We start from the raw sequence: 72,089 nt of genomic DNA, 5'->3' as shown, positions 1-72,089 counted from the left end.
TTAATTTAGGTTCATATTCAGACTTAAGCTGATTTTGACTCGTATCTGTAGCTTTTAAAAGTGAGTGCGGTCGTTGTACTCGTGTTGTTTCTTGGCAGTGGAGCCCGGCTGAGGCAAAGTCAACACCCGGGACGATGAACATTTAACAATAATGAGAATTACTAGCGGTCCCTCCCCTGTTTTTCATACCCTAACATCCTGATTTCATGGGTGACACTTAGGGACCCCCCAGGCTCTCTAATGTGCGTCTGGGGACCCATGTGGTCTTCATAGCCAAGGCTTTTTATCAGGCGCAAGGATAAGTGCAGCAGTACAGAGGAAACAAGGACATGCAGCGTGTTCTGTTGGATTTGATACAGTGGAAATCTCACGCAAAATGAATTTGAAAGCATTTTCTTGAGGGAAACCATTGTTTACACAGAGCCATCGCGGTCTGGGGATTTCCTCATGTCCTTGCAAAGCCGGTATTCTGTAGCTGATTACCAATGCAAACTCCCCAATGGTCAATGTGTGACCGCTTCACGCTGGCAGTTTACCACCAGTAGAAACTGATGTCAGTGGACTGGTGGCCTAGCATCCACGGTCTGCGATCTGTCAATCCAGTTTGGGGTCACCATGTTTGCAATGGCAGGGACTTACACGGTTCAGCTGGCTTGGGCCCAGAGAAGAGATGGGGGCAGGCCGGGCGGGCCACCGCACTGCCCCCCGGGGCGGCTCCTGACAGACTAGGAGCATCAGGACAGATTTGGGAAGGCAATGTCGACGGGGGAGCACAGGAGGGTCCAGTAGCGAGGGAGCAACCCTACAGCAGGACAGCTTCCCAGAATTCATTACTCACAGCTAATTTACAAACAAGGGGGAAACCTGGCTGCAGGACAGACCTCGGCTTGTGGCCTCCTGCATGTGCTCCGCGCTTCACGTGACTTTATAATCCCAGTTTTCCATGGACAGCCCCCGGTAAAGTCAAGCATCTGAAACGTCCACATGGGATGACAGTGGAGACAGGGGTCACTTTATGTGTTTACCATGGCCTTGTATGGTTTGGCCCGTTCTCTGGATGTGGGAGCACACCGAGCTCAGCCTGTACAGTATCTGACCTTACAGGATCCAGTCTACTCTTAAAATGTGCATATAAAGTAGGTGATTCGATTTTCTTTACACTGCATGTATTTTCGATCTAATCACATTGCAGTCCAGCAGGCCCCCTTGATTCATTTTAAAGATGCTCGAGGTTGAGGAACATCTCTGGGAGTGCCACATATTGCATCACTCCTGCTGCTTTAACCCATTTACTTAATATTGCAGAGCCAAAGCCGGAGATTCCAGCATGGGAGTGGTTCTGCGAAGCGCTGGGCTAAAATAATTAGATGACACCTTCAATTGTCTTGTCACCCACTTTAACCAAGACATTCACAGTCCCTAATTGAATGAGCCGAGAGGAAGGATGGCCCTACAATTCCAGTAACTCGTAAATCTTCCATAAACATTATGTGATGGGGGGGGGAATGGTGAATCCCATGCTGTTTAAATTCCTTAGGCCTGCTGTTGTCGATTAAAAGGACAGTCAGCTGGACATCCCTGTCCTACTGTGTACTGGTCAGTGGCCAGGCCAACAACCCCTGCTGCTCTGAGTAAATTAACACTGGGCAGGCCATTCTCTGTTGTTTTTAAATCACTATACAAATACATGGGTAACAACCTCAAGAGGTCAAATGTCAACCTGGACAAAACAAAATAGTGCGGAAACCCCCTCATGTACGTCAACACGAGCTGTGAGGCTTTATTTATTCCACGTATTTTCCCGCGTGGCAGTTGATTGGATGCTAACTGAGAGTATGTTGTCAGAGATGGTGGAGAATCAAAGTGGCATCTAATTGAATATTGGCTGTTGCTGTAATGCACAGTTGCATTACAGAGCTATAAAAAAGCTAGGTATTTAAAGGAATGACACTCAATGCAATGCTGCAATTGGAGATGGCCTTTAAAATGTAAATAGATGGTCCCGGTATCCACGCTGTAACCTACAAAGAAATTGAATTACACAGGGATAAAGCATAATTAGATACCCTTTAAAAAAGGAGATAGTCTAATTATTGGGTGAAGCAGCTTAAGTTGCCTTGCTCCTTAATTGAAGTACATCATGAATGCAGTGTGAATCTGTCCTGGCATGTTCAAACCAAATCTAAATCTTAATTAAATTTTGTGCAAAAAGAAAGTGTTAGAGAGAAGCCTTAATCCATTTAAGGGAGGATGGTGAAGGGCTATTAGAGCGTATTAATTCGTTAATCAGAACTTTGTGTGGCTATCCTTTACTATGTTGAAGTCTGCACTATATTTGAACCACGCAGCGGGAGGTGTATACAAACAGCCTCTAGCCATTGTGGATGTAGGTGCTCGGCCAGGAAATTAGAAAAAGGCTTTGAGTGAAGTCAGGGAGAAGAAGAAAAAAAAAAGCTATCACGGAGGTGTAATATTCTCTTTTTTCATGTGTTTTCCCCCCATTCTCCATCATGTTGTCCTATTATACCAGTCTGTTGATATTTCCCATTGAAATGGGATCATCCTCAAACAAGTACCTAAAGACAGGTAAGCCGCGAGTGGCCGTGCTGACAAAGGCACCGCAGGGGTCAAGTTCCTGTGTAGAAAACCTTGTTAATGACATCATAATGGACAGGGGACTATATCTAACTCCTGAGTCCGACTTCAAAGTAGGTGCGAGAGGGAGAGAGAAAAGGAGCTTAGAAGATGAGGAGACCTTTCTATGACCACGTCCTCTAATGGAGACGCCATCCATCCTCTGCGACGCAGCATGGCCCCTCTGTCTCAAAGCCTCCAACCGCAACACAAATATATGCACTGAAATGCACAACAAAGCCAATTGCTTTTAAGCCCCGCAATTGAGTTTTCTAGTCCTAATACAGCTGCTGAAGAAGCCGCGTGCTATTCATGATACTTTACTGCCAAAAAAGAAAAGTTGAGGACACATCCTTGACAAAATCCTCTTTTCAGACATAATCCACCTAGCACCATTTTACTTGAGGACTGGAGTGCGTAACATCTGATCTTATCCCGAAAGCTATTCAACGTGATGTAGTGCCGGGTTGATTATGTTCCTGGTACACACAGGACCCTTTCACTCCTTAGTGCCTTCACACCTGGGATAATAAAGAGGATTTAAACAGGTCTGAATAGGTTAACCAGGTGTTGAAACAAATAATGGTTTAAAATTGTAATTAACATGGCTTGAATAGAGCATTGCTCTTGGTAAAGGTCTCCCCTGTTGAATGACTTTGGTATGCAAGGGAACACAAGACTGAAAGGGCCCTGTCTTTGTCACCAGAGAGAATAAGGAACTAATGGGGAATTAAGATCCTTAGAGCCTGTGTGCTTCTGTTATATGGCTTTTCCCCTTTTCTTCGAGGATGTAATGCTACAGTCCCTTGGTCCTGCCCAGCAAATTAGTTGCACTTCCCTTAAATGTTTAACTGCTGCCAGTGTGCTATGGTAAGATGTATCCTAATTAAAAGACCACGTGCTACTACCACAACAGAAAAAACAGAAAACAAAGCTTTATGTAATCTATCAATAAAACATAGCATGTAATGGTTTATTCAGTTTTCATTAAAAACTGTTTCTGATATGTTGGTTTAAAGATCCTCGTCATCTTCAAATACAGGGATGGGACCTTTTCAAACCTTCTACATGGGAAGCATTAGCATTTAAATGGACTTCTGTTCTTAATGTGGCCATTTCATTGTAAGCCTCTGTGGTCAGAAACACATGCTGTCTCTGTATCTCTGACACTGGAGAACAAAAGGGGAGCGCTCAGTTGTAATTTATTTTAATACAGATTTATTTATGTGAGTGTCCTTGTGGTAAATTGGAGTGGGTTTACCTCCGAATCGAGTTTTCAAATCCTCTCAGCGGCAAGTTAGTCAAAGCCGAAGGGGTCACACTCTGCAAAGTTTCCAAACACCGGCGAGGGAACTTCCACACGGTTCTTCATTTCCTCTGAGTGTTTTGCAGCCCCCCGCGGAGAGGGTCCTAATCTTGACGCATCAAGCAATGAACAGAGAGAAAAAGGCTGATTGCGCGTGATTGACAGGCCGGGCGGTTACCACAGTAACTCCTTTTTGGCTTTCTGAGGAAGTCCAATTCCTCATCAGAATTAGATGACTCTAAAAGGGTCTATTATCATAAGGGCGCACATGTGAGTGGCGCAATCGACTACCTGGGAATCGATCGAGCCGTCTGACTGGAGCACTCAGCACGTGTGTTTAAGGACAAGGCCAACGTGTGCGGGGAATATGCAGGAGTTTCACATATTGAGCTGTGTTTCACTTTGTGTGTTCTTACTGCTCTTTTACAGCTGCTGCCGGGTGTTTTTTTTTTACTCTTTCTTTTAGGTCAATTGCTATTTTATAGGATTATGGATCACTTGCTTAGAATAGTTGTTCAACCACAGTCCAGTGATGAATGGGCAGTTTCACATGCAGATGCAGATCACGTCACTGAACTATTAAGAGCAAGGATAAAACGGATAAATGCAGTGAAGTTACACGTGTGTGTATTAATTTTAATGGTCAAAGGCACTTTCACAAGAAAATCAGTTTTTTTGGCAAAGTGGAAGTTTTGATGACATAACAGGAAAAAACATCTCACCCCTGCAGAGGAATGAGTTATGAGGAAACATACCCAAACTCTCTCTCTCTCTCCTCATCTCTCTTTCGTTCATAAACACACACACAGACACACACACACAAATACCAAATGGTGTTATTGGCACAGTTCAGATCCTATGATGAAGTAACGTTGTTTCAGGGTGGTTCAAGTTGACTTTATGAACCTTTCTTTCCTCAGCCTTCACAGGACTTTAAGATCCTCTCGATATACCAACACATACACAGTCAGTCATTTTGAACCAATAGGTATCCCATGATGTGGATAAACATGTTTTATGAATTTGTTGAAATAAACGAGCAGGAAATCTCTAAATGTTGTTTGAGTACGGCTCATATGGACACTGATACAGATCTAGCGTGTGTGTGTGTTTGTGAGTGTGTGTGTTTGTATGGTCAGGAAGCCGGCCAAAGCAAGAGTCAGCATCAGCGTCAGTGCTGTGTAGCGTCAGTGTGTCAGAGGCAGCGGGGGCCATGGCACCCATGCAGGCTTCCCATCAGCGCAGCGATAGAGCTGAGTCGGCCAGACAGCACCGCGGCACACTCCGAACTTACTTAGTGTAATTAAAGTTGAGAAAGGTTAAAGCTTGACACTGAGACGAGGCGAAGGGTTATTTCTCCCAGGCAAGAGACAATATAGGGTACCTCGTCAAAGTGGCTAACCGGTGAAGCCCGTGACCCTCCTGGAAAGTGAGGGAGACACAGTGGAAATGCAGACGCGCATCCAGTATCAAGATTAAGCGCGAGGCCCTTGAGAGGAGGGGACAATTGTGGGCACATGTAATTAAAGCGGCCAACCTTTTGTGGCACTGCCCTCCTAGTTGCCCTGATGCAGGAACATCCATCTGGAAGGAGTGTGTAATAGTCTGTGATCCGTGTCTGGAAGGGTTGTGAGGATATGCTGAAGATTTAATCCTCAGTACAAACACAACTAGATGTAATGTCAGGTCCAGGGACGCTGGGACATGTAACGGTTTGAGAATGCTACAACTGGCTTGTCAGCAGTTCACGTTCAAAAGAGACTAAACACAAAAAACACGTCAACTGACCTTTTGTCTCTCGATACGCTAATTAAATGACCTTTTGACGATTCGGTTCCATTTAAAAATAGCTAATTTCTTTCTTTGTTAATAGTTTTCAATAATTATTAATGGGCAAACACACTTTCCATTACAAACATGTATTGTAGAGAAACTGCATCACCCCATAAATGTAGTAAAGGTGGATGGACGTGTTATTATACTTAAGATTATCCGATGGCTGATCCTTCCACTTGTTCTTTCATTAACTAAATGCACAATTTCAACGTCTGCTCCTTCTGCTCCATCACTGACATGTAAAAGCAGTGCCCTCACTGTAAGTGGCACATGGATTAAATTATTGCAACTTGATTGAAAGACAAGTGAACTACAATAACTACTGGCCATTACTGTAATTTATGCATTTCCTCAAAGGACGTTTGCATTACTGAATCTGTGATCTGCAGTCGGCACCGCAGGGATTCAATTGGTATTCACCGGAAACAATATGTCATTAATACAACGAGAGGGAAATATTAGCTTGTCCAGTGGCTGTAGCTTTGATGCATGTTCTTGTCTCTAGATATGAAAAGAAAGTTGTCATTTTACGTATGAAGTTCATAAATCACAGAGCCTTCAAACACACACACACACTGAGAGACCCTATGTGTGTTTAGTCGTACACTCTCAGATGCAGACGTAGGACAATTGGCCCTTTGGGTCAGGGTCTCCGCTCTTTCAGGCTGAGGAGATGGAACACATGTCCAGGGCTTTGTGGATGTCAGGAGCCCATACAGGAAGCCCACCGGGTTTTGTTGATGTGTCACTTGCACCCTCTCCCCTCGCGGTGTAGTGAAACCCACTTTCTGTAAATGATAGTCCCCTTTGTCTGCCATCACAAGCACTCCTTTACTCTCCTCCTTTCTTCACTGGGTCTTGGCAGCTGTCATGCAAAAAAACACACCCAAAAAAACAGTGAATATCATTTGAAATTAATTCATCCAATCTATAAGTAATTACATTTTTTTCCCCTTGAATTCCTTGTCTGGTGACCCCCTCCACCTCAACTCCAAACATCATAATTATTGCTCCTAGCAACAATCTATAGCCCCCCCCCCCCCCCGAAAAACAAATAAACAGCAGACACCTCAAGTCATTGGTAAAGTGAGCGGGGATGCTTAATAGAAACATCATTAAAATCATACATTTATTATGCAAACGCTGAGGGAGTTATTTATGTCTGTCCAAATGTCTGCATTACAAATGCCTCACTTGATTAACTGTCAAATTTGATTACAGATGGATTATATATTTAACAGCTGTAGGTAGACCACATCCCTGTGCTTCCCTTTTATGTTTTCTGGTCAGTCATTAGCATACAATTTGCAAGCATATGGGTTGTGTGTGTGTTTGTGTGTGCATGAGAGAAAGTTCAATTATTCTATAGACTGAAATAACTAAAGCATGATAATAGGGACAGAATAAACTTTTTAAATGTTAAAAAGTGAAAGTTGAGCATCTTAAATAGTGACGAATCAAAGTTATTTAATACAAGATTTCCATTGCAAAGCCAAAGCTTCAGCAGACATTATAGGAAGTAGAAAAAAAAAAGAAAATGCTCGCTCTTATACCTCTGAGCTCCGGCAGATATTAACATGTAATGTGCAAGCTCACACCTTATAAAATGGAGAGGTAATGGGCATTTCTTTTTGATGTCTTGTCCTTTAACTTTTCAGTCTGGCATTTTTAATCCAGTTCAGATTAAAACACTCCCCTGTTCAGATACTCCAGCTCTGCGATATAAAGCCCCTAATCTCTGGTTCACAACCGCAGAAAATCCTATTAAGATCACCTTGGGTTTAACACACACATTGTTCGGAAATGCAAAATATGCAGCTTCACCGGTGCACTTTTAATTGAGGGTAAAGTGCCCCCGGTAGATAGATACTGCACTGTATGCAAAACCATTAGAAAAATTTTGAGAATGTCTGTCAAGAAGAAAAACCTCCAAACCACAGCCTCTCTCTTGGGGGCTCCCTCAGGGCTGAGCCACGGGGGTGGGGGGCACAGGGGTTCAGTGGGGTATCATCGGGTGTCTCACAAGAGGTGTCAGCTTGAGAGGATTTGACTGATTAGGTAATATTCCTGCATGTTCTTGTGTAAGCAACATTTCCAGGCGCCTATCCCCCTGTAATTCTTGTCCTCGCCTTCACTCTCTCGCAGCAACTTTCATCCCTTAACATGGCGACTCTGTATTTAAAGAGCCGCCAGTGACAAACACCTTGATGGCGGTGGCAGGCGTCAGCTTTCCACCGCAAAGCCACTTACCCCAAGAGGGCGCCCCCCTGGTGGATATGGTGACGCGTAAATTGCCCTCGCATCCACCACAGCAGCCGCACGGTGACACGGGAGAGGAGTGTCTCGGCAGAGGTTCGCCGCCATTCATCATCATAACCTCCTGTCCCACGGAAGTGACCTCGTAAATGCATCGGGCTCATCGACTAATGAGAGGTTGCTAACCTGTTGTTACCGACTGCAGTGTCAGACTCCCGGAGTTAAAAGACACAGGAACAAAAAAGATCTAGTTTCCAAGGTGACCCATGTGTATTTTCGAAGAAGATATTTGTAATCGATGATGAGATATCTAATACCAAAACAACACTGAGCGGATTATTGTTAAAATGCACCAAAAACGCATCTATCGACGTTTTGAGAGCAATTAAAACTCACACACGCACAGTGAGAGAGGCTAATGCAATTTTGAAAAACATAAACGACCACTTTACGGAACACAAGAGCGCATGTCAGCTCACATGAAAGGCCCCCGGGGACATCTGACGGACTTTTGATGTACAGTAGCCTTGTAGAGAGGCGTCCTCGACCCCTCAGATAAATATGGATTGAAAGATTAAACATGCCCCTTCTCATTTGAAATCCTCACCCTGCACTTTGCTTTGCTGCGTTATTAAGATGCAATTACACGCCACATCTCTATATTCACCGCTAAATAAAGCTCTTCACACCTTTTCAGCACCTGCAACCCAGTGCAAAACGGCTGCAGGTGATTTCTGCTACTGTGTGTGTCTGTGTGTGTGTGTTGGTAATTCTCTCTGATTTACACAACAGTAATTGAACAGTAATCATATTAGTAGATTATCTTTTTGCGTTGGGTGGGAACCGACTTAGAACCAGCACAGGGCTGAGGATGTGGGTCTGGAGGAGGGTGGGTTGGAGGTTTCTCTGCTGAGAATAGATGAGCCTTTTATTTCTAGGATTTTTTGGGGATTCACGGATTTCAAGCGACGCTAAACCCAATTTCTGGACCCCGCTTTCAAATGAGCATGTGTTGATATAAACAGGACGGTGGTCAGCCATCTGTTCTGAAGATAAACGTGTGATCAAAGGGCATAACAAAACACGCGAGGGCCTTTTTTATCCCTCCTCCCTTCTCCTTCTCCTCCTCCTCCTCTTCGTCTTCTTTTTTTTTTTTCTTCTTCTTCTTCCTTGAAGGAGAGTTTAAAGAATGTGGAACGGTTTCCAGGGGATACGAATGAAAAGCTTTCGGAAATGTGGGGAGGAATCGAGCTGAAGGGCCGAGCGTCTGACAGAAATTCCCCCCGTAGCTTTCTGGAGCCGTGTGAGGAATCACCAGGGTTCTTCTCATCACACAAAGGAAGGCCAGAGATGTGGTAATATTCAGTTAGGTGTGCTCCCCGGCACTCCTTTAATAAAAGTTGTTTATTAATAAAAAGAGACAGCAACTCAGTGGCGCCTCCAGTCGACCTTTAACCTCTAGTCTGTCCCCCTCAAATTGCTGGTATTACTAGTGCTAGTATTTTCCATTTCCCTGCTTGAAAACAATCCTTCACCTGCTTTTACATTAGGTTGCTTCCCCTTTAAATATAGATTTCACTTCATTTGCATTTGGAAAAAGTATATAGCTGCAATTGATAATTATTTTGAAATCAAATGTGATAAACACTGTGATCTTCCAGCTTCTTAAATATGAGAATTTGCTGCTTTCTTGAATAATACTGTGGTAAATGTAATATCTTTGTTGGTCAGACAAACAAGAAGTGGTGAGAGAGACTAATAAATGTAAAAGGTGTAATAAATCGTTCAAGAAAATGCTTCTATACCTTTCTAAATATTGCTCAGGAGACATTATAAAATCAGCACACATTTTATCTTTTGCTTTAGTGAATTATTAATTAAATCTAACAACAACAGCCTCAAGTCGGTTTGTTTTGCTATTGTGAAACTGATGATCCTCTCTGTGATACTGCAGATACAACTGAGGGCTTCTCACAGCCCAGGTCTCTGTTACACATGAGCAGCTCAAGGTGCAGAGCTGGAGAGACTCTCGCCTTCAGTGTTTCACCCAGCCACTACAGTCGGAGTCTGCCTGCTGCCTCTTGACCCTCCTACACACAAAGGATTAGAGAGGGGAGAGGCATCTGGCAGAACACACGCCAGCCACACTCACCCTTGGCTTGGACTTCCTAACACACACACACACACACAGAGGTGCCTGCACGCCCCCATAGACACACAGAGGATAAACCTGTGCAGATATTTGCAATATGGACATCTCATCCCAGTACAGCTGATGTAAAGCTGTATGATTGCATATGATGGCCACAGACTTTGCAGTCCCCCTAGCAACCAATCAATCTCAAGGAAACCGGCTGCACGTCCGTTTACAGCACAGCCAGTGTAAGTGTTCTTATTTAGTGTTTCTGATCGTGTGGGCAGCCCGGGTGTGCACATTCCAAACAGGAAGTCGTCCTCATCCTGGAACCCTCTCGTTATTGGTATGTTGATCATTCTTACCCGACTGCCCTCATTAGGTCTGACAAGTCACGCAGTGATTAAAAATTGGAATGCTGCTACAACAGTGTAAGCATTAGGATCAGTGGCTGCCTTAACTCCCAGTGACAAGGAAAGCCTGGCCAACGACTCCTCTCCAGTCAGTGGGAAATCTTCAGCCTGGCTGCCTTCATGCCGATTCAAAGCGACAGCCCCTGAACGTGTAAGAGAGACTGCAGGTCCAGGAGTCTCGGGTGGGGGTTGGTTTTTTCTAGTTCTTGCCTCTATTATTATCCGGGTTTAATCAGCTACAACACGGAGGTGAAAAGGCTTTGCAGTAGCAAGCCCTGCGAGCAAAGCCACTGCTCCAAAGCATCGCCGCAACCGCCGCCACCTTGATTGGAAAGAACTGTATGAATGCCTGCACCATATGCTGCTTTAGCAGTCAGCACCATAACAAGTATTCAAGTCGACAGTTTGCGAAGACACCGGGCAAATTTGTGTATCGCTGCTTCCTCACTGCAAGCGCAAGTGAGAAAAACATGGCATCGAGAGAACGGAAATATCTGTTTGCATGATCATCGTCCAAGTTCAAGGACTCTAATTAATCACTGCTGACGGCGACTTCACGAGTCAGACAACGTGCTGAAGTTTCAGCACAGGAGAACTTCAATAGATGCCAAAAAACTTACATGAAACAAACAAGCAGCAGCTCACGTGTTCCTGTGCATCCGTGGAATGGATTTAGTTTCTTGTCCGGTGTAGTCTCGCCCAGTTTGTGGGCAAAGGTGATAGATTGTTGGGAAAGAGCCAGTGGATAGCAGTGTCTGCACCCATATGCTTGTGATGGCAGGAAGCGAACGGGCGAAGGCACAGCGTGTGGCAGCCAGGCTTTGGCCTGCCACCAGACCCTGTCATCACCCTCACCTGCTGGGAGCAGAAGGCTGCATGCAACTACTGAGATCCTCAAGCACCAGCTCTGAACCAGAAAACCAACCTTTTTTCTTAAAGGACATATTTTTTTATGTTTTGACCGAAGCAGCAATATAAACATTTTAAAATGATATGTAGTGAGGATGTCTAGGCTCAGGATATTAATTAAATGTCTGTCACTAAGTCTGTCAATTGTATAAAGCTAAAAACTGGACGCCAATTGTGTGAATACTGACATCAAGGCCCTTTATTGACAATTACTGGAAAGAAGTACAAACCTCAAGTACATACAAAACATTATGATGAAAAATAAGAGTTTTAACTTTAACTTGCCTTGTTTTCAGTGAATTGTACATATTAAATTGACACAACAAAAAATCTAGAGTTTTTCCAGCCATGATGTTGCCGTATAGTGACTGGCATTCTAGCTGCAGCACCATTGGTAAGTGGATGGTGAAGTTTTAAAACAAATGAGCTTAAAATAATGTTTTTTTTTGTAGCATGAATCAGCTTCATCTTTGGCAGAAACTGGGCCGAACCAGACGCATTGAGGGAAACTTTAAAAAAGCTGAGACATTTCGGCGCTGATGCTCAGAGCAGCAGTTGTCTGGTGGCAGCTTGGCTCTCTTGTGTCACTTGAAGCAGTCGCTGTCCTTCAAACCGCGGCCTTATGGAGTTCAAACAGTGACAGACTGCCAATTAATAATTAAATCACAGGACATTGATCTGCTAAGAACAGCACTTGACTCTGAAGACAGAGGTGGGGGGGTGAAAGGAGAGGCATGCTTCCTTACGAGAGCCGAGCAGAAATAAAGACGTCTCTAAACCTTTTCAAGACAGAAGTGAATGACGGATATCGTCAATCTGCACTTCTGCTATATCTGTATTTAATGAATAGTATTTGCTAAGCACAGTAACTTGAAGTTCACTGCAGAGATATTTCTGCATTCTTATTTCTCTGTGTCAACGTTTTTAATTATATGTTGGCAGGGCTTAAGATCTCATTAAATTTGAGAGTATCATTTGGATGCTTGAAAGACAGCTTAGTGTCACTCAGTGCTATGGTGATGGATATAATAAATCCTACGCTTTCTAATCCCGTGATGTTAAATTCATTTTCCAAACCTGCAAATAAATCGCCGAAGACAACCCTCTGAAATGTGTAATAGTAGATGTCACGGCATCTGCAGACAAGTTGGAATACCCTTATTTCACAAGTGTCGGATAAAGACGGAGAGAAGTCAGGAAAGAGAGCAGGGAGGAAGCCGACTGTCAACCCGGTTCCCTGCGCTGTAAAATACTTCATGGCATGTTTCATAACAGTTAGCATTCGGTTTGTGGGGCAGTATTGATAATCTTTTACCAATCATCTTCCCTCTAGTCTCATTTGTGGATAATTATTAGCCTTTTCCACAATTTGGATACTGCTGTTACTCAAAGACAATATAGATGAATATCTATATTTTGTATTTAATCAAATATCGCCTCTCCTCTCTCTTACTGCTGACTGTGTTAGATACAGAAACTGCCAAGTGATCAAAAATCCTTCTTACGAATATACTCCTGTGGAAATGTTCCAAATATGGTTAGTTTAAATTTTTGTACATGCACATTGTTAATTGTTACTATCCTGAGCTATTCAGAAAAAGATGAATAATCTTGTATAATAACCAATGGATATAAGTAGGTGTTGGACATTGCTTCTATCATCAACATCCAAGTAGGCACATTAACATTGGATCCCTCCAATCGGCCAAAGATCATCGTCCATTATTATTAGGCCTAAATTTAGCATGGGTTGTGATATTCTCTCAACATATTGTTCTAGTTCCTACATGACCGACTTTGTCATCGTATAATCATCTTGATGATGTCGACACTCGTCAAGGCGTCAAATTGGGAATCTCCACCCCTCCCCCCCTCTCTATCCATCCATCCATCCCATACAACATCAACATGACCCTGTTGCCAGAGATGGGGCCCCAAGTTGAAGGGACACAGCCCTTGCTTAAATTCAGTTTTCCCTTTTCCAAGCGCTGTGTAGACATGTTTAAGATATATGAAAAAAAAGTTTATAATTATTAATGTTTGATATGATTTCATATCAAACATGTGACCCAGTTGTGACGACAAAAACATGTTTTTCCAATACACCTTATCTCTTTAGATTCAACGGATAAATTACGGATTAACAGGCTTCCTACTTTAAAATAACTCCAAGAAAAAGTTATTTTTGATCAAAGAGAAACTTTTGGTCTTTCTCCACTGCATTGAAAAATGTGCAGTTAAAATAAAAACACTAGCTACAGATGATTTTTCGTGGCTGATTGCTGCTTGATCAACCTTGCACCAGAGCTCCTCAGTCGTTTCTGTTTTTTCTAGAAAAGCAGTGACCTGCACATCCCTGTCTGCCGGGGTCTTCGGAGGGAAATCACTGCGTTTCTTCTTCATTTGTTAAAATGAATGAAAGAGGCGGAGAGAGAGAAAGAGAGGGAGCTGTGTGTCTGAGGGTACAAAGCAATTAAAAGAATCAAACCTGATTCCCAACATCTGTCCAGTCGCATTAGAACGTTTCCGGGTTTCTTAATCGGCGGACAGAATAAGATTAAGGGATTGTACTCACTGAACCGAGCTCAGTGTTCACTTTGAAATGAATGAGGACTCAACAGGTAATTACTCCACCTGGAATTGACACTGGACATTGATTTTTCTCTTTTTTCTTCCTGCACTCACCCGACCGCAGTAAGATAACTGAATCTACCCTGATTTCTGTTTGGAGCAATGATCACTCGGGACATTCTAAAGTATAATACGTTTGTTAATTGTGAGGCTACTTGTGACAAAGCCATTAATATCTGAAATGAATATATTCACATGACTTAATTAGGCATTTTTTACCATATGATGGATTTTATGCTCCTACAGCAGGTCCAGATGTAGCGAGAGGGGGTAGAGTGATTACATAAAGATCGTGACATGCTAATCAAAATGTGGTGTAATTACTGTATTTCCTCCTCGTGACTTTATTTCATGTCGTCTATAATCCCATTGCAAAGCACGGAACTAAGGAAAAGGTGGTATAACGTGGTTATGTACACTTCCACTATTTTTGTGTATACAGTTTTTTGTGAAAGTCTTGGATTTCGGTTACAGGTCATGTTCCAATAAAGCCAAGTTCAGACAACATGGGTTTAATTTTCGTTTGATCACTTTAGTTTACACTACACAACTTGTTGTCTTGTTATCAGGACTGTTGAGGAGAAATCCCAGAACAAAAAGTCCAAGAGAAATCGATAAATGACTTGGCAGAGTGAGGAGGTCTAACACATCATCGATCTACCTCCGATTTATGAAATGTTTTAACGTTTATCAAGTGTTTGTCCTTCTCCGCCCAACCAGAAGAGTTTAAAACAACAAAGTTCACAAAAATCTGTCTTAAAACTATAGAAAAATAATAATTTGACAAGTATTTATCAATATTGACAGATGAAAGTTTGACAAGTAGAGAGTGGAAACCAGGTTGGGCTGGGTTGTGACTTCAATTTGTTATTGATATTTGGGTTTGGTCAAGTTGGCTGTGCTATCTACTTGATTCTGTACACTGCACATAGTAAGGTTGGGTAAAACATCAGGTTCCGTTCAGCTTTGGTTAGTTTTCTCTCGGGAACGGATGGATTCAAACCATGTTGGCCCGAGGCATCCTCTCATCCACCTCCCTCGGGAATTTAGAATTTAGCCAATTACTTATGACAGTATTTTGATTTGGTCAACAAAGAAATATAATACACTGGTCCTAAGTGTTTCCATTCAAGCGGGTTTTAATATCAGATTTGAAAAAATGTGTCTTGATCTCTGCTCTCCTTTGTATTTATAAGAAACAACAGCATTTGATTGAGTCTGGTTGAGGCTCAGAAACGATGAGAGCCACACCTTGTTATACCCAATTGATGTGACACTAAACATACTAGAATTAGAATAGATTAACTGTTAGCTCGGCAGCAGTCGTAAAGCACACGATCCCTCTTCTCAATGAGACTTTGGTGCCGTATCCATTTCGGAATAGATAACAGCCCCCCCCCCCCGCTGTTTGTTTGTGTTGCAGCGCAGCCCTATATACCTAAGAGAGAATGTTTTCTCTCAAACTCCAAAATTAGATCAAAACAATATAAAACACACAATCCCAGAGCCACTGGTCCAGAAATGCAATAACATGTTTTTTCTCATTCCAGCATTAATGAAGTTCATTCCTAACAGTTTAGTCTAATTCGTACAAATTGAAAGACGGGCTCCGCGTTAGCAGCAGTGAACAAGTACAATGACAACTTCATTACCATAAGTAGAACTGTGCATCATAAAAATCATATTAAAAATTGCTCCCCAAATTGCCATATTAGTTTCTTTATGGGGTAATTTCTACACTACACGCAGTAATAGAATATTTTCTTTACCCTCCAGTGCATATTAAACTCACTTATCTTCCCCTATAAACTCTGGGCGTTGTGGATTTAATGGTGAAATAAGGAAAGTTGCCTCTTTTCTTTGCAGGCAAATATATTTACCATGTGAAGTTGACACTGGCAAATGCCTCAGCGAGGGAAATGGCCAATTCTGAGCCTGTCACAACATGGTATTTCATTTCTTATTGGAGCGCTGCCGTTGAGTAGAGCATTTAAAGTGAAATAGTTCCCACACAAAGGATGAAGAGGGCGTATATCACACGGCTCCGTGGCTTAAAGGGTAGGCCATGTTTGGATGGATGAGACGTGGAGTCAGAGAACGCCAATAAATGAGTGATAAATGATTCAGCTCTGATTAGAAATATTGCTATTTCTCAGCGCTGTCAGTGGAATAAAGGCATCAGCACAATGGACTAGTTACTGCCTTTTTCATAATTGAGACTAGACCTTCTAGCTGTGCCCCACAGCTTATCATTAATCAAGCTGAATGAAGCAGAGGCAGCGTGACAGCTTTGGACAGCACTAGATGAGGAAGGAGCTTTTTCAGGTAGCAGGGCGAACCTCGGACTCATTCATCCACCGCTCATGCACTTAATTGTTTTGTTGCTACTTTAAAAAATGTTGTCCTCTAACTGCACTTTGCTCTTTAATCTTAGTAAATTCATATTTTGGTTATTACGTTTGGGAGGTTTGGATGTTACAGTATGAAAGATGAAAAAGTCCCTTTGAGTTTCTCCGTCGGACCGGTTTGTTTATACTTGGTACCATCTGCGTTAGCCATCAAATCCCTGCTGCTATCATCTCGACAGCTGAAAATCTGCACTTCATTTCCTCATTCATGAGGAAATTTGTCAGTTCCAATTAGAAAAACAACCCAAAATGTTAATTTTAGTGTAACACTTTATGCACGAGGAAACAGAAACCCGGTAAATATAGAAGTTGACAGTGACAGGCCGTCCTAAAGAGTTTGTCACTAAGAAATCAATCGGCTGGCAGAGTGGCAAAGCCCATTATTGTTTCGAAAGATGTTCATTAATTATGTGATTTAATTGGATTTAGGCAGGTGCACAATGAACACCTCAGTCGGGGTGGTCAATGGTGGGAAAGGCCTGAGCGTCACTCCTCTCTTTTTCTATTAGGAACCAGCATGTCCCCTGTCTCCTGGAATCGCTGTGCTCTTTATTGATTAATGACCCTAATTTATTACGGAGAAGAAGGCTGTAAGTTGTGCTAAACGTACTATTAATCAACTTTCCGGCATCAAGTTATGAGGATCTGCGTTGGAAATGCCACTTTGGCGCGCAGGAGTCCAAGTGGCAGTTTTCCCTCGGCTCCTGTAGCCAGAAGTCCGAGGTGCTGATATTAACAGGAGTTAAGAGTCTTTCATTGCTCTAATACCTCCTGTCCAGTATGACAAATGTCTTTGTGAAAAGCTGAACATAATTCCTTTTGATGGAGCGGCCGCCACGTCTGTGCCACAATTCACAGTCAAGCCAACTAGAATAATGAAACACCCGTCCGCACCCTTGAAGACCATCTATTCATTTCCGAAGAACGGGAGCGGGGGTGGTTGGGGGGGGGGGGGGTGGGGGGGGCCCTGCAGCCCCAGATATATCACAGATAAATCAACAATATTATATTAAGCTGAAATCGGATGAGAGGTTAAAGAACAGGAGGCAGGGCGACCATTCCTCACAGGGTTATTATTTCCCATTGAATGGAGACATTTATGACACTTTAAATCCAGCTTTGAAAAAAGGTACATGCCTAACATCCAACAACTGGTCGTTACTCAGATACGTTTCAACCCTTCAAAAGCACTCACCGTTTTATTTTTATTTTTCTACAGGTATGTTGTGAAGTATGAAAACGTCACGAGAGGGACTTAACCGAAGCAAATAGAAATTACCACATAATGTGCCCTGATTCAACTATAAAGGTCATATGTGTAGAAATCACAGCATTCTTTGTTACTTTGTTAATTATCATTCAACTTGAACACAATTTCCTTTACCACTTATATAACAACTGTTTGAACGTATGCCCTTGCTCCACTCACTGTCTTTGACAGTGCACTACTACATTGGCCGCAGTCACCAGAGAAACCAGAACAGATTTTCAAAGGCGAAACTCGTTTGACTGTTGAAACTCTAAAGTCACACCAGTGAAAAAAATCCATCGCTACTCATTTCATGTTTTACATCCAGAGTTGTTTAGGTGCATAAATATTCATTGGACTTTCCCAGACTCGAGTAAAATACATATCTTGTTGTATGAGTGACCGTTTTGTAACGATACAAACCTTGAGGCTAATAGTAGTCGTGTCAAAAGGCTGCAGTGATGAGGTGTTTTACACTGTGGAGAGCCACTGGGCTGATTTTTGCACATGGCAGAGTAGATTCTGTTGTGGTTGTGGTTCAGCAGTGGTTTGTTATAGTCTGCGGGGTGTCGCTCTGTAGGAGTCCTCGTTTTCATATCACTGGGCCTATACAGTTGTTTCTGTCCATTATTTGCATTCATTTTGCAGGTTGCAGAAATGTGCAAAGAAGCAAAGCACCTGCTGTTGTGTTGAGACTCAATTGTCAGAAATCAGCATTCTATTACAATTTTGACAATTAATGAATAATGTACATTTTTCTTTTAAAGCTAAATCCAGCTGGTTCCAGCTTCTAATATATGAGCTTATGTTCACTGTAAACTGAATATCAACACATCATTCGGACTGGACAAATCCAGACATTTGGGTAATTGTGTTTTTTCTTTTTCATGGATCGAATGTCAATTGTCAACATGAGTGACACATTAAATTATTTGGTAAATAATCAATACGTAACTGCTAAAATACAGCTCTTTAGACCTAAGGAAAATATCACAGTTCACAGACTGACAGGCGTGCAGTTTGCTACTGTAATCAATTAGGTCTCCGGGGGTCAAAGCTTAAGGTTAAAGGTAATTGTAAACACGCTGCTATCTAGTTAAGATCGGGATGTATATTCCCCGAGGGAAAGCCCTGGTGTCACAGACAGAAACAAGGTCAGAGGAAGCGTGGTAGCAGTCAGAAATCACAGGGGAAATGTAAACTGAATTCCCCCAAAATGGCTCCACAGTGCAGCGTGACAGGAAACGAGCTGATCTCTGCCGCCCTGCCCCTCAGATGAGGCGGAATTATTTATTCCTTTAAGGACGGCAGCCATCAAGCTCATTTTGAATTTCCCATGCAGTGCTCACGTTCGCAGCGCTGACAGGTGTCCCTACGCGTCCTATATGGCTGCTTGCGGCACGCATGGCTGAGCCGCGTAAAAGCCAATGTCCCATGATGATCGGGGACAATCCGCTGGCTTGTCAGGATCTCTGGGCTCCAGCAATAGCACCTTGTTAGATTGAGGTGCTCAATCAGCGGAGTGCTGGAGTGCCCGGCCAGGTTGAGAGTGGTGATTACCGGGGGCACGGCTGTCCAAAGCTGGTGAAATGCTCCACCTCTCCGCAGGAGGCCCTCTGACATTCAAGCCTGCATTTTCTGAATCAGTCTTGAGTGATTAGGGCAGCGACAGGCAAAAGGACAGATCAAACAATTATTCCTCCTCACCCTCCTCTCTGTCCTCCTGACATGTGGCAGAGCAGGAAGAGTGCGGCTCAGGATTTCCACCATTCTCATAATCGGTTATAATGAAAAAGAGCATTGATTTTTTTTTTTTTAAGGAAATGTAAATACTTTCTGAAAGGGACATGTTGCATTTCTTTTTTACGATGTGAATGAAACGTGAATGAAATAAAAAGTAAGTACCTTAAAACTGTTACGCAAAAGCAATATACTCCTAATCCCTTTGTGTTAGAGCTAAGTAAGCTCATTTAAGTCTGAGTATTAAAACCTGGGATGTTCGTCACTGTTGCAGTGGGTAGCTCTGTTTCCATAAACCTACAGATAAACAGCACTAACAGCCAGTCCCTCAGCATTTAGAATAATACATTATATTTAACCGCACTGTTGCCTCTTATGTTGTTTGCTGCTGTGCCTGAGCCGGAGCTGCAGGGATGTCGCCCACAGCAGTAAAAAAAAAAAAATTATTCAGCATGAACGGCGGAGAGGGAAGTACAGTATGTGTCAGAGCACAAGAGGGCAGTGTAAAATCCCTCTGCCACTCGTCCATCCGCCCTAATTCGCCTCCCACCTGAAACAACAGCCGTGAAAACCTGTTGTGTCGCTGCCAATCTCTCCAGTGGCTGTTTTCCTCCACAAAGCACCGGCCCCCGGGATCTGAACCGGGCCGCAGGTCTGCCACCGGGAGACAGGGGGCGACACTCTTGTGTAACCGGGCAGCGGGGGGGGGGACTCTCGCTTTGATGTCGGAGGAGAGGACTTTCGTTTTCAGGCGTAACGACAAAACAGTGTTAACAAATTAATAAGGGAAAGGGGGGGGGGGGGGGGGTGAGACCTCCTCACGCTGCTGCCTCTGCGATGCTGACGTCACTCGCCGGGGAAGATTAGCGAGGAGGAGATTACGGGTAATGAGTTGAGAAATGTAAAAATTCAGGGACCGATCACGGCTTGGCTTTCTGTGAATGATTTCGTGCTCTCTGCGGATCGCTCGGCTGCGATGAGACGTGAGCACAGTGCAGCTCCATACCGCTGGAAACAACTTAAACATTGATATTAGCCCCGTTCAGCTGCTCGCGGAGGCCAGATGCTAGGATGACTGGCAGCGAAGCGTCAGGGTGAACTAACCTCCGGGAGGTAATTATACCCTGTGAACCTGATCGCTTGGATGGAGAGGACACTGTAATCCATAGTTTTATAAGCTGTGAAATGTCACACGGACATCGTTGTGCGCTACAACACGCAAAATCACAGTCCTATAAATACATGTGCTTGTGCTCTTTTATATTTTGGGGTACAGTACATTGTGTCCTGTGTGTCTATGTGTGTGTGTGTGTGTGTGTGAGAGAGAGATTCCAGCTCTATTCTGAAGTGTAGCCTTGAAAAGTGGCCTGGCGCTTCAAAGGCTGAGGGATTAGGTTTTTTTTTATTTTTATCCCATAATTAATATGACTGAGGAGAGAGCGGCAGCACCTGAAAACTGGACAGAGCAGCCAGTATCCTGCTGTGGCCAGAGAGCACCCCACTACCCACAATGCACCACAGGCCGACTCCATCAAAGACACAATACCATGTTCACCCCATGTCTTCATTGAATAGGCTTAAGGCTATCTTTCATTCTTTCTTTCATTATTTCATTCTTTCTTTCGTTCTTTCTTTCTTTCTTTCTTTCTTTCTTTCTTTCTTTCCTTTTTTTTGCTAACATTGAGTTCCACAGTGTGTTTTAAAGGCTAAAACAATTAAAAACCACACACGTGTTTGTTCATCCATATCACAATTAAAGGCTTTACTGTCCTGTTGCTGCTTTAAATATATTCCGGGGAATTCCTCACATGTTTTTTGGCCTTTAACCCTCCTGGGTCATTTTCATTTCCCCTCGAGTGGCAAATGAGGGAGGGAGGGGGGGGGGGGGGGGGGGGGGTCTTTTGAAGCCCTAAGAGCTGCTTTTTTTCAAGTTTCTCTTGATGACATCTGTCAAATCTAACCAAGAACCATTTATTTATGATAATGTGTCGTGTAATGACATATTATGCATCAACGTCATGTGTAAATGTATTTTATAAGCAGAAAGTCATTTATTAGATTCGAAAAAAAACCTGTTCCTCAGGTCCTGAACACTCAGTGTTTGATGGCAGCTTCTGTACTGTATTTTTTTGAATTTGACATTTTCTCCTCTCGTTATCTCATGCCAGAATACAGGTGAAAGGTTACATTGCTTTCAGAGGGAATGCTGATTTGAAATTGCCAGCAGTTGTTTTGGAGAATTCCCTGGTTGCTTTGAAGTCTGCACCCCACTGAGTGTCCTAACTTTGACACAGAGAGCCATGGCTGCGGCTATTTATACATCTTGTGGGAGAAAAGGTTTCCCCCCCCCCCCCCACGAAACAGATTTTCCCTATTTTTTCTCCTCCCTGTCTGTGAGACCGTCCCCGGAACGCCACCGTGCCACGGCAGCGGCTGCAGGAGTCGACGTGCTAATCGCAAAGACGCACAAACCGCTTCACACTGTTGTTTTGTGTTGTTGTTATTTCTCGCCGCCGTTGTGGAGCGTCGTAGGTGCAGACTTTCATATAGCAAAGTACCGGGGTCCCAGTCAGCGAGTCCAAACCGATGCATCTCTTACAATTCTCACAGTCTATTGATTCTCCCTCTGAAATTTATGTTGCTTTTCAGTGGGGACCCCCTGCTGTGGCCCTTGCTGCCTCCCCCACAGGAGGGTCACGGTGACACAAGAGTGTTGGGCCAGATGCCGAGTGATCCCCTCCGATGCAACTCGGCTCCTGAAAACCACATCTATCGCCGCTGTAGGACAATCAGCCTGTGTTCAAATACCACACACCGAACCCGAATCCCCAGCATCACCCCGCTCTCCTTCATGCAGTTTTTTTTCTTCTTTTTTTTCTCATTCTATCAACAGCAGCCAGTGTAAATCTACCGGAGCAAATGCTTACAAAAAAAAAAAAATAAGAAAAAATAGATTGTGGAAGAACAGTGGACGATGAAGCGAGGGGGGGAGGGGGGGGGGGGGAAGACAGGGGAAAAAAACACAAGTGGAGAACAAAACAACCCAGCTGGTCCACCTTTGCCACTGGAAGCCAGTGAAGTCACCCTGTGTTTTTGTGAGGGTGCGTGTGAACAAAACGCTCTTTGAAGTCGGGTTACAGCACTGTACTGTGGCATCACTACGGCCACTACTAAGCCCCTGCAAAAATGTGCCGGGTGATTATATAAAATGCTTTAGAATCCCGTAATAAATCAACTAAATTTTCATGCAAATGGCCTCCTCCATGGGGCATTTATGTCGTGTGTGTATAGCGGCATCAATGGCGCATAAAAGGCGCATTTTGGCACTTAAAAGAGAAATCATTGAGACATCACACCCCAAATGCACACAGAACCTTCAAGGTCAAACACTGCGAAATAATAAAACACTGACACACAGAGAGAGAGAGACACACACACAAACACACAATTGGGAGGTACAACAAGACCGGAGAGTCGTTAAGGCTTTTATCTGGTGCTCGGAGGAGAAAGATCCACCCGACATCCCAGAGGGTACTGATCAATCACAGCCTGACTGGTTCAAACTGTTTGTGCTGGATTCCACATCTATCACCATCCGATGGAGCGCCGTGTCCGACTACAGCGCTGCGAGAAAAGGGAGAGAGAGCGTTTTCAATTAGGGCATGGCGAAATAGATTCACACCACTTGATTTATAGCGCACGACTAATTACACAAGGCTTTTTTTGTGCCCTAATGCAGTCAGAACTGAGACCGAGCCCCGTACTCGAGGAGGTGATTGTCTCTGGCTGGATGGCAGGCAGCGACACAGGCGAGGGCAGCAAGTTTTCATGTCCTTTAGAAAAGCTCTTTATAATGACATGACGGATAACAGCAGCCTGAGCCACTTTGATGTTTCAAAAGAAAAAAAGGGAACACTTGTCATATTTCATAAGTAGTCTTTTTTTTTTATACATATAATCTGAAGCATAAGTCGAAGTTTTTAACCTTTTATTGGAGGACTTCTAACAAGCCCACGAATCATGAATTAAGAGTTAAAGTGTATTCCCAGGATATTTGATGTAATAACGTTCCTTTTTTTTTTAAACACAAATACTTTCTGTGTCAGTGATGGCTTTCATACACTGTGCACATATGAAGATTATGTCATTTTCCTTAAATGTTACCACTGGCCTGCACCTCAGGGGAAGCTAGGGCGGCTTAACAATAGGTACAAGCTACAGGCAGAGCACTGGGGCACGCAGCACCTCATGAATATCATTAGCTGTGAGCTGAATTTGTATTACTTTGGGATTACATCTAACCCTGTAATGCAGCCTGATTGTGATTGCAAACTGAAAATATGTAATAACATAATCATATGTAAAGTAAATGTAAAAATACAAATCATGTTGTGGCATTAAAACCCGTCCCCGTCGGTCGGGTCGTGGAGAGAAGGCAGGGAGTCAGGATTTCTTTTTTTTTTTCATCTCACATAGGACCATTTATATAATTCAGTGCCGCACTTAATGTAAACAGACGTAATGAAAAATAGCTAAATAAGTAAGATGTGTTATCCGCTGCAGAGCAAACAACCTGAACGTATTTCAACACAGCTTCAGGTAAATAGTGACACAAATAAAATCTCAATACTCCTTAATTTTTACAATAAAATGTACCAGATGGCTTTTACAACCTCATTTAAGCGCACAATTATCCACCTACTACATTCCCCCTCGTATTTAAACACTCTGCAATTAATGCTACAAGGGGCAGTTGATCATGTGTATTAGTCAACTGATATAGCCTTGAGTGGAAGTCTCCTAATGAAGGCGTTCTCTGTGTTTATGCTCAAGCAGTCGGTTCGTAACCTGTGACATCCCCTTCACCCAAAGACACTGGATCCCACAGTAGCGGAGGTGGCGGCGGCTGGGTGTCAAGTTGGGAATTTAAACACGTTTTCCATCACTGAGCCTTCACATTCTCACTTAAGACAGTCCACACCTCTCAGTAGGTGACAAATGCAAGTGAAGATGGGAGCATGTGATGGTGTTTTTAAAGACCCTGCTCGGAGCTCGGTAATCAGGACCCAATCAAAACTTGTTGCACCAGACCTGACAGCGGTTGGCTCTTTGCACAATAACAAGATGACGTGAATATTGGTCAATAAACGTGCGTTTTATCTGTTTTATCGACGGACATGGAAAGCTAGCTGCGACCATTTAATATAGATCACTCGCAGATTTCCGCAAAACCACCAATTATGTCAGTTTTATGTTTTGCTTCCACATCAAACCGCTTTAAAAAAAAAAGGCCTTTTTTGAGCAGAATTCCACATCAAACGCAGCATGACGAGGCACTTATGTGTTCCATGTTCTCATTAGAAGCCAAATTTACAATGAAGGTCCAAAGTCATCATGTATTTATTAGGATTTCTATCCCATGCAAAGGAGATGGAATTAGAATCGCTTGTTCACAGTACAAAACATGGCGTTGGCGTTAGTTTGTAGCTCTTAAAAGGAAAGAACAGAATCATCATGTGACCGGCCGATGGGAAACCCACAAGAACACAGTCCCAGGCTCATTTCTTCAGCTGCACCAGCTTTTTGCAATAAGGCCCCGAGTTTGAAGGAACATCAGCGAGATGTGAAGTTTGTAGTGTTCGGATTAAAAAAACGCTGCTCCGACGCTGACACGAGGTTCCACTCTGACTGAATTTGAGGGCTGCTGATCAGTCCTCCAGTTGAGGCCTCGCGTCGAGGACGGAGGTGTCAGTTCAGAGCTTAGCTGGAGGCGTGAACGCCACGCTCCTCCTCAAGCGAGATGAAAGAACGTTCCGCTTGATACGTAACCTCCTAAACACTTTGACGGATGTGATCGACCAACCTCCCACCCAACCCCCAACCCCTCCCAAAGACGTGTTGTGACAACAGATGATCTGCTCAGGTAAAGCGCCATCGTGCTACTCAAGAGCGCTTTGCGTTGCGAGAGGTTGATTTTCAAAGTCACCGCGAGTCGGCGGCTCGACAGATTTGCCTCCCCCGTGCCGGATGCGTGGCGACGTCACGGATGTCTCGGAGGCACAGGTGATGAAGGGGCCTTAATCGCCCCGCTGGTTCTGCTTGTCCCTCTCAATGTCACATATCCGGATGAATGTGGTAAATATCAGCACCGCGGTTGGAATAATGCCACTTTTATCTGCTTTTGTCAGGCCGAGGTCCTGGTCACGTGACGCGGGTGAAAGATGAGAGGTGCTTTTTTGAAGCCAGTGCACTAATCACCGGGTTAATGCTATTTGGATGCTGCAGGTTTGAAACTCTTGGATTAAAAATAAAGCTGAAATGCGAGATGCGTGTGTTTTTTCCATGTGAAAGGTAAAAGCTTTCTAAACCAGAGATGGCTGCTCTGAGGCTAATTAGCATTTTTTACACACAGCTGATCGGAGTGTATATAAACAACCTCTGGTCAGTAGTGTTCTCCTATTGTGTTCTAATGAAGATGGTAATAAAATAGTAAATTTTTTACCTCATACCACAGTTTTAATTTATTAGTTCCCTGAACATAATGTGATGAAAGGTCTTGGCAGAAACAAGGTGCCCCCGTGCCTCCTCTTACCCTCGACCATACTGGCTGCACGTCATTCAGCCATGCCTTACCAGCACCCCCGCTGTTCCACGCCGTCTCATTTGTCATGTATCAAACGCAAAACTTCAACGTATTGCCCTCACATATGCCGTGGAAGAAGGAGCCTGCCACGGCGATGCCCTGGCTGCTGTCCAATCCTCAGCTGAATAAACACGAGGGCCATTTGCAGGTTGGCAGACGCAGAGATGTTTGTCTTTCAAGGCGATTCCACCTCCCTCCCTTTACTCCAGCTGACCCCTTCTCTCGCAGACGCAAAGGTGAGGAGAGAGAGAGGAGGCACGAGCTCCTGGGCGGCTCACTCTGATCTCATGTAAAACAGAGCTGGAGGAACTTGGTCGACAGCAGGGTGAGGAAGGAGAGAAAAGAGTCCTGTGGACCCGATATCAAAGGGATCAACTCAAATAGGATGAGCCAGTTGGTTCTGTTGGATTAATCACGATAATGACAAATCCACTCTGCAAACCGAGACACAGATTAAAACAAAAAAGTAAATATTGATACGCAGGCTAATTAACCAATTACACATCTGTAAAGAATCCTGATGTTTGATTATGGTCGTGTCATCAAACATATTATAGTTATAGTCGCCCCAACCCCGTCTTGGAGAAATTACGTGTATATACTACTAATTTGTTTTGTCAGTCAGATGTTGGAGGAAATTGAATTGATGCCTGGATCATGTTCAGTGGGATCAAGTTCAGTTTCTACAGGGAACTAAATACTGTGTTATGCAGAAAAAGGGTTGAAACCCCGAGTCCCACATGGTTGGCTTTGTGCAACACGGCTACTTAGGTTAAAGGATTATTTCCACATATCATCATTATTTTTATATTACTCACTTTCTGATGAGGAGGTAGACGAGACGATTGATGGCGCTGTCATTTATCCTGGCTCAGTGTCGGCTAAGACAAAGGAAATCTGCCTACCAGCTCTTCTTAACTGACCAATTTCAGTTTTTGTTTTTTTTTAAATAAGAATCTTGTTAAATCTGTTTGGAAACAATAATTTTACAGGAGGTTATTTACTGGTCTGGTGAGGATCTGTAACTTTCTGGAGTCTGACTCTGTATTAAGTTACCTGGCAATCGCTAAAAAACAAGGGGGTATCCATTGCTGGACTATTTCTCATCTCGGATCAGAAATATGAAACACTTCATGTCTCATACATCAAGTCTCTATTCACCTTTTAATTATTTAAAGCTGTTTAATGAGATTATTCGCCTTTCACATGAGGACAATGCAGCAGGAGATTGTCCAGGTCAGATGAGTTTACAGCAACAGGAACATTTCCAGAACACTCAGGCTGGATTGGCGTCTATAGAGCAGGAAGAAAGTGTTAATATCACATTGACACCATCATTGGCCCTAATCGCCCAAAAGTCTCATCCTGAGATATTTGTGTTTTTCCAGTTTTGCATCCATCGCGTTTTAGAAATAAAATTGACATGTCACTCAGGAGCTTTCAAGAGCAGTTCCGGAAAATGTCTGGACATTTTTAAATAAGCATTTTAAGTAAGATAGTTCACTTTCCAAATAACCTTAACTAAGTGCTGTGAGTGCCTTAAACTAACCATAACAAAGTTGAATCATGCTTAAGTTGCTTTGACCAGACATCCTGGGAAAACATCTGAAACAACTCATTAAAAATGTCATTACGTTTTTAACTGCATGAGAGCAACATCATATTTCCTTTTAAAGCATATGTGTTTAATTTCTAAGAGATAAGGTTGAGGAGACCTCACTCACTACAGCACACAGACTCACACGTATTACATTCGGGAGAGTCAGAGTTTCCGCGATGCTTCCCTCTCTGTAAGCTCCACATTTCAAAGACTGAAAGGAAATCTCTTGGATGGTAAATGCAGCTCAGTCCGGTCTCCTGGTAAAACTGTCTCAGGAAACAACAACAACAGCTAAAACAAATGCTTTTCTAAGAGACACTGGCCCATTGTGTATTCATGACCAGGCTCTCGTTTGGAGATGGTCTTTCACCCACACAAAAGCAAACAGGCTCTGCTGCTTCGGTCAGTTTAAACAAATAACAATGATGCAAAAAAGGAGTGCTTCCTGCGAATGTGAAATGCCCCCGTTGAATCAGCCAGTGGAGCCCCCCCACAATGGTTCCCCCCACGCATCACAACAGCCAGGACAGGCTCAATATTAACATTTCCTTTTGACATGTGGCGAAAGGTTTTCTTTAACCCACAAGGTTGAATGGGAATCAGCGGATAATAAGAAATTAAAAGGTAAAGAGGACACGGGGGAAAAGAGAGAGAGAGAGAGAGAGAGAGAGAAAGCCAAATCCTAGCCCCGGGGCTCAATGTTAGAACACAATGGCCGCCGAGGCAGTAAAGGAGTCGACATTTCTTATTCGCCCCCTCCCCTTGTACCACCTGCATTACAATTAACCTCATGGCAACCTTGAGGTCTCTGATTAGTGATGGCCTATTGTCTCGATCCCATTTATGCTTGGCCCCCACTCTGCCCTCAGCGCACTCGCATCAACAAATCAAACCCAGTTTCCGGCAGGCTCTTTTACTGCAGGGAGCTGGCCTCCTAATATGTGACGGCTGACTAGGAGGTGGGGGCCTGCAGGGAGCTGGTACCTGGGACATCAGGTAGCACTGCAGCTTAAGCCCATCTTTAAAAAGCCCCCTGCAAATGTTGTTTGTATTGACAGATGTCACATGCGACTTTGTCCGACCCAGAAATCCTCAAAAAGATGAAGTTTACTGGGAAAGTACCACAGGAAGTAGGTTCCCGCTCCTGATAATAACAACTACTTTAACAACTGCAAACATGACCCAGACCCCGCGCAGTTAGTGATACTTAGGAGAAGTGAAAGACATCGTTGGAAGAATTAAAGGCGCACCAGATGTTGGGAACCCCTCAAGGAATAAACCAACACATTAAACATAATATCACCTCATGCACTGGAGTGCAATCACTGGTTCTCTCCGGGGAGCTGTTACACTATGTGTTGCTGCCACAGTTTAAATCTCAGGAGCTAGAAACTAATGCGCCACAGACGGAGTTGGCCCACGCAGGGAGGATACACTTGGGAGCTGTGGCTGTCACGGGGGGGGGCTCTGTGCGGAAAGCAAGAGCCGTGTTTCTATTTGTAGCCAGTTCAAAAAATCAACTGGAGCAGTTCCATCTGATCCCATTGGGGAAATAATCATCGTATCGTTTTATGTAGTGGTTTGTAAATCTGCCTGAGAGCCCCTCTGCTCCTGTGTCACTGCCCCGTCTGTCTTAAAATCACACATCACGTGACAATGACAAATTATTCACGCAGCATTAACAACACGGAGATGCATCATCTAGATACAAGACAGGTGCCAACATGTCAGTGGGTTTGAAAGATGATCAAATTAATGATCTTGCTATTATTGAATAATTTGTAAAAAGTAGTGTCAAAACATCATAATTGACATCACGAAAACAAACAGCTGTGACATGTGATGCATATTTATCACTTTACTGAGGAGAGGAACTCAAAAAGAAAAATACCTTCGTGGTTTCAACCGCAGGAAGTTTGGTTGACGGGGTTGAATTTGCGTGATGAGGCAGTGGAGTTGAAAATGGAGAACAAATTACAATAATGTCGTCTTTATGATGAATCGTAATTGCCGCAATTACTATATAGTAATTATTTTAAGCAGTGAATTAGTATTCAGGTGTGTGGAGGTGTGATCACGAAGCGGGTTGTGGAGAGTGGAGCGTAAACTTAAATCATTTACAAAGTGTCATATTTACGCATGAATGAGATTTGATTTGATTGCTCTGCTATACGTTAACAATAAACTTTTAACGAACATATCGTGGATGTACTGGGACTCAACATTGTACTCTATTTTCTGCATTTTCTAATTCTCTCATTCAGTCATTTGAGACAGTTTCATTTTAATTGGCAACGTGATTTCAGCGTTTGTTGTCCACATTGAGATCTTTGTTGTAAATTGTTAACTCAAGTTATTATTACATTCTTTACTCTTTCAGTTTGCGTCTTCAGTGAAATCCTCATTCACTCGCTTATGTGCATGTGCTGCTTTAAACATGTCCTTACTAGCTTTTCAGAATAAAAGCATGCAAAGATGTGAGGGCACAAAAGGAAAAGAGTTTCATTAAAAGTCCACTTTTTTATGAAACAGTCACCTGAACAATACTGGTTTTGATAAATTATTATAACAATGTCCGTTTGATTTAATAAAAACCTAAAAGAAAATCAGAGATACCCGATTAGTGTCACATTTGAATGAAATGTTCAAAAGAAATCACAAACAACCCCAGCAGAGGGACCATATAACTATCCCCAGCTTTCCTCTGGTAATTGCTTACTTTGAATTCTTGTTGTTGGAAATTAGCATCAGCTTTCCAGGATCCTGTGCAGGATTCATTTGTTTTATGATGGCACTAATGGCCATGCACGCTCCCCAGCCGGTCTCTGGAGGAGGAGAGGGGTCAATTTATTCTGACTTGAAAGAAAATATTGGTGTTTCTGAGCTTTTTGCTCGTCTCTGTCATTGTTAGCTCGAAGCCACTTAGTTTGTTGTTCAGTCCACGTGGTGCGTCATTAGACGGGAAATTCTAATATCACATTTGGCTTCTACACTGTTCACATCCTGGTTTGCCATCGAGGATCCTCGAGGATTATTAGACCCCCTCATCAATCTGATGGGAGGATTGATCAAAACTGAAATGTGTCATCTGGACTGTCAGGTTAATAGCAGGTTCACACTTAGAGGATGTTCCAGATGTTATCAAGCTTCTTCTTAGCGGAGCCCGACTGATACCGATTTTTGGGGGCTGATACTTAAACGTATAATAGAATATAAAAACTTTCAAATACTGATATATTTGCCAATGTATGTATAACATTTTTAGCAATTATTCCAGAGATGTTATCAACAAACAAACAAACAAACTAACAGGGGTGAAAAAATAACCCACTTAGCAGAGGTACGAATGAAAGCTGTTACATAGAACTTTAATAAATAATAAAAATGTCCTACTTAAAATACATTCCCATTTTTCATTGCTCATTCTGTAAATGCAAACCAACATTGATTTCTTAATTGTCATATTCCAGATATTATCACTCAGCCCATAAATATACATTTCTATTAAGAAAGTTTGTGACTGATACACAAACTGGAGTTTTTAACCGGGTATTGATAAATAATTATTTATTCAAGTGAAGTTAAAAGAGCTCCTCTCCTTTCACTGGATCTTCCTCCACGTCCGACGGGGACTCGAACAACGGGAGGAGATTCCACAGATGCACGTGATCCTTTGTTGTTCTCTCTCGAGCTCAGGACGACAGACCCATTAAGCATTTAATTCAGCCCGGCCCAGGTGTGTGTGTCTGTCCAGCGAAGCAATACAGCAGTTACACCATTTACGGACCAGTCCACTGTGCAGGTGGCGGGGGAAACTTCTGGGGCACACCTGCCACCTGATCCACCCATTAGAGGACGCACCACGCTGTCTGTAGCCCCCAGTCCCCCGAGGACGTCCCTCACGTGCAGGTGCAGAGACAAAAGAGACGGAGATGGATTACTCCAAATTTAGCAATCGCAACTGGACAACTGCGTGTTTTTCTATGCATTACTGGAAACGCTGGTTTTTACGCCACAAATTAAAAAGGTTCTCGGAAAGTTTGCAACTAGAAAGAATGGACTGAGGTCAAATGAGGTCACTGCAACGGACCTGAAACATTATGTCAGGATTTGGAATTTGATCATCGTCATTGTGAAAGTCATTGGAAAGGAAAGTTTTGCTTCCAATCCCAAACAATTTGAATAGTTCCCAAAAGGGCAAGACTGAAGAAACCTCCACAGCATCAAAGTACATTTAACACTTTATCATCATATTACATACTTTCAGTTCTTGGGAAATGGACGCAAATCCAAAATGACCCAACGGAAGACATTAAACTTGAAGAACTTCACTTGGATGTTTTCGTGTGAGCACAATAAGGCCGAGACACGAGCAGTATCATGTGTTTTCTGACTAAGAGCCACTCCTGACTCCACTGTTCGCCGAGTCTAAAGAGCAGACGTTTCCTTCTCCCTCTGAAAAAACGCTCGGAGGTCACGAAGCCGCCACAGTGCTCACATGGCTTCACCCAGCGACCGCTGCACACTCGGCCGTGCCGCGACCACATCGTTTCAACACCCTGCCAGGACCAACCCAAAATAACACTCCACTGAAGGTTTCAGGGAAACGGAAAATAAAACTCCTCTTCCACTCCATAAAACTGGATACCATAAGCGGTTTGAATTCAAAATCTCACTCTAATTACAATGTGAGGAAGCGTTTTCATTTCGAGGCCTCGTAATATATCACGAGACACAGACTGCAAGGTGGTTATTTTATAGAGAGAGGCTATACTTTTCTACCGGGAACTTACAATAACTTCAATTAAATTTAAAAAAAAAACACAAATGATAATAATTTTTTGCGATGTAACAATACTAATTTGTCTCCATAAACCTTACATCCAGCTTTAATTTATGGCTGAACATAAACGGAGGGCATTCCATTAATATTCTTAGAGGAATGCTTAGGCCTGGAGTTATCTCCCACAAGATTCATCAGTGTTAGTTGTCCGGACCCCCCCACGGTTGTAATTCTTTATCCTTGCCATCTCTGTAAACTACATTATTTAGTTAACAGGACGTAATTCTATTTCCTCCACGCTATCAGCCCGACTCCAGACTGACCCCGAGCAGCCGCACACGCGTGTGTCCCTCCGTGAGCAGGTTTGCACTTGTAATCGCTTTGTGTGTTTAAGTTATAGATTTGAAAAATTAAAGAGATGAAATGACTCCATTGATCTTCCACACGGAGCGATTAGAGTCTGATAGATATTACCATTACTACATGTTAATTCCTTTGGATGATGGGGTGTTTATGTAAATCCTTCGCTTATCATGTATGGCCTCATCTTTGTAGTTTACCATATGGCGAACTACAAACGTGCATAGTTCCAATACCAAAGCAGATGTTGACTCCTTCAGCTTCCCTTTTAAAAAAAGAAAAAAGCACATCATTCAAAAACCCATAAATCGACACAAAAGAAGAAAAAAAAAGAGGGGGGGGGGGGTTAAATAAGACGCAGAACCATTTGCATTTGATTTCCTTCACATGTAAACGATTCATTTAGCTCTTGCAGAAGCGATTACACGTCGCTGGATTGTTTAAAGGGCTGTGGAGTTTGATTTCTTTTTTTCTTTTCCAGGCCCATCATCTGAGCAATTCAGAGTTTGCCCGAGCAACGTAAACAAAATAATCATTAACCGCCGATGCAAGGGAAGCAGGTTTTTTTTTTTTGTCTTGGTAAAATATATGATACCAGGTGAGGCTGCGTGTCTTGACAGGTCGCCATTTTCCGGGGGCCAGTAATTTGGTCGCGTTGTGGCAGCGGCAGCTCCCAGCACAGCGGCAGGACAATTACATCCAGGTGCAAGGATTTGATTCAACAAATTCAAGGTGGATCATTCCAGTTTGCTCCACCGCCGCCCCCCCACCCCATCCAGCCCCCCACTACAACTCCATCCAACCCCTTCTCGGTGTCTCTCTCCCGGGCCGGCGCTCGGAGCAGATGCCCTTGAAATGATCCGCCGCCCCTCACATGCGACCGAGGAACCTTGACAAAAAAAAAAAAAGCTGAAGCACTTCCAGAAAACTTGAAAGTCATGAACCACGTTGGGTATTATAATAATTGGAATGGCAGCAACTGGAAGCATTCCCCCTGAATATTCCAGAAGATAATGGGACATGCTAATGAGCGTGGAATCAAGCCAATCAAAAAAAAAAAAAAAAAACGAGAGAGGGGTACGCAAGAGGGCGGAGATGGACAGGTGCCCAAAAAACAAACGAAAGAAATCAAGTAGAGCTGGTGTGGGGTGGGCTGTGTGCATATGTGATGCGTCCTCTTGGAACAGCGGCTCTGTTGTGTGATTTTACACTAGCACTGTATAGCCCGCCTGTCAAAACTGTTGATGCACATTTGGGGAAGTATGATTTGGGAGCTGGCACCTGGCAGACTCTGGGACTTCATGCTACGCCGCGATGCCAAAGCGCCGGAGCTTCTTTCACACACACGAACACAACATGACGGAGAGGAACCCATTACTGTCTCTATTCTTACTCCTTTATTTCTTGTGTGATTGTATTTAGTCTAAATATGTGTTGGATAAAATGAAGGGGATGTTGCTTTGTGCATAAATCACAAAGAGTTTGGTTTAATATATCTCGGAGTGTTAATGCTATTCAGAGTGGGAATTTATAACCAACTGTGTGTGGTAAATTAAGAGGAATTAATATAGAATTAATCTTGATCATTTATTGATGTACGTTAAGTCTTAATTCCCTTTAAATGGTAATAGAGGGCCTTAAGAGGAGCTTATGGTGCTGTGTCTTATTAAATATGCTGGACCGCATCCTTGCCATCCAGCGAACTCTGTCATCAGTGACACACTACATCTCAATCCTGCGGACAGCTGATTGGATTTGCTCAAAACTTGGGCTGGAGAAAGTCTCACGCTGGGAGTAAAATTGACTTAGGCCTGCATTCAGAGGGAAAAGATGAAGGGCATCCAGTCTTATCATTCTCCATCCCATGTCTCCCCCCACAGCCCCAATACTTTCCATGTGTTACTCCAGCGTGTGCCCGAGAATTTTTCTGCATGTGATGTCGACGTCAAGCCGGGGCCCCGACGTCAGGGGTTGAAACAGAAGTGCTGCCAGCGTTTTATGGCCTCGGAAAAACGTGTTGGGATTGTTCAGCGGATGAAAGATCACGTTAGGGGGACGGGGTGGCAGGCGGCGGAGGGAAATGGTTTTAAATAGAGATGTAGTTTAATGTTTGTGCGAGAGTGAGTGGCGAGGGTTCGGAAAAAAAACATCCCACGTCCCCACGGGTCGTTTCAATAACAATAACCCCACCTCGGCTTTTCAGTGGAACGCTGCTCGTGCTGCTCAGTCTCTCATGTCACCGTGATTAACGTTTTATTGCATGTAGCATTTGAACTTTATTTGATAAGCCTTAACAGAATCTCTGTAAGCGTAATGTACGAAATTGCAGACAGTGGAACCGGGGGGGGGCTGCGTGTAATTTCATTCCCACTGCATCCTCACCGGGGTGCTGGTTCTCAGACTCCAGCCCGAACACAAGCCTTTATTTGATAGGGGGGGGGGGGACTCCCCCTCTCATGTGCCTCCTCCGCTCATGAAGTGTCCCAGTATGGAATGTCTGCATTATTACACCGCTGACAGAGATTGATGCTTCTCCAAACCATCTGCACATGCAACAGTCCTCAACGTGAATGAGCTTAATTGCTCACGAAGGGAGAGGAGAAGGAAAAAAAAAGAAAACACATTTAAGGATAAGAAAACACAAAGAGTGACACTTTTAACTTTAAATGTTCCTCTTTTTGTAAGATGTTTTAATGGATTGTTTGAGATGTTCGGCAAACGCACATCAGCAAGCGCGTCAGGAAGGAGTGATTTATGGAAACGCCGCACGTGGCCTTGAGGTCGGGTTGGTTTGTAGCAGACACAGCGTCAAGCCTCAGAGTGATGGAACTTTTAAAAACTGTTTATGAGCAACAGATCATCAGTCAGACGCTCAAATGAAAAGTTCCAAACCTTTGTGCTGCATGCTCTTCTCCGATGTTGGCCTACGTGTCTAAACATTGGGCAAAGTTTGTCCTTTGATCTGGAAATATTGATATGAAGTATCGACCTTTAACCCAGAGGGAGAAACTGTTCAAATCTTATAGACTCTCACCATTTTGTTAAACAAGGTCGACGGATCCCAACACGACACACACACACTTTGGTTTTAATTCACTTGCATTGAAAAGATGTGTTTCCCCCGGCTCCATCTCGTTTCCCGTGTAAAACACAAAGATGGAAACAGAGGATGCTGTCTTTATACTTTTTGTGTTAATGCTCCATTTTATATAATCAATTTAATACACATTATCAGAATTCTGTGATGAATTAAAAGTGATTTTTTGTATAGGGCTGAGATTTAGTGACTGCAACCAGCAAGTGATTTGTTTATACAACTCGAAAACCCTTATTTTTCTTGCAAAACCAAAACGAAGAAAAAGGTGTGCAACCTGCAAAACATTTAACAATTAACATTCCCTTCATTTTGCACATTGAGAAAATCAAATATAAACCAAGCCGGTGGTGCAGTTTCAACAGTGAGACTGTGCAGAGTGTGGTTTTTAGCAAGAGAAAGAGCAAACCAGTGCAGGATGGATGTTTTGACCATGTGAAGCGATGACAGACGGGTCCTTGCGTCACTGAAGTTTGGAAACAGCCGTCAGTGACAAGTTCGGCTGGATTCTCTTTTTAAGCACTTATCGACACTTGTCCATTAGAAACGAGCCACTGCTGTGCATGGACTCGCCCGGATGGATGAGAGAGGAAGCCGTGCGGGAGGGTGGGGCTGTCGTAAATTAAATAAAAATAGAAAAACAAACTAGTGGTGGCAGACAAATCATGTAGCAAATGTAATTTGACTTTGTTGTGATTCATTTTAATTACATTCTAATTCTTGCCGTGGAAGATCCATGTTGAACATTTGCCGACTCTCAACATTCATATTTTTAAGGTTGTAAAAGTTGCTGACAAGTTCCCAGTTAAGGCCTTAAATCACCAGTGCAACATGACTTGTGCAATGAAAAAAAAGAAAACTCATCTTTATCAGATGCGTTTCCTTCCATTTTTATTTTTTTTTTTGCAAACCAGATGAGCTGTTATTAGAAGGTTAAGGCATCGCTGTTTTTCAGCACCTGATCCTCTGGGGAGACTTGACCTTTTGTGAGTGCTAACATTTTATTTGCCCTTTCAGTGGAGTACAGTGGTTTTACCACAACTCGGCAAAGCAGGAGTCTGCATAGTGTTCATGCACCACAAGTGGTCATGTTACTGGATAGAGAGCATATTACCCTGAGCCGGATTACTCCTGGCAACACATGATATTCAAAAGAAAATGAATCATACGGCACAATATGTTTTGTGGTGAGAGTCTTTATTAATGCAGCATCATTCAGACACATTTCACTCAGACAACAATGTGTGTCCATATGCAGACGTCAAATATCGGGTCACGTCTCCTCCTACACAATGACCTTACCTCAGCATAATCCCCCCGACATGAAAGAGGCTTTGTTGTTGTCGTTAATTTCCGAATCCTTCAGCACTTGACTGTCTCACGCTGTGAATGCAGCACTGACACAACAAATACTGCTGCTGCCTGACTACGATGAGAAATACATATGAATTTGTAATAAAAAAAGTATCTGTACACAAAAGTAAATGTTAAATTTGTGCTGAGTTTTTAATAGAAATAAATATTTCACACGTTTTCTGCAGAAATTGGCAGTGTGAGGTTTTTGGCCGCTGTTGTTGGTGTAATTTCCGTTGCAGGTGGAAACAACAATTAGTGATTAATTCAAGGCGGTGGAAAAATAATAAACGGCAAACACCTGGACCGGGCAGATTCGGGCCAGTCGCTATCAATCACACCGTGAGTGAGCAACGCACAATCGGAAATTAATGGGATACACGCGCCTCACATTGTTGGAAAACGTTTGACATTTTATTTAGGAATTATTATCAGCGTTCAAATTGAATGATTGCAGTAGTAACTGTCAGAGGGTTTACTCACTCACTCTAAAATAGATGGATTTCATGCCTGCCGGGCTGTTTACATAAAGCAGTGCATTAGCCGTGCAGGAAAATGTGACCAAGCCGGTGTGTTGCTTGTTTTCACATTTTGACATTTTACAGATTCGACCTTTACTCAGCCTCCTTGGTTATAAGCATGTTTATATACACATGCATGTTCGTATTGAACTCTATGAGCTCAAACCCACCCTGGTATGTGTTTAATGTTGCTCTCACACGGTTCCCTCACGCTCCCGTCAAAGAGGCGTGGAGGTCACTGCATCTGCCGGATGTGATGTGACCCTGTTACATCGCAGATTTCCGTCTCTTCTCACCCACACCGCATCCGTGTCACTCGGTTTATCTGTGATCTCAGGAAATAGACATAGAAGTGTGAGATACTTACCGGAGACAGCTGCTGCACGCAGGTTGGACCGTGTGCCGTGCATCGGGGAGCTGTTAGGGTTTTGTGCATCTCACTTAGCTGATCGTTATTTAGCTGATTTTATTTACCCAAACAGGGCGTTTAACTCTGATCACACATGTTGTCAGTTCTCTCTGTGTTCCACCTCACAGATAATGCAGTTCTCTAAGATTTCTCCTCTGGCAACATTAGACACCGTGTAGCTGATCCTCTTTGCTTATTAAAGTTCAGCGCTGGCAGTGCCCAGTCCGTCGACCACACACACACTCGGCTTCGAGCTCTTTCTTGGCTCCCATCACCAGTCGGGTTACATTCCCACCTGTGTCCCGCTGATGCAGCTGGTGAAAAAACATCCCGTGCCAAGCTGTACTGTTGTGATGATACCTTACATACCAGGTTGCGTTTGCCAAATTCCACTTTTTAATCACTTCTCTTTCTGCGTTGCCAGTAATATGTTAAAAACGGATGCACCGCAGACAGGTGGGAGCACGTCAGGTCTGATGGAGGCGTTGCGTTGGTCGGTGCAATCCAAAAGGGCCGCCCCTTGATTTGTTGTTGAACTGAAATGTGATGTTGGTCTCTAAGTGAGCACTTGTTGCAAGATGTCAGAATGGTTTGCAGGCTTTAGCTAAGGTCGGAGGAGAATATATGTTTCTTACGAATCGACATGCTTCCTTTGAGTCGTAACATTTTACTGCAGGGTTTAGGGCTTTGGCTCGGTGACACCACCGCAGTTTTATTCCATTGGGAATAGGCTTGATGTCAGAAAACCTTCAATGAGGAATGTGATGAATCTATAGACATGGCGGACACTGCTCCGGTGCACACTGGACCCTAATGATGGATGTTTGATTATCAGAAACCTGAACGACACTGAGCCAAAATTACAAAGCACCACACGCTGGATAAATACATGTTGACATTAACGGCACTGGAAATAGCTGTGATTCTGCACATGCCAACTGAGCAGGGGAATTATGATTCCACTTTGTTTCACTGCACACATTTTTTCAACAGGAGTGATTTACTCAGGAGAGGCAAGGTAGGAAAAAATGAAATCCATTTCTATTTAAAATATCTGCTCTCCAGGCGAACAAAACAACCTGTATTTATTGCCCCTTGCCTCTGAAAGATATTCGAAGCTTCTGGGCAGCAAACCGCCGCAGAACAACAACGGTGAATTTCAGGCAGAGATGACGTGGTTGTGCAGAGGAGGTTTAGTGGATGTGCATGGTGATAATGAGCACACTGTAAAATATTCACCCACTGACCTTGGTTTGGAAATTTCATTTTTTTATTTGGCTGTGCAAACAAAGTAAACCATATCCTAAGCTGCAAAATATCTAAAGTCCAATAAACAGTTCAGTTATAGTTTAGAACTTATAGTAAAAAGCAGACAGCATAGGTTGATTGGTGGTTTATTTTAGAAAACATTTGTTTTGCTGACAAACTTCCAATCCCATTCTCAACAGATATATGATCAAGTATGTATATGTCTTGTGTAGGGAATTTAAAACCACATATGCTACACATAAACAATGATAAACAAGTTGTCGGAGCCTCGTTGTTTCATTCTTGGGATCATGCGACCCCGACATAATTCCATATCCCTCTCAATGTCACTGACAAACATTAAATCCTCAGCGTTAACACAACCTCGGCCATGTTTCCCCTCCAGGCCACCTCGTGACGCACGCCGACGGAGACGCCACAATGACGAATGGATCAGTGGGAATCTGTCAGTGATTATCTTCGGCATTGGTCATCCCCGGTTGTGAAATAAGGCATCATTATCAGACTCATCAGATAAGCAGATGTCGACAAGCTGCTCCACGAGCGAGAAGACCCCTCTCCATTGAGCAGTACATTAACCCACCATATGTATAACGCTTTTGTATCTTTTTTTTCTTTACCTCATAAAATCAAGATGTGGGCTGATGAGTTTATTAAAGCGGCTCGAGTTTAGATTTTGCCTTTTTGTAATAATAGATCAGCCGCTCAGGCCCACGGTCCAGTTGTAAACAAAAGGCAAAAGGCCAGAATTAGCAACAGGAGACTGGACACTGCCAGCTCCGTAAATCTGAATCACAGATCTCACTACAAACACAAACTAATGGAGGTTCATAAGTTAAACTCATTACCGCTCTTTTCTGATGCTTGTCACAACATCGGGGGAAGAATTATATCCACATGTTTTTGAAATTTTGAGAAGATTTTTCATATTATTAATTCTTGTAATAACATAGAAATAATAACAACATAAAACTAATAACGTTTACCTAAACAAACAAACAGAAATCTGGATGGGTCCTTAAATGGATCAGGCACACTGGGCTGTGGCTGCAAAAGGGTTAAATAAAACCGGAAGCTCGTCGGTTGTCACTTTCATTGCCTGGATTTGACCTTACTTAGTAAACAACCTCCCTTGAGCAAGGCAACTAACTGCCCCACATCTCCACAGTGACTATAGATCATGTTTGGAACCGGTGCCTGGCGTTCACCTGCCCAGTGCGGCTGTGACGCACAGTTTTTTTTGTTTGCGCAGACGTGTTGCGCAGCAGTCTCACCCTGACGCAGGGACCTAATTGGAGTGGCCCTCATTTAGCAACACGTCAAAGGCGACGCGACGTGCGCCTCCACAAATCTCCTCCTCTCCTCTACGGTCCAAACCCTAATAGCGTGTCACACACCACAACTGATGCGGCGGGGGTCACCGGAGCCTATGTGTCACTCTAACGAAGCCTCTCCGCGCGCGGCTCCGGGGCTGTGGCGAGTGGCACCGCCGAGATGAATGTCCCAATCAGTGATGTGGTTAAAAAAAAAAGAAAAGACAAGCTGTGAGGTATACGACGCAGGCCGGATTGTTGTGAGGCGACCAAAACATTGGAATTCAAGATTTGACATTTGGTTTCTAAAGGTGGATAAACTCTGTTATCAGCGGCTAAAACCTCAGCTTGTGCCAACTCAATGTGACCAACTCGAATGTGCTGTTTGGAAATAGTAAAGATAAATCTGAGTTAAATAATAGATTCTATTTGTGTTTACAATTTATTTAAAGCAGTCAAACATGATGTAAGCCTGTAAAAACTGTGACCCCTGTAAGAATTACAATTTACGAAAAAATATAATTACATTAAAACATTATCTTCATTTAGTAGATTTTGTAAACAAAAATTAAACAATTTAAAAAAAAAACGTCACCAACTGCACTCACTTACATGCGTGAATATTATAAATCATTTTCTGTATAAGAAGAGAAAAGCCAGTGACTGGATTATCGTGCAAACTCAGACGTTCACTGTGGGATGGATTGCTCCATTAGCCAGACTCTGGCGATGTGAAGTGGTTTTATGGCTGCAAATAGGACAGGGTTTCTTGGAGGCGTTTTTGCAAATGTCTGCATGCCAATAAACTAAAGTGGCCTTGACTTGAATTTGACCTCTCTGTATTAGGACTCTCCAGCTCAGCAGATGCAGAATGCAGCAGGCCCCCTTTTTCCTTGCAGGGTATTTCATGACTTGCAACTTGGGGTGTGTGGCCTCTGCTAAGTTCTTTAACTCTGGAGCAGTTACAAATAGATAAAGCATGCACTCCCCTGTTAGTTTTGATGAATTATAGTTAAACTACAACTGCAAATGTTTAACATATCGATTTAGTTCTCATTGAGTGACGGCAGTTGGGCGTGGAGCTGAGACATGCTGGCACAGGCATGGCCACCTTCCACCAAGGGGCACGGTTATAGTTTCCCTCTAATCTTGGACTACACTCCACTTGTCAGTAACTGCAAGTTCTTGGAGGGAAACAGTGCTTTCAGAGACCAAACAATGTATTTGTATGTTTGCAATGCTTGAAAACAAGACATCCACATTAAATTGGTCTGTTAAGAGCGAGCTCAGACCAGAAAGAATGCCAGCGAGGTCCAAGAAGTCATTAAGAGCCACCAGATCTTACAAAGTGCAGCCACTGTGGCATGAAAAAAACCCACTTTGCTTTTACTTTTTCCATTACAGCCTCTGTAGCCATGTGCTGAACACCCATGTTGTTTGCAGGAGGAGAAAAGAGACATTCCTGTGTTTTAAAATGGTGAAAACAACCCGAGGAGAAGGGGCTGGAGCGCCTGATATTCGACGCGCAGATGAGCTGCACTCTCTACCTTGGTAACGCAAACGTCAGGCTCGGTTTACTGGCCACAAGTGCGGGGTGATAAATATTCATGACGCCGGCGCCTGCGCTTTCCCGATATCTGAGTGTTTGTCATTTCCAGACTCGAGCGTAAATATATTTAAAGTGGATGTTTTTCCTGCGCTCCCATTTGATCTGGAGTCACCGTGCGCCTCGCGGGCCGCCAGGGTGTGTGCGGAGACGCGCCGCAGCCTGTCGTCGACTCTCGGTTTACGAGCATTTTATTTTCGACGCCTTGTGTAGGTTCAGTGTAAACTAACACGACAGAGGCCCGGGGAGGGAATTAAACAGCATAGTCGAGGCTCGTGCTCTGCATTCAGTTGTGCCTGGCGCGTAAAGGGGCGCAGAGTTTGGCTGTTTTTCTCTCCTCCTGGCTCAAATGATGGTCTTGCTCTAATCAGCACGTGCAGGGAAATAAATGGGAGGATAAATTGTGAAGTCAAATTATGCGGGGATAATGAGGCAAATCTCCATTCATCCCAAACAAAAAGCGAAAATATTCCAAAAACAGTATTTCCCGAGCGTCAGACGTGGTTTTTACGTTTAGCAATAGGTCTCCAAGGTCAGCTGACGAATACACCAGTTTTAGGCTCACTCTCTCTCCACCTCCCTCCATCTCTGCATCTGTCAATCTGGCATCAGCTTTGTATTTAAATATGGTGCATGTGTGCAATATCCCGCCAGCATAGAAACCACATGAGCTGTTTTTTTTACGCAGCCACTTTAAACTATTTATATTTCCAGTTACATGTGAACATTTTTCTATAAAGCTGCAAAGTGACTTTCTTGAAACGAGTTCACGACGGTGTGGAGTGCGTCTCTTCTCTCTCTTTTATTTTTTTGTACCCCCTTTTTTCCCATCGCTAGCAGTGCATCAGTGAGGCTGGAACCTAGATAGATAGTGTTAAATAGAGTCGAAAAAGTCATTTTATTACCATCCTCCATTTATCTCCAAATGTAATAGTCCGTGAAAAGAAAATATGAATACATTTCAATACATTCCGGCAAATCATCTAGGATGATGGGAGTCGTGGATGTTTTTATTTTGGGCTGATAAAAGCGCACACTTGCACGCGCAGCCACACACACACACACATACACACACACACACTCCTCTCATCTGCTTCTGCGTGTGTTTTGTTTTTAAGATTAAAGTTGCTTGTGTGTATATGTTTGTATGTATGCCTGTGTGTCTCTCTCTCTCTGTGTGTGTGTGTGTGTGTGGTGACAAAGCTGCAGACTGACAGATCGTGGCTCCGTGCACACTGGCAGTGTTAACCATGATCACTGGCGGCTGCTGATGTGATCTCTGCCTAATGGGGCGGTCAAGCAAGCTGCAGCCCAGGAACAATGAGGGGGCCACACCGACTGCTCAGCTCCGCACAGATCTACAGAGATCCCACCGCCCCCCCGCAAAAAAAATAAAATTCGAAAAAAAAACTACGGAGTTAAAATAAATTAGATTTGAAAATTAGATTCCCGAACAATTAAGTAATCTAAACTCTGGTTTTACACCGAGGAAACAAACGCCCGTGATTAATCGATTTAATTTGCACATCACTGGAGGGCAAAGTGTTGGATGTTAATTTTGAATAAACAGAAGATGCAGCATGGAGCAGGGAAGGGGGAGTGGAGGGGGGGGGGGATTTACTCGTTACGACTGTCAGGAAAGTTGTGACCGTGCGTTTGGAACATGCGACCTTCTATGTGGTTGCTTTAAACGAGCTGCAGCCTCACACACACACTCTCAGACACACACACACACACACACTTGCAAAAGCATGCACACACTCTGCAAACATCCCAAAATGATTTGTGCAATCCAACGTGCACCGCTTATTCCATCTAAACTGCGCCAAAATGCTGAGGAGTGTTACTCTGCAGCACGTTAATCTTGTTTCATCCTATGCATAAAGAAGAAACCAGTATGTTTCCACACTCATGCTGACACCAAGCTCAAACGCTATAATGAAACCAATAACCTCCCAACGCATTGCATTCTGGTATTTTTTTTAATTCTTTAATATATAGTACGAAATGTATCCAAACATTTTTTTTGTAAACTAAATTTTACATACGAGCGCATTTCTCCATAAATACCGACCATTTTTTTTCTAACATGTTAACCGGTCCTTTACATGCGGATAAATATGGAAAATTGAGCTACTTACATGTAATAATACTTCCTTTCAGACAAATAAATTGACAGAGATTTTTTTTTTTTGTATATTTATCACGTACATAAACAGATTGACACGGAGTTTTTCAGGCTTTCACTACACGATTTATCGACATGACATTAAATAACAACAATGATACTGTGCTACTCAAACTGGACCTTGGACGAAAATGTTGCACTGGATAGGCTACAAAAGCACATTAATACTAAGAGTCGGTTAAGGTCGACGTGTAGACTGTAGTAATACTGGATAATTCACATTTGGTACACGACTATAACATTCTCTTCAATGAAGTCTATTCATCGCAAATATTCTTAGAGCCATCTCATTTCTCCAATATATCAAGGGACCACATTTTTTTTTCTCTCTCTCTCTTCTCTCTTCTTCACAAATTTTCCCTTAATCTGTGATAGAACTATTTACAAAATAAAATATTAACATTTTTCATTTCCCCCAAAAACTTGGTGAAATCCTTTTATGTACAAAAAAGAAGAATTCAGGCCTGGCAGATCGCATGCTTGTGTGAGCAGTCTCTCGGTAAAAAATAAAAAGTCTCAAAAGAAATACTGTGGGTTTTGTGTGTGTGTGTGGGGGGGAGGAAAGAAGTCAAACTTGGTGGCTGTCCATGCCTCCTCTTTAGTCCATGCATTCTGTCACTGCCTTTAAATTGATCGTCTGGGCCTCTTCTCAGTCCACGTTTCACTGGCTCACTTTGATTCCAAGCAGTCTTTCTCATTTCTTTCTCTTTTTTTTTATTCTGCAGTCTCTCTCTCTCTCCCTCTTTTTCCTTTCTTTTCTGTTTTTCTCAAAAATATTTACACGTACCATTCATTGAAATTTGACGACAGCGCGCTGTGGCTGGCTGTGTGGTGCACTGCCGAGGCTGCTGGTGATATGGAGCTGCTGCTGCTCTGGTTCTCTGTGGACGGGGAGACGATGGTGGGAGGTGTGGACGACTCGTAGCCCGAGCTGGCCGCTGGAGACGGCTGCGAGGCCGGATTGGTGGATTCATGGACCTTCAGTAATGAGAAACACGTTGTTTAGGAAAAAGAGAAGGAAAGAAGAAAAAGGGTAAACCATGCCGTCCGTAGCAAACACGAGACATGGGAAATTCATCAAAACAAATTAAAAGTCCTAATCTGACGGCGACAAAGCTCAACCAAAACATTATTCTCATTAAGATCTTAATCTGATTTGTCGGTTGGAGGACAAGACAGAGAGAAAGTGTCAAAGCAAATTAACTTATCCTTCTCTATTTCTTTTAAAAGGAAAAACACATTCAACCTCTTCTACTGCTCCAACACAATATCAATAATAACACATATCTGCACATTTCACATATTAAATAATACATTTCATAATATTACTCAAACAGGAGAAGAGTGGGAATAATTTTAAAAAAGGAATGGAGGGATTATTCTTTTTACCTTCATGTGTTTTCGGAGGGAGCTGGGGTGTGTGTAGGACTTGTCGCACATTTTGCACAGATACGGTTTGTCCGACGTGTGGACGTGCATGTGTTTCTTGCGGTCACTGCTGTTTGCAAATCTCCTGTCGCAGCCCTCAAACTCGCACTTAAACGGCTTCTCCCCTGAAGGAAAACACAACATTGCACCGTTAGACGCGTTAACAAAAAAAAACAACTCAATAATACACGTTATTTTGGTTACACATTTTAACGTTTTAAAATAGGAAATTAACATTTATAAGGTGAAATATAAAGACAGCTTTTAAATTTGACATTTTGCTTAATTTAAATAAATACCTTCTGCCGTAATTAATTTGACTTTATCCACTTATGCTTACGAGTAAATTCAGGTAATTCAACCACAATATTTAGCACAAATTAGATTTTACGCACAGAATAAGAAGACTATAAAAATAAAGCCTATGAAATATTTTTCTGTCGACACCTGCACTGAATCACATGCCAGCGAAGAGTCTCCAGCTGCCCCTCTAAATAATAACCCGGATCGCATGCATACTTTAGTCCGGGATATTGTCAGCATGGATTTGAGCAGTAAAACAAAAACGACCGGATCTGCACGGATCTTACCGGTGTGAGTCCTTTTGTGAATTTTTAGATTTTCCGATCGGGCGAACACTTTGCCACAGCCGGGGAACGGACAGGGGAACGGCTTTTCTCCCGTGTGTACCCTGATATGATTCACAAGTTTGTATTTGGCTTTGAACGGCTTCCCCTCTCTGGGGCAGTCCTCCCAGAAGCAGATGTGGTTGGTCTGCTCGGGTCCCCCCACATGCTCCACGGTCAGATGGGTCACCAGCTCGTGCATCGTGCTGAAAGTTTTGTTGCACGACTTCTTGGGGTTCGCCAGCTGCTCCGGCTCGATCCACTTGCAGATGAGCTCTTGCTTGATCGGCTGCCTCATGTATCGAAAGAAGGCCCCGGCTCCGTGGTGCGCGGCCATATTCATGTTCATGGGGCCGTAGCCGTGCAGCTGGGTGGAGGCGTAGTGGTCGGACCGCGGGCTCGTAACGTGGCCGTACTGGTCGGCGCGTCCGTACATGTCCCCCGAGAAGCCCAGCCGCATCTGGCTGTTGACCACGTTGGAGGACGCATGGCTCGCCGCCTGCTCGTGGAGCCCCGGGAAGAGCAGGTGCCCCGCCGCATCTGAGTGTCCATGTGGCCCTGCGAAACTTCCAGAGGCGAACAAACTGTGCTGCGCCCCGGCGGCGTCCCCGAAACCCCGATTTCTGAACAGAAAGTCCCTGGTGGAGTTGTACGCCGCCGTGGAGTAAGAGCCAACGTGGGTCGGGTGGTGGTGGTGTCCCAGGGCGGCTGCAGCGTAGCCGGGCGCCTGGGAGGAAAACGCCGTCTGTCCGGAGCCGAGATCGTGGGAGCTGTGGTTTATTTTGAAGGCGCCCATCCCATCTGCGAACGGATTTATCCCCAACGCCACTTCTCTCTCTGTGACTTCGCCTGTTGAGTGATGCCGTGAGGAGCCGAAAGTAGTGACTCCTATGGTGGGATACTGCGGTCCTGCGTCCAAGAGCATCTTCAGTCTAGACTCGCCGCGACGACTGAGAGCAGAAGTAAAAAAATCACGCGCAGATATTCTTCCTCCCCCTCTCTCTATCTCTTGGACCTCACTCGACTGAGCAAACTCTCGAATCCACCGCTTTCCTGTTTACTTTCTACGACGCGAGGAATCCCCCTATACGGCTCATCCGATGCACACGCAAAATCATGTATGCATGCAATATTGTCTTTTGCGGTTTATCTTCCTGTGGCGCGACTTTCACCTCCTCAGTCAGGCGGTGAGCTCTAGACTGATAGTCGCAATCATTCCTGCAGATAAATGAATTGAAAAGACAACACGGTCCAGCCCTGATGAATGGGAGAGGAGGGGGGTGGTCACGTGGCCGCGGAGATACGCTCCCATTGGCGGAGCGCCTTTCCCCCCGATAACATGCACTCACCAAATAACAATCCACGGTGCAGGGCCCACGCTTCTATTGGCCTCTGCGCATCATCAATCCCAGATATTGTGAGATTGCTGACTGGGAATTTGGTTAAAAGGCTGAATAACCGCAAAAACAAAAGTCGAGGAACACAGCGCCACAGTTGGGCTCGTAGAAAGTCGGAGCACGTTCTGCAGCCTTGTAGCGCAGCAAGTTTATAAAACCACATCTATCTATCCATCTATCTATCTATCTATCTATCTATCTATCTATCTATCTATCTATCTATCTATCTATCTATCTATCTATCTATCTATCTATCTATCTATCTATCTATCTATCTATCTATCTATCTATCTATCTATCTATCTATCTATCTATCTATCTATCTATCTATCCATCTCTCTATCTCTCTATATATCTATCCATCTAATATGTCATAATCTCATATATCTATTCATGTATCACAATATATCACTTACAGGTATTCAGGTAGATTTTGACATATTTTCATGCCCATGTGAAGCCCTGATGTTTGACATTAACCGAGTCCACTCGCATCCCTCTCTCTTTAAACGTCTGCTATTACCCCCCCCCCCCCCTTTCACTTCCATAGGAATCCACATGGTTTTCCTGTCGTCTGACTCTTGTGCGCATTTTGCGTGTTTTGCGGTCCTGCCTCCCTCCAACACAACCCTGTTCCTGCATCCACTGGAGCTCACCGCGGTGCAACATCTGCGCTTTAGATTTTCCACATAATGTTGCTCACCAGCACCCCATCATAAAGGCTACCTTGGATACATATAGGCCAGTATTTGAGTTGGATCCTCCACTATTCTAATGTATCCATCACGGTTTGGCCTGGGCGCTTGTGCAACTTACTCATTTTTGCAGGCCAGTGATGTATCGCCTGTGTGTAAAACGTTGTGGGTTGTCGAAGTTATCAAGTGGGATTTGCGGCGCTCTCTGCAGGAACCTCCGGCTGCTGGAGTTCAAAGCCACATGCACAGACGTGCCATGCGAACCATTAAAATATCGTCTTGGCTACTAGGCTAGTTTCTGCGAGGCATTCCCCAAGTCAGTCTGGGGAGTCCAGGGAGAGGGAGGAAGTTTTGTTGTTCTCAACTTAACAAGTAGACCCACAAGTTGATCCGAAGTTTTAGGTCGCCCACCACTCTGCTTTACAAAATCTGGAGGGATCTCTCAACAGGTGGAAAACGGTAAGCATATCATTCCAAGAAGAGAGAGTCAGGACTGGGGGGATGGGGGGAATCATAAAGTCAGACTTGCAACCATCAAGGTGAAATTAGAAACTGTGCCAAGAGAATATATTCTGGAACAAGACATAACTTTCCAAACGCACTTTAAGTTTCTCGTGTGCCTCCAAATGACTGTAACATATTTAATTCTGATGTGTAAAAGATGCGTTCTAATTAAAGGGCCAATAACAGTTTAGTGCCATGACTCTAATGTGTTGGAGTCGTACTGTAAAATTTAAAATGGCTACCAGGAGCTATTTGGGATTTACAGTGAAAGGAGAACGAGCCAAGGCAGCAAAAGCAGCGTTTTATGAGACCTTCCTGCAACATTCAGCTTTTTTTTTTCGTTTCATATCGTACATGTCTCCAAGAGTGAGTGCGCACAACTTGGACCATAAATAGCTCTTCAAAGTTTTGCATTACGCCGGTGCTGTGGTGCCTCTGAAGGCTACAGCTGTGAGCCTCGCGGAGCCGGAGCGTAAAGGCTATTTTAATAAACATCGTTTGGACCCGTCATGTTTCAAAATATTGACTCAATTTCCTACGTGCTCGATATGACGCTGTCAGCAGAGAATTTGACGAATTAATTTAGAGAAAGAGCCCGAGAGGAACGCACGTGTAACCACTCGGTGTTAGAAACTTATATTTAGCAAAAGTCACAAAGTGTCCTTAATTGTTTGTGTTTTATCTGAAAATGGCATTTAATAAAAAAAGAAACTCAAGTTGACATGGTGTGGATTTTCTATCAATGAATTTTAAAACGTGTGAATGGGGTCAAACACTGACGAGCGACTGTCACAATAAATTTAGACTGTTGTCTTACAGCCTTCATTAATTACTTATAATCCCTGCAGAAGTCAGATAACACTAATTAGACACTTAATAAAGTGATCAGCTCTGAAAAGGAACTTCTCTAATGAAACTACAAGCACTAAATATTTATATTTTTTAAGGATTAGGGCGCTCAAACCACACATTCAAAAAAATATATCTGACTTTCTGGGTCACAGTTTAGTTTCAGAACATGTGACACAACTCAACAAAAATTCTAATAAAAAATGAATACCTACTTATCATCCGATTATTACCAGGATTAAACTAGAACATGTTCTAAACTACTTAAATGTGATAAACAAGTACATTTCAGCCATGCATGTTGGAGCAGAGACAGTGTCCACGGGGCTGCAGACTACATTTACATTTACTGTAACATCCAAACACTACTCAACATTTCAATGACAACATATTAGATTATTTCCAAATATTCCAGTTAATATGTTAATTGTTTTTAAAAAGGCAAAGACAACAGAAAAAAAACCATCAGTAAGTAATGGATGATTTATAAAAATGTACGGCATGTGGTTATAATGGATAACTACTCAAATCCACCTCCTAAGCATTCACATAAAAGCCGAACACAATCTCTCAGGTTACGTGTTATACTTTTTTAAGGATAAGATGGTCGTAACCGATACTTACAGTACACACGCTTTTATTTTGGACTTTAGTCCGCAACGGCACCACCTCCTTTGACCCTCATGTGCTGCCGTCCTGGGTCTAAAGCAAAATTACCCCGGATCATAACAACAGGTCCCGTCCATTACACTTTTTCCTCGCGACAATGGAAGCAGCTCGGACCGACTCCCTCTTCCCACACACACGGATGCTATCGAGCAGAGCACGGAGTCGATACTGTAGCACGCGCTGAAGGACAAACGGCTGGATATGTAAATGTGGGTGTTTATCAAAGCGCATATTAATGCGATATACTCCGGACTATTGTTAAGTCCCACGTGGACTTTTCCTTTGCTTAAGTTGACAAGCTTTTCTCCGCTCACGCCGATCTTTAGCGTGCGTAAAGCTGTGCGTAATCTGTGCGTAAAGTTGATCTGCATACGTTGCGGGGCAGAATTAAGATATCACCGCTTTATTTATGATCCTTACAACTCTTATAGGGACAATATGCATACTCCTGCGAGACGATTTGTTTTGTGATCGCATAATCAAAGTGGGGAAATTGCTGTTTCATAGCCGCGCACTCTTTGTTCGCTGCAACAAAGGAGAGAGGACTATATTTCTGGATCAACTTTTTACGAGTTTTATCGTACAATAACCTTTGCATAACAACTATTTTTCTCAAGCGTTGCCCGAGGCACTGCGCAGGCGCGCTGGCTGCTTGCTGTCACTAAGACATTTTTCTTCACGTTGGAAACTGTCACTGGTGACGTCAATCACCAAGCGCTGACCAATTAGAGCGCAGGGTGATTGTTTAGCTCCACGGGCTGCAGCGCCTACCATGAATCTCTATTCAGTATCAAAGCGTCCTGCTGCTGCCTCTCAACCGAATGGGATTCCATGTAGTCTGCAGATAGAATTAACTTCATAAAGTTTTTTTTTCTTTATTTTTCATTGCGATTAAAATATATTTGTCATCATCATTATTATTTTGCCTGCTGTCAAGTTATTCTAAAATTAGGAAGTAATGAGCGTGGATGCTTTGGGAAGCCCCGTGATGGACCCTACGTTCTCCAAACGGAACACGGCGCTGAGATTAGTTGACTTGGCAGGGGCTCACCACCATCACCATCATCACCACCATACCCCTCAGAGCGTGACAGGCTTCCCGGGGTTCAGCAGCCATCCACACTCAATGGCTCACTCGCACCCTGGGGAGATTACTGCGGAACCCCGCCTGGGGCCGAGTCCATTCGGGCCAGAACACATGGGGCACTCCGCGGCCCTCAAAATCAGCCCAGCCCATCATTATCCCCACCATCATCACCACCACCACAATCATCATATGGCAGGCCACAGTGAAGTGGTCTCCAGTCATACGGGAGCTTTTGGCCCGGTTCAGGCGACATCGGTCCCTTATTCCATGTCTCACACGGCCCAGGCTCTATCCGCAGGTAGGGATTTCCTCATCCGGAGAGATCTGACGGCTCAAGCCATGCCAGTGCTGTCCGACCAGACTGCTGGTTCCGCGTCTCACCACGGAATGTTTGTCTCAACAACAGGTAGCTATCCCGGACACTATGGCCATCACCCTGACGCTGGGAACCATACGCTCTTCTCCGGACTCCACCACGACCAGTCTTCTAGCGGATCACCGGGTGGCCAGGCGTTGAGTGGACAAATAAGGTTAGGACTACCTGGAGAAATGTACGTTAGGTCTGATCACTTGAGTCAAGTGGCAAGCTCCAGGGCGGATCCGTTCTCCGCCTCGCCGTTGCATGGCTACGGTGGTCTGAATCTGAACATGAATCTGAGCGCTCACCACCACCACCACGGAGCCGGAGCCTTTTTCCGCTACATGAGGCAGCCGATAAAGCAAGAGCTGATCTGCAAGTGGCTGGAGCCGGAGCACGCGCCGAAGAAACTTTGCTCGAAAACTTACAGCACCATGCACGAACTCGTAACGCATGTGACGGTGGAGCACGTCGGAGGACCGGAGCAGGCGAACCACATATGTTTTTGGGAAGAGTGTCCGAGGGAAGGCAAGCCATTTAAAGCCAAGTACAAACTTGTAAATCACATCCGAGTGCACACCGGGGAGAAACCGTTTCCATGCCCGTTCCCCGGCTGTGGGAAAGTGTTCGCGAGGTCCGAGAATCTAAAGATCCACAAAAGGACGCACACAGGTCAGTAGTTGAATTTACAAAATTGAGATGTTGAATGTGCCTTGATAAAAAAAAAGTAAACTGCATGTTGAAATCAAACCATTCAGCTGTTCAGAAAAGTGAGAAATAGACAGCAGATTTTTTCAAATTATTTAAAAAAGAATATCCTTTACTGTTTTTGTTTTGGGTTTTACGCATTAAAAATGTACTCTGATGAGCAATTAATCAATCCGTGCCTGCTGGTAGACGAGGGCGCAACAGCTATAACGCGGCCACCTGTTTGTTGTGAGCAGCCTCAGGTCTCGCAAGTTTCCCTGAGGTGGAGCTTTTGGGGGGATTACGGTACTGCTCACTCAGGCGTTTAGACGGTTCGACCGCTTGTCCACGCAAAGACTGAGGCCCACGTCAGCCTCGTGTCCAAGCAGCTCAGTGCATGCCAGACGTGACTGGCAGCAAAGTTGGAGAGGTGCATCTTCACATCCATTAACTGTTAATGATGATGTGGTGGTGGTGGTTTTATTTGTCCACTCATTCCGGCCACTAGTTGCTCTTTGTGGTCAGACCTTCTGTGTATGTCCCTCCATTGTAGCTGCAGCAATACTGATATTTATATTAATGACAGTATTTGTTTGGGTGTATTGCTCCAAAGCTGCAAGGATGGGGAATGTTTTGTTTTCCCAAATGTGTAATCATTTAGATTCTTGTATTGACTTCAGTTTCCAAAAGTATTATTATGGCAGCAGCTTTTTTTTTCGAGCCCCTGCAACAAGTTGACAAGTGCAGAGGGTTCTGATAATTCAGCAGCAGGTTGGCTGAGCTGCCTGCGCCTCTGTCCTGACTGACGTGTGGACAATGCAGCTGGAACCATGCAGCTGATTTGGCATTAAAAAAAAAAAACAAAGAACGGCGCAATATGGCCGCTTGGCTCTGTGACCCTGCAGTGACGCGCTGTGGAGATAGGGGAGGGAAAGAGAAAGGCCTCGAAATGTCGAGTCAGACTTGTAAATTAATACAATGATGCGTTCCCCTGTTCCCTTTCCCCTATGTGGCTGCATGTCACTCCCCCCCCCACCCCTCCATTTCTGCACCCTATGTATTATTCATATAATTTGCTCACATTACCTAAGTACAAATCTGTTAAATTATTTCTGTGTGTTGACTCCCAAGGGGCCTGGTCCTTTGGTATCATGTTTAAAACCTATCCGAAAGTGTGGTTATGACTGGGGCTGCCCCTGGGGTCTGCTCCTCGACGGTTTCTTGTACTACACTAATATCCTTGATTGGCTCTCTCAGCCCAACAGCTGAAGGTCAAATTGATATTCAACCAGCAAGTGTAATTAGACAGAGGCAATTACATATTCTCAAAAGCTTTAATCGCAGGAGAGAAAGAAAAAAAAAATCAGCAGTGGATGATTTCCCGTGTAATTTATTCAGATTGTCTTTTTTTTTCTGCCTTGTCATAATCAGGTAGAAATACTTGTTATTGAGACACAGAATTAGAGCCAGTGCACATGCATGAGTCCAGCATCAGACAGGCTGCGTTAGCACACAGTGGGGCGAAGCCTGTCTGTGGCGATACTCTCATTTATCATTATTTTCAGTTGGGTTCCGGCCTCCTCCGCCTGCAGTGCTCACGGCTCGTCTGTTTTGACGTATGTCTTGATGCGTGCAGACGCCAGGTACAGACCCAGGACAGTGGGGGTTCAGCCATGTTTACACCAGGCTGAGGCTCGTGACAGGTCTGTCCGAGGAGGCAGACTTTTAAAAAGTGCAAGTGCACGAGTGTGTGTTTACTGTAAATACACGCAACGTGTGTGTTTTTCAAGATTAAACTTGAGAAATCGAGAAAAAAGGGCTCCTCACTGTGGCTGTAATTGCGCATGCGTTAAATATAATTGTGCAGTATTTTTAATATATACCTTTTATTTTTTTAGTGACAGATTGGATACGTGTTTCTCAGTTTATTCTAAGCACATAAATTGAGGTCACACACATTGTAAGTGTGTTAAGACATTAAATATTTATAGAAAGTACTGTGGCTGATAGAAATGGTGAGGACAATAAAATGAATACCTCAAATCATGCAATATAGTGAGCATGATTGGCAACGTGTTTTAATTTTCTGAATTCGTTGTTTTGCATCTCATTGTGTCACCATCACTGTTAACAGGTGAAAAGCCCTTCAAATGTGAGTTCGACGGCTGCGACCGACGCTTCGCCAACAGCAGCGACCGGAAAAAGCACTCCCACGTCCACACCAGCGATAAGCCCTACAACTGCAAAGTGAGAGGCTGCGATAAGTCCTACACGCACCCCAGCTCCCTGAGGAAACACATGAAGGTGCACTGCAAGTCCCCCCCTCCCAGCTCGGGCTACGAGTCGTCCACCCCGTCCCTGGTCTCCCCCTCCTCCGACCTGGGCCGGGAGCCAGGAGCCTCCTCGGTGCTGTCGGAGCCGGTGGGGGCTTCCCAACCGGCGAATTTAAGCGAATGGTACGTGTGCCACAGCTCAGGTGCCAGCGGCGCCCAGACACCACCCAGCGGGCCCTCCACACCCGACCCCACAGACGAGCCACCTTACAGGAACCCAGAACCCAGGGACGCGTTTTAACGCACCTCGGACTCCTAAACCGCCGCTGCAGAGGTGACAAGAACACATTTTCACAAGCTTCACTATTGTAAATGGTTTGGCTTCGGTGCCTGTACGCCTGTTGAAGGCCCACTGCCACCCCCCCCCCCCCCCCCTTTGATTTCTGGATGAACCACCAAACAGACACCCAGAGCCAAGAGACGCATTTTAACCACATTGGAAGGAAAATGTGTAAACGTTAAAGACGTGCTAATTTCCAGGCACAGTAAAAGATTATATTTTCAAACCTCAGCTATTACGCCCTGACGGCCCACTGGTCCAGTTGTGGAGGGGGGAGCGGTGTAAATCCGTTAGACTCTGTGGTACTTTATTGTATAGGATAGGCATGTTGGCGTAAAATTATTTTGTAAATTCGAGTTTCTGACTTCAATATGCTTTTATTTATTTTTCAATCCGATATCGAGGGAATTTTTTTTGTATTATCGAACCAAAGTGCATGTTTCAATTCGGGAGAAAAAACCCTGTACATTTGTAAATTTTGTAAGTTTCGATGTGTTGATGTTGATAGTTTTTTGTAAGGGTCTGTTTCAGAGCAGTGTCTCTCTGCAGTTATTTGTACAAACGTTGTATGTTTACAGCACCCCCCCCCCCCCTCCCCCATCTGTGCAGAGGCTCAACTGTTTCATACGCCTGCAGTATTTGATATACAACCGTGAAATTCTAAATGTTTTATCAAATTGGGCATTTTGTGATTTTTTGTATCATTGTCGTCAACTTTTTTTTTGTTGTTTTTGTTCCTCTTTTGAATATCTCAAATCGAGTGGCACTCAAAATGCGCACCGAATTGCCTTGTAATTTGTGAGTATTTTGAATAAATCTTGTATGACAAAAACGTGAGAACGCTACTGAGCCATTTGGGGTTCATAAAATTTAAGTATCGTAAAAAATTGGGAAGATGTGCAATATGTCTCTCATGTCACTTTAAAGGGGCATGTCTTTAAAAATATTATTTCCATAAAAAGAAGAAGAAGAAAAAAAAAGGAACTGTTGCTTCTTTTACGCGCAGGAAAATTCCAGTAACAAAATCTGTTTTCCAGGTGCAGATAAAACCGCTGAAATCCAAAGAAATAGAATCAGTAACAGGTCTTTAAATATAATATTTAAACTTTTTTACTTTCCAAAGTGTTTCGTGGTTGAATAAAAAATAAGGGGTTGTGTGTTTTTAAATCGTGCTCCATTTGTGTAAAGTCTTACTTTCTCTGCTGAGCTGGGGTTTGATGCAGACGTGGGCAGAGGTTGATGAAAGGCAACAATATTCTGATCCAGACTTCAAAGAGCGTGGCGCACAAAGAGCCATTTTTTTTCACGACGGTGAATCCTCATGGTGAATTAAGATTTCTATAGCAATGGCCAAGTCAAACTCAAATGATATGGGGCCAAGTCCGCGGACTGAAAAGCGCGCTCTAAAGAATGTAATATTTGCTTCCCATGGGGTCGGAAACGGTAATCTATGTCCTTTATACTGGAGACGAGGGCAGTATAAAGAAGAAAAATATATTCTTTTGCTCCGGGCCTACTTTACGACAATCAAAGGGGAAGCCCCTGAAACGCAGTTGTCCCACACCATAATAGACTCGCACTGCAACAGGGCCGAGCTTCTCAATGGATAAAATTAACAATAATCATATTTTAGCCTCAATACATGAAACATGTCTTATGAAACCAAGCTTTATATCATGATTAGTGCAAATTCCACCAATAGACGCGTGCATGAATTGTTTCAGCTTTGAACGTGCAGATATAATTTTTTTCAAATTAAATAAAATGTGCTACTTTTAATAAACAAATAAATCATTATTAAAGAAAAGCTTAAGAGCTTTGTTGTACTTGGAAAACTTTCGGCTAAGAGGTCGATTTGACTCCACACCGGCGCAGACTGAGGCAGAAAGTGGGTGGAAACAACAAGGCTACAACTCTTCCCCGTGCGTTTATAGAGTTTGGTTAAGTGCATGACAGTTTGCTCTGTGGAAGAGGCCCAGCTGAAAGCAAAGAATAAACACCAAAGCAGCCAAATAGAAGAAGATGATGATGCCTCTTTTGGCACCAGCTCTTGTGCGTAAAAGGGGGGAAAGGAGGAGAGAAAGGAAGAAGGAAAACAACAAGATAGTTGGATCTCAATTGAAAGTGGGAGTCTTTGAAGTGGAAGTTAATATCAGAGGGATTCTTCTGGGTCGTCTGAACAACGTTGATGACACGGAAAGCCTTTTGTCACCGATTTGTTGGGCTCCTCTCTATTGGGCCGTCTAAGGCTTTTAGTTCCAGCCGTCAAAATGGACAAGAACTAACTGAGTCGCGTAAAAAGATTTTCCATTCAGCGCTGAGAGTGAAGGATAAGCAACACTTAGAGCGTTGTTTCGTCCGAAGAAGAAGAAAGAAAGAAAAAGAAAAGAGTGAGGGGGAGAACGTTAAAACAGAAAGGTCCGCAGCGAGCGTCAATTAGGAATGGCGCACATTGCATTTTTTAAGCCAAAGTATTTCTGAATTTGATCTTCACCGCAGCCTGGAAGTAAAAAAAAAAAGTGGTCGTGAATTCATTTGGAGGGAAGAAGAAGAAAAAATGCTCCGGAGCAGCAGAAGCTTAGTGACCTTTACGCACAGTAATTTATGACTTTGACCAAATATAAACACGCAGTCTTCAGACAGAAACCGAGCTGGCACGAGCGGGATTAGAAGAGTTTGGTTGGATCCAAACGACTTCAGTACATAAAGTGCTGAGGGAACAGGCGAGCTTTTACCGCAGCAGATAAAATGTGACGACTGTTTGCTTGATTGTAAAAAGTTCAATCCCCGGCGCGCAGACACTGGATACCGCAGGCTGCCGCTATAGCAGCGTAAGAAGGGGATCTTTTTAACAACCGATCCCGGCATGTTCACTCATCGGGGCCTCCCCCTGCCTTCGACGGAGTGACAACGTGACAGCGTCTGATCTGATATCAGCTGTGGGGTCAAGAATCAAGAAAAGGTGTGTGTGGGTGCGTGTGCGTAAAGACAGAGGAGGAGGAGGAGGAGGAGGAGGGAGAGAGAGAGCAGCACTGCCATGTCCACTCCGAAGCCCCAAACAGGAAAGTGATGGCGGTTTTGCGCGCAGGAAATACATATTCACTTAAAGAAGAGATTCTTTAATGAAAGAAAAATAAAACTAAAGAAAGCCAGAAGGAAGGGGGAGGGCTTGAGCTGCCAAAGTGTAACAAAAAGAAAATGAATCTATTTCAGCTCTTGCTCGGCCTCTCACCGCCGCCACCGCTGCATCCTGAGGCTCATTTGAGTGTGAAATATCATTTCTTTGTAAAAAAAAATAATGGAGGCGGTAATCCTACTTCCGGAAATTGTCCGGCATTATTGAACAAAGCCCTTTTAATAGGGGGATTAGCAGTCTAGGAGTAAAAGCCTCACTCACCCTCCTTCCCTGCCTCCCACCTCCCCCTTCTTTTCCTCCACGCTCACCCCACGCTCCGACACCACCATCAGCACCTCCACCACCAACCAGGTCATAATTATCAGGAATGAAGTGGCCGAAATTGGCATGGAGGATAAAGAGGAGAGGGCTGGGGCGACAGGTGCAATATGCAGAGCCACCAGGCAGGATCAGACCTCCGGAAACACTGAACACAATATGCATGAGTACTTTTTTAATCATTTGAATCCTTTATTATAAAGTCTACAGGAGTTTCACCACTTAAACATTTTATCATCTATATTTTCTTATAGCATTTTTCATTCTTAAAAGACCATTCCACTTTGTTTATTAGACTTCCTTGGCGTGCGCAAGGAGGGAGGTCACAAGGCAAATTACGCACACCCACAAGTTAAATGCAGCCATCAAGCTTGTCATGTATATGGAATATTTTCACTCGGGTGAAATATTCTAAGGTTTGGCTGTACCACGAGGGTCCATCGTTAAGATTTATGACAACCTCTCAAGCTTAATTAACTGTAATCCAGGTTTTTTTTTAAAACAAGGTGAGCGCACAGAGCAGGAGACACAACCCTGCTCTAGCTTCTGTGCAGGCACACATGTGAACCCCACTTTCCTAGACCCTGGAAAACAAAATCAGCGACCCTCCTCCTCTCTCTCCATGGATTACCGCCATGCACAGATTTCAGGAAACTAAGTTATTTTACTTCCATGGATGAGTGCGCGCCCTCCAATGCCAATCAGCCCCCTAGTAACCCGTATAGGCCCGAACACGGATTTCTAACAACCTCCGCATTATATGGCGGAATGTGCCACATAGTTCACACCTGCGCTCTGAATAGCAGCCCTCTTTCAGTGTATGATACGCCTGTTGGCCTTGGTCTCAATGCAGCTGCATGAATGAATCAGCGACCCCGCTCATTTGGCTCCTCTTTTGAACCGAGGTCTCCTTCACTCGCTTGAAGTCGAAAGCCTCGCCTGCAGACGGTCTAGTTAACGAGAGCTCTGATGACTGCTTTTATCATAGTGCGAGTGGAGTGGTTGCATGTATGGAGGCCATATAGCGCAGAGGAACTTGTTGCTGCAACGCGAGCAAACACATGGATCTAAATATTTTTGGCGTCTATTCAGGAGAGGGAGGAAAATATGGGGAAGAAGAAACGTGCAGAAAAATATAAACACCACCCTTGATGGCGCACGGAATCTTTTTCTGCTCATTTCTGCAGATTCCTCTATTTGTAACATTTGTTTAGCAAAAAATTGCCAGACTTAAACATCCAAGGTCAGGGGCTTAAGCGCTATATGCAGCTTCGTGTATTGGCTCCACATGACCCAACACTCCACATCCATGAAACCAGGCCATGCATCACTCAGAATAAAGGATTCAGAATCCCTGGAACTTGCCCTTTGGCGATTGCGTCGATCTGACGTTCAGCAGTGGATCATAACTTGAATTGATCATCCTCGGCTGACCTCTCCGTGATCTCACAGCAGCAGTCATGGCGAACAGGTGTGTGTTAGGGTCCGTGGAAACGCTGCACAAATAGAGCACTAAATTATACTTTGAGAAAAGGTAAATTCTGAAATGTTTAAGGCTCCAAGAGGCCTCAGCTCTTAAGTTTTCAAGACAATTCTCCAGTAGGAAAAAGTGGAGACAGTCAGCGATGCAGGAATAAAAATAAATAAATAAAGTGAAATATGAGGAGATGGGGTGCACACACACAAGTAAATGGACCGTTTTAGAATAAAAAAAACCTCCTACTGGTTTAGCCAAAGCCATAATGGCAAAAGTGCGTTTCTCCACTCGATAAAAGAGACAGTATATCATCATATATCAAAATAACCCAGAGTGTGAGGAGATGCAAATGCTCTCGACATTATGAATCATTGGTTTATCTGCACTATTTCACACGTCAGATGTGGGGAGATATGTTCCAAACAGACACAGTTTGAGAAGAAACATAATGCATGTGATCAGTGTACCAGGATCCCGAAGACTTTGGGTCATTTCGCCATCTCCCGCAGGAAAACACATTACCCCCTCTCATATTTACATACTCTTTAGTATTTGTCAAACATTCATAAATTACAAACTAATGAAATGTTCGACGGTCCTTGGAGATGGAGCTAATGAAGACATAGACTTTTCCTTGCTTTCTGACACATCTTTGTCAGGTTTAATACCATTCGCTCCATCACGCTCTATTAACTATTATTATACTTATGTCAGGCCACCGCTGACACGTTACGACACCGGGATCACCTGCTGGAGGTGGGCACGCCATGGGATATAAATGGCCTCCATCCATAATGTCAGTAGCCTGTATACAAGCATTGCATTTAACTGAGATTAATATATATGTATGAAAGTGAATTTTGGAAGACCACACAGCACGAAAATCAGAATATTATAAATATTTTTTAATGTAAAAATAAATACTTGGTTTTACGCATTTATCAGTGCCACAAAATTCAGAACACGTTTCCCAAGAAGGAGAAAAAAATTACCACCGAATTATTTGAATACTTCCTCATTTTAAATAAATAAGTTTTAATGCATGATTTGTTAATATGGATCTTTTTTTTGTTGCAGTGTGTGTGCTCGCAACGTCAAGAGCCACTTGGACTGAACCTGTGCAACGAGGAAGAGGAGGGGGAGATATTAATTATGGAAGAGTGTCAGCCCGAGTATTTATTTATTCAGTAAATAATTCAAGAATTCGTTCGTGTTCTTATTATTGCTATTATTATTATTTTTTTCTTTATAACCTTTCCCAACGCTTCACACTTTAAATTACAATGAATGGGAGGTTGCTGGTTTTTTTTTGATTGTGTGTGTGTCACTGCGACAATATAGATCCTCGGAGACGTGATTCTTTGACAGAGAAAATCCCCAGCGTGTCAAGGTTGTCATATTCCCCCCCCCCCCTTTCGCCTCAGTGGCCAATGCAAATACCGTGCCATAATCAGATGCAGCAGCATGACGCGTTTATTACTTTGTCAATCATCTTGATGCGACTGTATTGAAACAAAGCGAGTCCTACGTCCGGTAATAGAATTAAAGAAGAAGAAGAATGAAAACAAAAAAAGAGAGCTTCTTTTCAGCAGCTGGCAATTTCACTTTGACGCGTAAAACCACATGTAAGCGGCGAGTCTCTCCCAGACGCACAGGTCAGGGGTCTGTATCTGTCCTTTAAAACTTGACATACTCACACACTCACTGCAAAATAAATATGAAAAATAATTCGTTTGATTTTAAAGTCTCCAAATGGCACTTGATTCTGTCCAAAGCAGGATTTATTTTTTCCCCTCTCCTCGACGCTTTACGCGAGGCTTATCCTCTCTATCCGTGAGTTAATTCTTCAAAAGAAAAAGTTTCAATACGATTTTTTTTTTTGTGTGTTGCTAAGTCGACCACTGCGACATTCTTCGAGCCTGCTCTATCTTCATAATACTGATTTGTGTAGCCTAGGAAACTCCTCAGACCAGAGCAGCACCAAAAAAGCCCAGAGGGATTTTCTTTTTCTTCCTCCTCCAATGTATTTCTTCCAAAATGCGTCCATTAACGCTGGATTTAAGAAAACACCACAAGTAGAGAGGAGGTTTATTTTATTTTTCCTTATTCAATTGAAGGGCTACCAAAAAACAACCAGTGCAGCAGCAGACAAGGTAAGTGTCGTTCCCCCCTCACACTATGGCACAATCCATAGTAAAAAAAAGAAGAAGGAAAAAAAAACCAGTGCACATGAGTGGTATGTGTGTGAGTGTGTTAAGAGCTGTCAGGAAATCAGCCTCTCCGAGTCCTTACCCGGCGTTAAGGCTGTCTAATTTCTCGGCATAATTAACTTTATGCTCAGAATCAATTGTTTCCTGTACACAGCCAGGGTCCAGGACTGCAAGCGGTGAGAGGCCTATTTGAGCATGTGAGAAAGCAGGAAGCAGCCCTACCTGCCACTCATTAAGGCCACAGAAACTCAATACAAAGAGGGGGGAGAAGGATTAGACCTGCTCGTTATACCTGCCGCGCAATTAACACTACTTATTCGTCTAATCCCTCTGTTCTAGAAATAATTGGAGTTGCGATAATAATAATAATAACACCCCCCCCCCCCCCCAAAAAAAAAGAGGAGAGAAAACCTCACGGGCCATTGTAGAAAATCACGTGCACTATATTTCCGAGCATGGTGATTAGAATAGTAATAATAATAATAGTCTGTTTATTTTGTGCCTTAATGTAGATTTCCTCTCACTTCCTCAATTTCTTGTAAGTGTGTGTTGGTGGGGAGGGTTGATTGGGGGGGGGGGGGTGGGGGGGGTGCCTTCGTGGAGCACCGAAGAATCTGCCGCTGATTTGTGAAGAGTGCTCTTCCTCATATTTTCCTGCAGGTAGAGAATCAGCATCTTCCTCCTCCTCCCCCTCCTCCTCCTCCTGCAGTTAGTCACATCCCCTTCACGGAGACGGTGCCACTCTTTTGTCCCCGTTGTGTTGTAGGTGAATCGCAGCACACTTGAACTGAAAGAGGACTTGACCTTTGCCTTTATGTCCCGCCACCACCCCCACCCCAAATGTTTGTCTAAATCACAATTGTCTTTTGTGAGGGGACATGCGCTGCCGTGACGCGTCCCATTCAGCGGATGGGTGTTCGCAGTCAGACGGGCAGAGAGACAGAGAGAGAGAGAGAGAACGCCGCCGGCGCGTAAAGGTGTTTGGAAACTTTTGTTTTTGGGCACAGAGGATAAAAAAGTGACCCGACGAAAATAAATAATCCTTGTTTCAATTTGTGATTATTCCTCGCTCCCGTGTCTGTAAACACCCTTCAGAACGCACGCACTGACCCCATGCGAAGCTCCAGGAGCGCATGAGCGTCCACATTGCGGGAGGGATGAACTTGTTACCGCTCATATCATAGCGCGCGGGTCTACCTGCGTCTCTGCTGGATGGACGCACGGGTCAGTGGAGCTGTCGGTGGTGGGATTCCTCCAGGTGTCTGTCATTGTGCAGTCTCGTTATTTGGCTGCAAACAAACACTGACTTAAGTGCTAATTTCCACTGAGGTGCATGTACCGTGCAAATTTGGAAAGAAATTTTGAAATAAAAACACGGACAACTTGTATTGGTTTGTCTTTATGACAAAACGAAAACACTTCAAAATGAAAATTATATCAAAATTTAATAATCATAACATACTTCTGAGTCATGTATTGTTTCCCCCAAGTGAGTCATTTTGTTAGAAGTCACTTTAAATGCATATAGTCATCGATTTATTCATCACCTAATGTAAATCAGTGTTTATTCCTTCAGCCTCTACACAGTTTAAATATTGACCCACAAGGTTTGTCATTTTATTTTTTCATAATTTACAATCGTAAAAAACAAAACGTTAATAAAATTGATATATTTTGGTTATGCAAAGTGTGTCAATTATCCAGTTTGACAAATCTGTGCGTGTGTTTTGAATTTCAGTGGTTGTTGTTTTTAAACTTTTATCCCACAACAAGATTAAAAGCTAATAATGTTCGCGCGTAAACTCGGGATAAAAAACATGGAATATGCATTTAGCCACGCGCAGAACAGGACGAGTCCTCGGAAACATCCTGCAACAGCGAAAATCGGCTCTGAGCCCCCCCCTCTCTCTCTCTCTCTCTCTCTCTCTCTCTCTCTCTCTCTCTCTCTCTCTCTCTCTCTCCCTCTCTCTCTTTTCCAACAGGCTCTCGACACGTTGTAGCACTCTCCCTGTCAGTTCTTCTCGGTGTCTTCATTCTCCGCGACGCAGCCTGGCCGCAGTTGCTCCGCCGTCGCTCAGTAAACTGCGGGAAAGTTACTTGGGAGCGATAGAAAGCCAAGCGGAGCCCAGTAAACGGCTGCTGTTTATGACAGGAGGGACGCGCTGCAGCCTCCAGAGCAGCAGCGACGGGTTCATTCATCACGAGTGGGAGATGACAAACAAAAAAAAAAAAAAAAACGCAGAGACAGCAGAGGCCATTTTCTTCCTCATAATGCTTCTTCAAACGACTCCAGATCTGATGATAATTACACTGCAGAGTGTCATTGCCAGTATTTACCTTTTGTATATGGTTTTGCTCATATAAACATTTACATAATCCTGGTATTTAAGCACATAATATGTTATTATGTAGTCCACTGCAAGAACAGGACTCATTCAACTTGGGAATGCAGACAAAAGCATGAGACACTCCAAAAAATGACCCTGTCTATGTTTTAAGGTCACCATTATAAAACGTGCATTGAAAACACCAAGTCAACAGAAATACACTTTCTGACACCCAAGAAAACATTTGAGTATTATCAAAGCTTTGTTTTCGATCTTAAAAAACAAAAACTTAACTCCAGTAGGTCATCTGGACTTTTTATTTTAATCATGATCTTAAGGTATTTGTACTGCAAAACTACAACTGCAAGCATCAGATACACTGCTCCAAAAAACTTTATTAGTGTGGCTAATGTCACAAAGACTGTTGTAGCACACCGGCCTTCATCAGAGTGACTTTAACCAGAAGTAGTATATGTATATAATACAGTTCAAAATACATTGAAGAGACAGTTACACACAAAAGCATCCTCACAAATGCACATATGAAACAAATCATGTAATAAGAAGCCATCATAATCAATTGCTTCTTTCGCTTTGATGCCGTGCCTTTTAAAAGGTGAACTGGAAATATAAGTGCACTAGTAAAGTGTCACTAATAAACACACACACACACACACACACACACACACACACACACACACACACACACACCAACCTGAGCTCTACACTACAGCATGTGGCAGTCACATCCAGGGTGTGTGGGGGGTGTTACCCCAAAGAGGAGCTATCACTCCCTTCACAATATTCACTTCTGTATTGTTGTACAGAGGTGAAGATGTGAGAGTGAAACAAGGATTCACCATTTGACTGTGTGACATGATGCCCGGGCTCTCCAGAGACACACAGCCAAAATCATAATTAATGTGGAGGGCAGATTTAAAACTGTAACACAGACTGTGGCTCCTTGCAGGGCACAAAGGAAATGTTTGGAATTCATCATAGTCTGCAGAAAGACCTGGAAACAGAGACGCTGCTCAAGTCTCACTCTTGCTCTGTGGTATTTCCTCTCTTTTGCACATACTAATAACAAGCTTCACTCTCTTATTTCTCCTTTACAAAGAGGAACATATGTAACAATGTCCTGTTGGACTCGATAATGACTTTACAGTAAGAAGTGACTCCTGCTTTTGTTGACGAACTCTTTTCTCAAGTAGCTGCAGGATGGTTATGTTTTTTAATAAATTCCACATGTGGGATATGATAATTCCCCATAACAATGAGTGTAGGTGTTTCTCATGAGGTTTGACTGTGCGGAGTCACTGCAAATCCTCGTATTCATCGCAGTGTGAGCTGCACTGATGATTGTGCCCTTCGGCTTTTTTTCCTCCCTCAAACTGGAACGAAGGAGGGGTCAGACACAAAGTCCTGCTCCGTATCATCTCCTCGTCTCCATAACTTTGTTCCCCTCGGTCCGCAGATCAAAAGCCTCTAAAATTGGTGTCCCGAAGATGAACATTGTTGAGGTGACAGGGCGACAATGCGGAGAGAAAGCGTGGTCTATCAGACATGTCAGGCCGCAGAAAGGAGAGGGAGGAGAGGCTGACAAAGGCCGGGGTGTCGATTTAATACCCCGACTGGAGGAATTTCAGGCTTGTTTTTTTTTTTTTTCCTTTGGCCAAGTTGGTTTCTCCTCAGTATTCTTCTTCCAGTGAGCATCTGTGATCCTTGGGCTGGGGCTGTGTGTACATGAGAGAGTCAAATATTCATATTTTTTGCAGATCCAAGAAGAGCTGGCTGATTGAAACGTCTCCAAACTCGGTGCGCGTCACAGCGAGATACTTGGTGACTTTCTGGTAAATGCACAAACTTTGCCATGAGGTGATGAGGCTAAAACTGAATAATAAAAAAAAATGCGTAACAGGTGCGTAAAGTCATTTGGACTTAGACAGACTCGTCTGTGCGCAGCAACCTGCTGCTGCGACAAAGACTCTTTTAACAGTTGAAAAGCATCCGAAGTGACAGGAGCTCAGACACTCGCAGAATCAATATTTGTATTCATTTGAGAAATGAGGAGTTTTGAACAACGAGACAAAACCGGACAAAGAAAACAGGCGTGAATGCAACTATTGTCCCCGGGCTTTGAAATTCTGATTCACCATATCATAACCCCTGCGAGGAAAAAAACATCAATATCCCCGCGGAAAAGACGCGTTTCTATGGAAAACCAAAGAATTTTAGCTCATAACAGATCTGGCGCAGGATAAAGCAGGAGGGGGGGGGCAACCAAAGACATCAAAGGATCGGCTCAAGGAGGCTGAAAAGATGGACGATGCTGACTTTAAGCGTTGGGTTGTGTCTGTAAAAGTAGCCCACAAAGCACTTTGCACCTACCAGTCTCTACCAGAGAGGTACAGCTGTGCCAGGCTTTGGAAATTTATTTTTTTCCCATGTCATTATTTGTGTGTTTTCTTTGCTCATCCACGTTTTTTTCCAAGGGCTCAATACAGTAAGAGCAAATCATGTTTGATCCAAACAGACCCACGATCACACCTCAAAGGACAGAGAGTCAAATATCAATGCCGCGCAATTACGCACAGACTCTCACTCGCGGTTTTCTTTTTATCTGCGCAAACCCCATCGTTTTAAAGCGACCTCATCAAAACAGAACTGAGACAAAGTCACGTCAAACATCCTGGAGCAGTATTTTCTTTCTCTGCTATAATAAACCCGACGCGCCAGGCTCGAGGAAGCTAATCGCTGAAATGTCTCAATTTTAAGGCCCATGGACATTTTTATCCAAACGCCTTCTGCCTGACACGCAGGCGGCACGGAGGCAACACTAAAGTAAACAGGACTAACAGGAGACTAGTCCCTTTGTTGTGGCGGAGGCAGCTGCCCAGCCCTCTATTATCCCGGAGCAGACTGACCGCATCCTTCCCACTGCCCCCTCACCAACCCACTGCACAAAAAGAGAGGGATGTTCTGCTTGCATGGGTAACACTGTCGTTCCAGCCCTTAGCGGTCCTCTTGCTCTCCATTGAAAGGAGTGGGAGTAGTGGACACAGCCTGATCTGCGGAGTACAAAGGCTCTCCGCAGAGTCCCAATGGACTGAAAGGAATGAAGGGGCTGGAAATTTCTGAAAGAGGGTCGGAAGATTTAGAGAAAGAGCGGAAGTTTTGTTGTTGTGCTTGATTTCCCTTCCTAACTAGGGATGGAGTGGCTGGATAAACCCACTTAAAGCCAGTTTACTTACAAATTAATAAGCAGAAAAGAATTTGCTCCCCTGATTAGCCGCGTGCAGACACACTGATTGTGTGTTTGAGGCTATGTTACTACTTGATTGTTATTATTTCATCATTTGCCATATGCTTGTTTGTAACACTGGAATTAAGGAAAACCCCGAAGGGACTCCTGGTTTCTATGTGCAACATGCATCATTATTAAATCAAAAATGTAAGGTGTCTTTATTTGGTTGTTGAAGGCAACATTTTCTCACCTAGATATGAAATACAGCATTGTTCCTCCATTTCCTCCATTTTTCCCTCTTGAGTCAAATTTCCGTGCCCTTCAATAAATGCTCCAAGCCCCAAAAACCAATTCCTCACACTTAAACGTACACAGCAGAAAGAAATTCAAAGGCCGACCATTTTAATTAACAGTAATGAGGGATTACTGGCCCCAATGAGAAGAATCAGATATTCAATGTGTTGCCTGGCAGAGATGCGAGTCGGAGACACCGTTCCTGTGTGCCCTAGGGGGAGTCCCATGCTGGCAGGGTTTATGTGGACACACACACACATACTTTCAACAAGGATTGAATATGACCCTGTTGTTTCAAAATAGCCTCGTGATTTATATCCATCACGGTTTAAAGGGCCCGTCATGTCTGCTGAAATAGAGGTGTTGACAGGCACACTTGACAGCTCCCGGCTCATACTGTTTTAATGTTGGTGGTTAAGGCTGGGCTGTCTGACACACTGTCCATGCCTTGGTGCTCCAGGCTAAATAACCTTACAGTTTATATGTTGGTCATCGTGCATCACCTGAGAGAAAGTTTACAACATATTCCCCGATTAAATAGTTGGAATATCTGCTTCTTTTCAGGCCCCGGGCTCCGTGAAGGATTACTGGCACAAACCGGGATGTTTGGGGACAGTTTGGATCCGTGTGAGCCATCAGCACAGACTCAGGTATGGCATTTCACGTCGCACCATCCACAACCAGAGCCCCATGCTATAAATTGCATGGGTAAACCCCCGGGGGAGAGCAAATGCTGGTTTAACATTGTGCCACAGGACCGAGATCCTCTGAGAAATTCACGCAGCGTTAGAATCCTCTTTGAAGGCACATTCCATAGGTCACAGTGCAGACACCACGCAGCCGTGGCCGTTTCATCCCCGTCAACATTTGTGTGGGCCCGCGCAGTCATCCCCTCGGGCCAAAAAGACACACGCTCGGGATTTCTCGGTCTATAGTTAGCAAAGGGGACAGCTCCTCCGGCTCCTCCGGCTCCACCGAGCGGAGACACGACTGACATCAGCACGGACAGGGGGCCTCAGTCGGTGGAGGGAAGGACAAGGAAGTAAAACAGAAGAAATCAGGAAGCACTGCAGCCTGATTGTGTTTCATCTCAATCCACAAGCAATGTTAACTGTAATTAGGCCCGATTGTTAGTGACACACATCAGGCCTTACACACACTATATGAATCAGAAGGGACTCCTGTGTTTTGCTTCCAGACTCAAGTGTGTGTGTGCTGTTTCAGCTCGGTGTGCACACAAACAGTGACGGTGCACACACACTTAGAAAGCTGCTGGTGTTGTAATTACATCTTCTCGAGCCTTGCCATTCAGACACTAGCATGTGAAGCATGTAAAGCGCACGGCCGCCTATATATCAGCCTGCTTTGTTTGACATTTACACACAGCCGAGGCCTCGTGCAATTATGAGCTTACGTTCTGTCACATATGTAATGCCTTGTGAAACACTCGGCTCTTTATAATGTACAGTGAACGGTGGCGTGTTATCGGCGGAGAGCGGAAGAGGTCTGATCCCCGACATGTGCACAGTAAACATGATTACGAGTTACAAGCTCGAGATGCCAGCAGACACCAGTAACTCATCACACTTGAGTTGAGCCTGAGAAAAAACCAACAGCCATATATTATGGGGCTCAGAACGGAGCGAGCTGCATTTCACAGGAGGGAGGAAGGAGCTTTTCAAACTCACATGCGTTTTACTTTAATTGAAGAAGATGCAGAAGTATTTTAATGTAAAAATAATCAGTAACAAGTAAAAGTCTCACAGTTTTATTGTGGTTCCTTCCTGTTATAATGTTGTATGTGATCAGGTGGAACTCAGGCTTCCTGACAGACTTGGGTTACATTGGTCCAACAGAATGAATTGTGATTTACAAGCTTATCAAATGTCTTTGTGTCGTTTTTATTGGTTGTGTAACCACTTCTGCAGATATCGAGTTAAAAGTAAAATCGTTTTCCCTCAAATACATTATAGGTATAAGTTGCACAAAATTAAAAAATACTAAATTGAAGTACATCTACATTGCAAATAAAGTAGCGCAGTACTGTTGGACATGGTATCGATATGAGATGTGACTTTCTGTACTAATACCAAAACAATATATTAAAATGTACCCTCTAATTGAAGTGTTTTAAAGCCTTTATTCATTTAAAAAAACATCAGACATTGTCAAATGTAAGATACAATGAATTTACTATACTCAAGTATTTCCATTTGATGCCATTTTATACTTTTACTACATTTCCACTTAGAACTTCTTTTGACTGCTTTACTGCGCTACGTTTATTTGACAGCTTGACAAATCTAAATTTTACACTGAAAACATATGATAGGCTTAAGAAATACTATGAACAGATAAAACCAACAGTATATGGTTAGAAAAGGAGCCCCCCCCCCTCCTTCATGATTGTAAATTCTGCTTACACAGTAACACAACAACAATGTAATATGTAAAGTATTAAAAAACATATCATTATTGATTGAGTGCTTCTATTCTGCCTGAATGTTTTCATTCTTTGGGCACAATTTTCAGAGAATACTCTCATAATTGTACTTATACTAGTTTTTTAATGCAGGACTTTTACTTAGTGGATCTGTTTACATGGTGTCTGAACACAAGCAGCCAACTAGACCCTTAGTAAAGTGGTGTGTATCAGAGCTGTGTGTATCCAGCTGGAGAGTCAGTTAGGAACCGGACAGGCAGCTGTCGCACTCTGAGCCGCAGATAGTTTGGATGGCATCAAGAAAGACAACACAACCAAATGTGTTTTCATTTCTTTTTATCTCTGTGTGTTTGCAACGTGACCCGACCGCTGCGTCGATCCACGTCTCAGAGCGACTGTGGCCCGGGTGGATAATGTGAGGACAGAGAGAAAGTGGTTTTTAAATAATGCCGAACACATGGCAGGTGAAACTGTCGGCTCTAAGCAGCGTCCGCTTCGACTTACGTCTGTTTCCCACCGTTGAGAAGTTGACATGTGGGAATCAAGGCTCCATGCATGGCTGCCATGCATTGGCCCTTACGTTTCGCACATGTAGGTAAACAATCCCGCCTTGTCTGCCGAGAGGCCTGCGTTTATACATGGGTGCAGAACATGTGTTGCGGCCAAAGTCGCATCAAAGGTCAGTAAGCTATGCTTTGAACACTTCAAAGCTGGGGGATGAGACTGTAGCTTTTAAGTTTTATGGCAGGTGTAAGCAGGGGTTGCTGACCAGCCCAGGGTGGTCTGCTCCCCGGTCTGCAAGGGGCTGCTGGTGGTTAGCATGGTAGAGGTGGTGGTGGAGGTGGTGTGCAGAGGGTCCAAGGCTTCGGGGGCAGGGATATACCCAACTGACCAGGCGGTGTCCGAAAATGTCTGGATGCAGCGGGCCACATTTGGAGCCCTCGCATCTGAGAGGGTTTCTGGGAGCAGACCTGACACCGGCACACGTCCACTTCAAGGGTCTCCGGTTTCAGAGGACCTCAGCAGGGTACGTCTCAGGCCCGCGTCCGTCCCATGTGGAAACAGATAC

At 43.7% G+C, this 72,089-nt stretch overlaps 2 protein-coding genes across 3 annotated transcripts; one reads left to right on the top strand and one right to left on the bottom strand.

The window, feature by feature from the left end:
• Positions 1–44,410: 44,410 nt before the first annotated feature.
• On the bottom strand, positions 44,411–48,190 carry zic1 (zic family member 1 (odd-paired homolog, Drosophila)). Its single transcript, XM_062379904.1, has 3 exons — positions 46,674–48,190; positions 46,045–46,208; positions 44,411–45,633 (listed from the first exon to the last, which is right to left on the bottom strand). Exons 1-3 carry the CDS (start codon positions 47,632–47,634, stop codon positions 45,433–45,435), a joined length of 1,326 nt encoding a protein of 441 aa, XP_062235888.1. The 5' UTR covers positions 47,635–48,190; the 3' UTR covers positions 44,411–45,432.
• Positions 48,191–50,783: 2,593 nt separating this feature from the next.
• zic4 (zic family member 4) lies at positions 50,784–56,408 on the top strand. Of its 2 annotated transcripts, XM_062379903.1 has the most exons (3): positions 50,784–52,208; positions 52,317–52,940; positions 55,090–56,408. In XM_062379903.1, exons 1-3 carry the CDS (start codon positions 51,782–51,784, stop codon positions 55,527–55,529), a joined length of 1,491 nt encoding a protein of 496 aa, XP_062235887.1. In that variant the 5' UTR covers positions 50,784–51,781; the 3' UTR covers positions 55,530–56,408. The 2 variants fall into 2 exon arrangements, with proteins under 2 accessions (XP_062235887.1, XP_062235886.1); XM_062379902.1 differs by having other exon boundaries at positions 50,784–52,940.
• Positions 56,409–72,089: the final 15,681 nt, after the last annotated feature.

This window comes from Platichthys flesus, chromosome 21, assembly GCF_949316205.1.
Source record: "Platichthys flesus chromosome 21, fPlaFle2.1, whole genome shotgun sequence".
Taxonomy (NCBI): domain Eukaryota; kingdom Metazoa; phylum Chordata; class Actinopteri; order Pleuronectiformes; family Pleuronectidae; genus Platichthys; species Platichthys flesus.
This window is presented reverse-complemented; position numbering and strand designations above follow the sequence as displayed.

What these genes read in the sequence shown, in the direction of transcription:
- zic1 (XM_062379904.1), bottom strand. Translation starts at nt 47,634, where the DNA reads ATGCTCTTGGACGCAGGACCGCAGTATCCCACCATAGGAGTCACTACT. An exon ending in TCACAAAAGGACTCACACCG is followed by an intron (nt 46,209 to 46,673) that starts GTAAGATCCGTG and finishes GTTTTCCTTCAG; the next exon opens with GGGAGAAGCCGTTTAAGTGC. An exon ending in CCCTCCGAAAACACATGAAG is followed by an intron (nt 45,634 to 46,044) that starts GTAAAAAGAATA and finishes TCATTACTGAAG; the next exon opens with GTCCATGAATCCACCAATCC.
- zic4 (XM_062379902.1), top strand. Translation starts at nt 51,782, where the DNA reads ATGAGCGTGGATGCTTTGGGAAGCCCCGTGATGGACCCTACGTTCTCC. An exon ending in CCACAAAAGGACGCACACAG is followed by an intron (nt 52,941 to 55,089) that starts GTCAGTAGTTGA and finishes CACTGTTAACAG; the next exon opens with GTGAAAAGCCCTTCAAATGT.